The sequence below is a fragment of the Dendrobates tinctorius genome, unplaced genomic scaffold (assembly GCF_039654945.1).
Source record: "Dendrobates tinctorius isolate UK_male_01 unplaced genomic scaffold, ASM3965494v1 ptg000147l, whole genome shotgun sequence".
Taxonomy (NCBI): Eukaryota; Metazoa; Chordata; class Amphibia; order Anura; family Dendrobatidae; genus Dendrobates; species Dendrobates tinctorius.
Window position 1 is genome coordinate 13,110,010 of NW_027361814.1, and position 72,089 is coordinate 13,182,098.

Genomic DNA, 72,089 nt, shown 5'->3' on the forward strand with positions numbered 1-72,089 from the left:
GTGCTTGTGGTCAGCGGAGCAGGAGTCAGTCTGGTGGATGCTCGCTTTGTCCAGACTCATGGTCTGAGGTGTAGGACGCTAGCCCAGCCTATAAGCGTCCAGGCCATAAGCTCTGTTCCACTGAGCCAGGGGAGCGTGACTAAGGTCGTAGAGAATGTCCATCTGCGTATAGGACATCATGAAGAGTCCTTATCGTGCTACGTCTTGGAGGGAATGCCAGTACCTATTGTTTTAGGCCTACCTTGGCTGAAAAGACACAACCCGGTAATAGATTGGCGGGCGAGGGAAGTGGTCAGCTGGGGGCACTCGTGTAAGGGCTGCTGCCTAGGAACTACAGTCTCTGCCGTCTCTCTTCAATGGACCCCTTCCTCTCCGGTGAGAGCAGCAAATGTGCTGCAGGAGAGTATGGGTAAGTCTCAACCCTCGCTATTGGTTAACTCTGGAAGGCGCAGACCTCGGGGTGGAAGAGGTTGGAGGGTAGTGTACCCCTTGGTGAAGTGCGGGGGTGTGAGTGTGGTGACACAGGGGGACGCCTCTGTTGTCAATCGCAGAAAGAGTTCTCCAAATGGTGACAAACGAACAAGTGGCAATAAATGTTCAGGTCCGGACCTGTGTGTGAACGAGCGTGTATGGGTGGCCACCAAAAAACATCCAGTGGAAGTGTGTTGTGGAGTGTTACCAGCTTATACCAAACATACACATACACAACTCGTTCACCAGGTCAGCGCTTCGGAGATGTGTGGTGCCTCCAGAAACGTTGCCAATACCAGCGGGCTCATTTGTCATCAACATGACATGCAAGTAGTTGCTGGGGTGAACTCTGGGTCTGGGCATCCCCGCTGTAGGTGGTTCCCTGATGGGGAGCGGTCTTGAGGGTCCAGAGGCCCCTCATTAAGGGGAGGGTACTGTCATAATCCATGCGGGATCAGGACAGATAAAAAGCACAGGTAACCTTTTTTTTTCTCTCAAGCTGTGCTTAAGTGTGGTTTTTGCCCCCGGTGACCATTTGGATTATTGCACTGTGGTGTTGTTTGTTCTAAGTTTTCCTCCGGTGGTGGTGAGCGTCATTGCACTCTTTTTCTTTAGTTAAGTGCACATGTTTATAATGCAGGTGTGATTGCTGGCTCTGCTATAAAAGAGTCACAGGTGTTGCAATCAGCATTGGTGATAGTATTCATTTCAACCATCCTTGGTGGAGGAAGGAGCTGGAGAACGTTCCTTGCAGCACTGTCTTAGCCCTGGTGTGGAAGGAGTCATAGCGGACTTCCTTGTAGCTCTGACAGAGCTTGGTGGCAGCATTTCAGGAGGAGAGCTGCATTCTGGTGGTGGACTCTGTTGCCAGGAGCAAGTGCAACAGAGTAAAGCTCAGTGTTGTTCCCCTGTTTGTGTTTTTCCTTAGTGTGTATTAGTACAGCGGTGGGGCCAGTGCCTGCGCCACCCAGTTCCCTAGCAAGGGATAGGTGTAGGGTGTGCTAGGGTGACAGGTATCCTGAGCAAATGTTAGGAGCATTAAGGACACTGACTCAGGGGAGTGCAGGAGGTCTCCACGTCCCCTTTCCCTATCGCAGAGCCCACCATTGTAACTGTTTTCCCTCCCCCTTGTCTTGTTGTTTACAGTTACCGGCCCGCGGGTCGTGTCACACAGGACTGTATCACGTGCCGCGTCTTGTTGTTTACAGTTACTGGCCTGCGGGTCGCGTCACACAGGACGGGTCCACGTGACAGTAAGGCACTGCCGCACTCGGGACCGGAGTGTGCAGCTGCATGTATTTCTATGCAGCTGAACTCTCTGCTCCGAATCGCCAGCGGCAGTGTCGGATATTGTGGCGAGAGACTTGCACGAGTTTCTCACATTGCACTCGAAAGTGTGACCCCAGCCTTAGGCTGGAGTCACACTGGCAATTTTAAAATCGGTCTGAATTTGTTCCTGCAAAGTCAGACGAGTGTAATGTAAGAGTTATGCATTTTTACTAGGCAACTTTCTCCTGAGTACACCGATACCCAATATGTGGAGGAAAACTACTGTTTTGGGCTCACAGCAGCATTTGGAAGGGAAGGAGTGCCATTTGACTGTTTGAATGCAAAATTTACTGGAATAATTAGCAGACATCATGTCGTATTTGGAGTGCCCCTGATGTGCCTAAACAGTAGAATCCCTCCACAAGTTATACCATTTTAGAAACTTGAAACCCCAGGTGCTTCACAGAAGTTTATAACATTGATGCTTGAAAATAAAAAAAATCACAATTTTCCCACAAAAATTTTTTTAGCCATAAATTTTGCATTTTCACAAGGGTAACAGGAGAAAATGGACCCCTAAACTCACGCGACCCCTAAATTTGTTGTGCAATTTCTCCTGAGTACACCGATACCCCATATGTGGTTGAAAACTACTTTTGAGGCACAGTGCAAAGCTCAGAAGGGAAGTAGCGCCATATTACAGTGCAGATTTTGCTGTACTGGTTTGAGTGTGCCATGTCACACTGGCAGAGCTCCTGAGGTGCCAGAACAGCAGAAACCCCCCCTAAAGTAACCCCATTTTATGAACTACACCTCCCAATTAATTCATCTAGGGGTACAGTGATCATATTGACACCACTGGTGGGTCACATAATTTTATACCAATGGGCAGTGAAGAAAACAATTAACTTTTTTACCACCAACATTGTGTGTTAGCCCCAAGTTTTACATTTTCATACTGGGAAATGGGTAAAAATGGCACCAGAATTTGTCCCACAATTTCTGCTTAATGTGCAAATACCCTATATATGGCTGTACAGTTCTGTTTAGCCACACGGCGAGACTCGGGAGGGACGGAGCACTGCTTGCCTCTTGGAGAACAAATTTTCCTAGAACATTTTGCAGACTCCATATACAGAGCCCCTAAGTGCTAGAAAAGCAGAATCCCCCCCAAGTGACCCCATTTTGGAAATTATACCCCTTTGGGAATTTATCTACAGGGCTAGTGATGACTTTAACTCCATGGGTGTTTTCCAGAAACAAGCAGCAGTGGATGCTACTGAGTGAAAATTACAAACTGCCATTGTAGTGACCAGTATATTGTGCCTAGCTCATACTTCTGGAGACACGCACCTGTAAATTAGGTGGTCTCTCATCACTACAGAAATGCCAAACATGTGGGCGCTAAATGTTGTTTAGGCACACTGGGGCTCACTCTGCTATTTCAAAATTAAACCATGATCTGCAAAAAAACCCATAAAAAATTAACAATATCCTTACCTCTCTGCAGTTCAGTCATGACCCATGCTGTAATCCTTCACAAGGGGTTAAATAGTTTACAATGAGGACCGGTGCTAATGCGACCAGCCTCACTGTAAACTACTTCAGAATGAATTAGTTCAGCTCTGCGCAGCCTCACTGGCTGCCCTGAGATGAACTAATTAGCGTGGGAAAGTTTCTGCATTTTTTCACACGCTCATTAGTTCACCTCAGGTCAGCCGAGGACTCCCCGCAGCTTCAGTGACGTCATCGGGAGTCCCCGGCTGACCTGAGGTGAACTGATGAGCATGGGAAAAAGTCAGAAACTTTCCCACACTAATTAGTTCATCTCCAGGCAGCCAGTGAGGCTGCGCAGAGCTGAATTAATTCATTCTGTAGTAGTTTACAGTGGGGCTGGTCACATTAGCACCGGTCCTTATTGTAAACTATTTAACCCCTTGTGAAGGATTACAGCGTGGGACATGACTGAGTGGCGGAGAGGTAAGGCTATAGTTGATTTTTTAAGTTTTTTTTGCAGATCATGGTTTAATTTTGGAATAACAGAGTAATAAAAATTTGTCAAAAACTTGGTGTGTTTATTTCATTAAAGGGAATCTGTCACCCTTTTTTTCGGCTTGCAGCTGCCGGCATAGACATCGGGGCTTATCTACAGCATTCTGTAATGCTGTAAATAAGCCTCCGATGTAACCTGAAAGATAAGTAAAACATGTTATATTATACTCACCGGGGTGGGCGGTCCGGTCCGATGCCTCCCTTCTTCATGCGATGATGTCCTCTTCTCCCGTCCTGAAATGGCTCCGGTGCAGGCGCATTGCTCTGCCCTGTTGAGGGCAGAGCGGAATTCTGCGGTGCGCAGGCGCTAGACCTCTCCAGATGCCTGCGCACTGCAGGACTCTACTCTGCCCTCAACAGGGCAGAGCAGTGCGCTTGTGCCGCAGCCATTACAGGACGGGAGAAGAGGACATCATCGCATGAAGAAGGGAGGCGTCGGACCGGACCGCAACGCCCACCAGACCGGACCGCCCACCCCGGTGAGTATAATATAACGTGTTTTTCTTCTCTTTCAGGTTACATTAGAGACTTATCTACAGCATTACAGAATGCTGTAGATAAGCCCCGATGTCTATGCCGGCAGCTGCAAGCCGAAAAAAAGGGTGACAGATTCGCTTTAAAAGACTTTTTAATTAATGTCTGTGTGTGGTTTTTAACCCTTTCATAGTCTAGGGTTAATAATGGATCGGTGTCTTATTGACACCTCTCCATTATTAATCGACTTAATGTCACCTTACAATCGAATTGTGACATTAACCCCTTTTTATTAACCCATTCGCCACCGCTACAGGGCAATGGGAATAGAGAGGATAAGTGCCGGAAAAGGCGTATCTTTTAGATGCGCCTTTTCTGGGGTGTCTGGGGGCAGATTTTTGTAGCTGGGGGGGGCAAAAAACAATGGTCCCTCTCAAGGCTTTTAAAATCTGCCCTCACTCACCTGCTTTACCTCTCTGGTTGACAAATTACCGCTGGAGCCCACGCAATTTTTGACAACTAATTAACCCCTTAAATTAACACCTACACCTCCAAAATTTTACACATAAACCCTCATCTAATTACTAGTGAAAGACATAGAAAAAAACATGAAATGAAATGGTTTACTGTATGTAAACCATATGTCATTTCATGTCGGGTTGGGGAATGATTTTACAAAAGCCGGCAATTGATTTTGCGGCTATTCTGCTATGTAAAACTATATCTAATATATAAAGCTCAAGTGTGTGTATGTACAGTTGTGGCCAAAAGTATTGACACCCCTGCAATTCTGTCAGATAATACTCATTTTCTTTCTGAAAATTATTGCAAACACAAATTCTTTGGTATTATTATCTTCATTTAATTTGTCTTAAATGAAAAAAACACAAAAGAGAATGAAGCAAAAAGCAAAACATTGATCATTTCACACAAAACTCCAAAAATGGGCCAGACAAAAGTATTGGCACCCTCAGCCTAATACTTGGTTGCACAACCTTTAGCCAAAATAACTGCGACCAACCACTTCCGGCAACCATCAATGAGTTTCTTACAATGCTCTGCTGGAATTTTAGACCATTCTTCTTTGGCAAACTGCTCCAGGTCCCCGATATTAGAAGGGTGCCTTCTTCAAACTGCCATTTTTAGATCTCTCCACAGGTGTTCTATGGGATTCAGGTCTGGACTCATTGCTGGCCACCTTAGAAGTCTCCAGTGCTTTCTCTCAAACCATTTTCTAGTGCTTTTTCAAGTGTGTTTTGGGTCATTGTCCTGCAGGAAGACCCATGACCTCTGAGGGAGACCCAGCTTTCTCACACTGGGCCCTACATTATGTTGCAAAATTTGTTGGTTGTCTTCAGACTTCATAATGCCATGCACACGGTCAAGCAGTCCAGTGCCAGAGGCAGCAAAGCAACCCCAAAACATCAGGGAACCTCCGCCATGTTTGACTGTAGGGACCGTGTTCTTTTCTTTGTATGCCTCTTTTTTCTCCTGTAAACTTTATGTTGATGCCTTTGCCCAAAAAGCTCTACTTTTGTCTCATCTGACCAAAGAACATTCTTCCAAAATGTTTTAGGCTTTTTCAGGTAAGTTTTGGCAAACTCCAGCCTGGCTTTTTTATGTCTCGGGGTAAGAAGTGGGGTCTTCCTGGGTCTCCTACCATACAGTCCCTTTTCATTCTGATGCCGACGGATAGTACGGGTTGACACTGTTGTACCATCGGACTGCAGGGCAGCTTGAACTTGTTTGGATGTTAGTCGAGGTTCTTTATAAAACATCCGCACAATCTTGCGTTGAAATCTCTTGTCAATTTTTCTTTTCCGTCCACATCTAGGGAGGTTAGCCACAGTGCCATGGGCTTTAAACTTCTTGATGACACTGCACACGGTAGACACAGGAACATTCAGGTCTTTGGAGATGGACTTGTAGCCTTGAGATTGCTCATGCTCCCTCACAATTTGGTTTCTCAAGTCCTCAGACAGTTCTTTGGTCTTCTTTCTTTTCTCCATGCTCAATGTGGTACACACAAGGACACAGGACAGAGGTTGAGTCAACTTTAATCCATGTCAACTGGCTGCAAGTGTGATTTAGTTATTGCCAACACCTGTTAGGTGCCACAGGTAAGTTACAGATGCTGTTAATTACACAAATTACAGAAGCAACACATGATTTTTCGAACAGTGCCAATACTTTTGTCCGCCCTCTTTTTTATGTTTGGTGTGGAATTGTATCCAATTTGGCTTTAGGACAATTGTTTTTGTGTTTTTTCATTTAAGACAAATTAAATGAAGATAATAATACCAAAGAATTTGTGTTTGCAATCATTTTCAGGAAGAAACTGAGTATTATCTGACAGAATTGCAGGGGTGTCAATACTTTTGGCCATGACTGTATGTATGTGTGCGTGCATGTCCGGGATTGGCTTCCGCACCGTTGCAGCTACAGCCACAAAATTTGGCACAGTTACGCGTCTGGACCCCGAGAGCGTCATAGGCTATGCTGTGAGGCAAAATTTTAACCCCGCACGTTCCAATAAAAAAAATTTTTTTTGCCCCTATCTACATAATGGGGAAAAAGTGTATGTATTTGCATCTGCACCATTGTACCTACAGCCACAAAATTTTGCACAGTCACACGTCTGGACCCTAAGAGCGTCATAGGCTATGTTGTGAGGTGAAATTTTAACCCCGCGCTTTCCAATTTACCAAACAATTTTGCTTCTATCTACATAATGGGGAAAAAGTGAAAGGAAAAGTGTTGGAGGAAAATTGACAGCTGCCAGATGTGAACAAGGGGGACTGAAAGAATGAGAGCAATGGCGCCAAAGAGTATATACCGTACAGTTGCTAAGGTGGGGCCCTGACATGGGATACTCACCACACACAGGGATATGAACACACACACAAAATGCGCCACACACTACCATGTGCTTCAACACATATACCACCCTCAGCACACATTTCACCACACATACACCAACCTCGCCACATAAAAGTCAAAACACAAAACTCGCCACGCTGTCCCAGAGCTGTTTAAAAGATGAAAAATGAGCTGTGATTGGTTGCTATCAGCAACAGTTTTCTTTGTAGACAGTTGTGGTAACTGAGGCCTATTATCCTTATCATTTCTATGGTGTTATCGTCCTTCTGTAAAGCTGGAAATAACACAATTTATTACCGTGCCAACGCAGACCACCCTCTGACACAGACTGCAGGGGGAGCCCAGTATCACACAGGGTAGGATTAGATACACGGCTCAGCAGTCAGTGTCACACAGGATAGGATTAGATACACGGCTCAGCAGTCAGTATCACACAGGATAGGATTAGACACACAGCTCAGCAGTCAGTGTCACACAGGATAGGATTAGATACACGGCTCAGCAGTCAGCATCAAACAGGAGAGGATTAGATACACAGCTCAGCAGTCAGTATCACACAGGATAGGATTAGATACACAGCTCAGCACACAGTATCACACAGAATAGTATTAGATACATGGCTCAGCAGTCAGTATCACACAGGATAGGATTAGATACATGGTTTTTATGTGCAATATAATCATTATAATTTGTTATAACTAACCACAGTTGGTTACTATGCCCGGGCAACGCTGGGCTCTTCAGCTAGTGAAATATAAATATATATATATATATATATATGTGTGTGTGTCTCTATAACATATATATATGCATTCTATGTGTCTATATCTATTCTTTTGTTTGTGTTTGAAAACCTGTCATTGGGCTCCATTATATATCCGTTTTGCAAGCCTGCGAAAAAATCTCAGCATACGGATGCCATACGGATTACATACGGATGCTTACATGGGAAAAATACATGGCCACACCCTGACAATGGATGACATACGGATCACTATTTAGGGACCATTTATGCATATTACGGCCGTACAATATGGTCCGTATTTTTATACGTTGTGTGTGACGCCGGCCTTAATGGCGAATCTTCCACCGGCGATTTAGTCTGAATCACATATTTCAGAGCTTTACACGGAAACTCTCGAGTAACCACTCAGCAAAGAGCGCAGGACAAATGGGAGCCGATCCTTACTGCTATGTTTGGTAGGCAGAATGAATAAATCAACAGCAGGTGAAGAATTGGTTTTATTTATTTTTTACGCCGTTCCTCATGCAATATAAGTGATTAGGCGACTTTATTCTTCGAGTCGGTGCGATAACAGTGATACCAAATTCATATTGGGTTTTTATGTTTGGCTGCTGTCACACACTAAAGGACGCCTTTTAATGCAAAAACTAGTTTTTGCATCGCCATATTTAGACAGCTATAATTTTTCCATATTTTTTTTGCCCACAGGATCATGATCCTGTGGGCAAAAAAATATGGAAAAATTATAGCATGTGACAGCTTCTTTTTTGCAGGACGAGTTGTCGTTTTTATTGGTATCATTCTCCGGCACATGTCATGTTTTGATCGGTTGTTTTTTCTGATTTTTGCGGTACTGTAGAATGAACAAAAACCAGCAATTCAGAAAATGTTTTTTGATTTTTTTTAATACTGTTCAGCATGTGGTAAAATTGGTAAAGCAGCTTTATTTTTTGGGTCAGTACGATTACAGAGATACCACATTTATATAAATTTTTTATGTTTTTTTACACAATAAAAACTATTTTATAGAAAAAATAATTATTTTTGCATCGCTTTGTTCTGAGATCTATAACTTTTTATTTTTCCACTGACAAAGCTTTATAGCAGCTTGTTTTTTTGTGGAACAAAATAATGTTTTCAGAGGCTGCTTTTTATTGCACTTTTTGTTGGGCAGTATTATGATAAAGGATACTTTTTTGGCTCGTTTTTTATATTTTTTTAGGGTGTTCACTTAAGGGGTTAATTAGTGGGATAGCTTTATAGGTCGGGTCATTCCGGTCGTGGTGATACCAAATATGTGTACTTTTTTGTTTATATATTTACATAAATAAATGGGTGACAGGACAATTGTGTACAAGATAATTGTGTACGGACTATTGTGTACAGACAATTGTGTACAGGCCAATTGTGTACAATGACAATTGTGTACAAGGCAATTGTGTACAAGGCGATTGCCCTGTACACAATTGTCCTTGTACACAATTGTCCTTGGACACAATTGGCCTGTACACAATTTTCTGTACACAATTGTCCGTACACAATTATCTTGTACACAATTGTCATGGAACCAAATAAATGTGTTTATTGGATTAATATTTTTTCAGTATTTTTGTGTTCTTTCTTTAGGGATTTTATTATTTTACATTTTAACACTTTTTAATAACTTTTTTTACATTGTTCCAGGATGGAACATCATCCTTACACTGACAGATCGCTGATCTGATAATCTGCAATTCTTCTGCACTGCAAAGCATCAGAACAGCGTCTAACAGGCAGGGAAGGAGGCGTCTCAGCTCCTACTTTCAGGCGCTCACAAGCCATCTTCTCCTCACAAACCTGATGGATATCGCGGCCATCTTGCCGCTAGGGGTCACCATGGAGGCACAGCACGATCGCATCAAGTTGTGCTGATGAAAGCAGAGAGGGAGCTCACTCCCTGTGCGATGCTCCCCGATGTCGCTGTCAATAGTGACAGAGGGATTAAACATACGCAATTGGTGATAGCACCAATCGTGGGTGTTGCAGCAGGGTGTCAGCTCTCACATAGAGCTGACATCTGCACCCAATTGCGGCGGCACTCAGAGTGAGCCCACGTAATAGCGGTGTGGGAGGAAAGGCCCCCGTCAAGTGTCCAGGCCGGAACCAAGGGAGCCGTCATCTAGGTTCCGGAGAAAACGATTCCCGGGGGGGACAGAGTTCGGGGACGGACCGTTGTGACAGATGGGCTGGGGGAGGGACCAGTATAAAGGGGTGGGGAATCCCCGGGATGATGAGTCAGCAGACCGGGAAAGAGGCAGCAGGAGACAGTGGGAGCGACCGAGAGCTAGAGTGACTTGCTAGTGCCAGGGAAGACGCTCACTGAGGACTCCAGAGGGACGGCGCCAAGACTATCATCCGGGACTTGCTGCCTCGCTCCAGCCCTCAGCCACTGCGGCCACAGTCCAGCCCGCGGCCGCCGCTGCCTCACCTCAGCCCACGGCTGCGGCCTATCCCTCGCCACCAGTAGCCGCCCTGCCCTCACCAGTGGCCGCAGCAAGTACAGTGCTGTCGGCCGCCACCACTGTCCTGCTCTGGACCGCGGCAGGGGCCGAGCCTCTGCTTGCCGCGGATTCCCCACCGCGGCTGTTAGCTGCGCAGGTGGCCTGCCCTTCACCACCCCACAACTTGCCCCAGACCGGGGGCTGCGACCCAACCATCCAAAGACTCCACCGGGGCCTGTTGTGCTCCCATGTCATCAGAGCACCGGAGCGCTCGAAGACTTCGTCTACACTTCAGCAACTGGGCCCAGCGACTGCTGCGCCAAAAGACCACCATCCTGGATGGAGAGGGATGTCTGGACGGCTAAGATGACAATATAATTAAGGACCCGTAGTCGGCCATACCGCGGCCCTATAGTGACCGGCTATTGCCGGACGTAGTCATGTTCTACCTCGTTTGTGATTGCTTATACAGAGCCCCTGCGAGGGCAACCCTTGTTACCCCTTTTGTTCATCAGGCCGGGAATGAGGGAAGTTACCTCTAGTCCTATAAACGTTATTATAAAAAGCACCAAACTGTCTCAAACTCAGACAGTGATGTCACAGTAAAGGGATAATAAACACAGTGATGTCACAATACAGGCATACTAAACACAGTGATGTCACAGTACAGGTATAATAAATACTGTGATGTCACAGTAAAATGATAATAAACACAGTGATGTCACAGTACAGAGAAAATAAACACAGTGATGTCACAATACAGGGATAATAAACACAATGATGTCACAGCAAAGGGATAATAAATAGAGTGATGTCACAGCATAGGGATAATAAACACAATGAGGTCACAGTACAGGAATAATAAACACAGTGATGTCACAGTACAGGTATAATAAACACTGTGATGTCACAGTACAGGGATAATACACACAGTGATGTCACAGTAAAAGGATAATAAAAACAGTGATGTCACAGTACAGAGATAATAAACACAGTGATGTCACAGTAAAGGGATAATAAATACAGTGATGTCACAGTACAGGGATAATAAACACAATTCTGTCACAGTACAGGAATAAAAAACAAAGTGATGTCACAGTACAAGTATAATAAACACTGTGATGTCACAGTACAGGGATATTACACACAGTGATGTCACAGTAAAATGATAATAAATACAGTGATGTCACAGTACAGAGATAATAAACACAGTGCTGTCACAGTAAAGGGATAATAAATAAACTGATGTCACAGTACAGGGATAATAAACACAATTATGTCACAGTAGAAGAATAATAAACACAGTGATGTCACAGTATAGGTATAATAAACAATGTGATGTCACAGTTAAAGGATAATAAACACAGTGATGTCAAAGTACAAAGATAATAAACAAAGAGATGTCACAATACAGGGATAATAAACACAGTGATGTCACAGTGAAGATATAATAAATACAGTGATGTCACATTACAGAGATAAAAAATACAAAGATGTCACAATACGGGTATAATAAACACTGTGATGTCACAGTACAGGGATTATAAACACAGTGATGTCAGAGTAAAAGGATAATAAACAGTGATGTCACAGTGCAGAGATAATAAACACAGTGATGTCACAATACATGGATAATAAACAGTGATGTCACAGTAAAGGGATAAAAAATACAGTGATGTCACATTACAGAGATAATAAAGACAGCGATGTCACAAAACAGGGATAATAAACACAGTGATGTCACAGTAAAGGGTTAATTAACAAAATGATGTCACAGTACAGGGATAACAAACACAATGATGTCACAGAACAGGGATAATAAACACAGTGATGTCATAGTAAAGGGATAATAAACACAGTGATATCACGATACAGGTATAATATACAGTTATGTCACAGTACAGGTATAATAAACACTGTGATGTCAAAATGCAGGTATAATAAACACAGTGATGTCACAGTACAGGTATAATAAACACTGTGATGTCCCAGTACAGGGATAATGCACACAGTGATGTCACAATACGGGTATAGTAAACACTGTGATGTCACAGTACAGGGATAATAAACACAATTCTGTCACAGTACAGGAATAAAAAACAAAGTGATGTCACAGTACAAGTATAATAAACACTGTGATGTCACAGTACAGGGATATTACACACAGTGATGTCACAGTAAAATGATAATAAATACAGTGATGTCACAGTACAGAGATAATAAACACAGTGCTGTCACAGTAAAGGGATAATAAATAAACTGATGTCACAGTACAGGGATAATAAACACAATTATGTCACAGTAGAAGAATAATAAACACAGTGATGTCACAGTATAGGTATAATAAACAATGTGATGTCACAGTTAAAGGATAATAAACACAGTGATGTCAAAGTACAAAGATAATAAACAAAGAGATGTCACAATACAGGGATAATAAACACAGTGATGTCACAGTGAAGATATAATAAATACAGTGATGTCACATTACAGAGATAAAAAATACAAAGATGTCACAATACGGGTATAATAAACACTGTGATGTCACAGTACAGGGATTATAAACACAGTGATGTCAGAGTAAAAGGATAATAAACAGTGATGTCACAGTGCAGAGATAATAAACACAGTGATGTCACAATACATGGATAATAAACAGTGATGTCACAGTAAAGGGATAAAAAATACAGTGATGTCACATTACAGAGATAATAAAGACAGTGATGTCACAAAACAGGGATAATAAACACAGTGATGTCACAGTAAAGGGTTAATTAACAAAATGATGTCACAGTACAGGGATAACAAACACAATGATGTCACAGAACAGGGATAATAAACACAGTGATGTCATAGTAAAGGGATAATAAACACAGTGATATCACGATACAGGTATAATATACAGTTATGTCACAGTACAGGTATAATAAACACTGTGATGTCAAAATGCAGGTATAATAAACACAGTGATGTCACAGTACAGGTATAATAAACACTGTGATGTCCCAGCACAGGGATAATGCACACAGTGATGTCACAATACGGGTATAGTAAACACTGTGATGTCACAGTACAGGGATAATACACTCAGTGATGTCACAATACAGGTATACTAAAAACAGTGATGTCACAGTACAGGTATAATAAACACTGTGATGTCACAGTACAGGGATAACACACACAGTGGTGTCACAGTACAGGGATATTAAACAAAGTGATGTCACAGTACAGGTATAATAAGCACAGTTATGTCACAGTACAGGTATAATAAACACTGTGATGTCACAGAACAGGGATAATACACACAGTGATGTCACAGTAAAAGGATTTTAAACACAGTGATGTCACAGTACAGAGATAATAAACACAGTGATGTCACAATACAGGGATAATAAACAATGATGTCACAGTAAAGGGATAATAAATACAGTGATGTCACATTACAGAGATAATAAATATAGTGATGTCACAATAAAGGGATAATAAACAGTGATGTCAAAGGAAAGGGATAATAAACACAATGATGTCACAGTACAGAGATAATAAACACCTGTAAGAACTTGTAATTTCAACATTAAAGCACTCTATGGAAGCCAAACTGTCTCTTTATATGTCCACAATTTAATCCAGAGGCTTCATTTTCTGAAAATAAACCATAAGGTGCCATGAAGATTTCCAGCAGAGAGTTCAGAACATAAAAGTTAAGATTACTTTGGTTGCAAGATGCCACTTTTTCCTAATGTATAACGATAATACTCAACATGATGTGAGTGAATGAATAATTAATTCAATGAAGTTACAGCACAGTAACTGTGTGAACATTGAAGTCACAGTAAAAGGATAATAAACAGTGATGTCACAATACAGGTATAATAAACACAGTGATGTCACAATACAGGTATAATAAACACAGAGATGTCACAGTACAGGTATAATGAACACTGTAATGTCACAGTACAGGGATAATAAATACAGTGATGTCACAATACAGATATAATAAACACAGTGATGTCACAATACAGGTATAATAAACACAGTAATGTCACAGTACAGGAATAATAAACACTGTGATGTCATAATACAGGTATAATAAACACAGTGATGTCACAATACAGGCATAGTAAACACAGTGATGTCACAATACAGGTATAATAAACACAGAGATGTCAAAGTGCAGAGATAATAAATACAGTGATGTCACAATACAGAGATAATAAACACAGTGATGTCACAGTACAGGTATAATAAACACAGTGATGTCACAGTACAGGAATAATAAACACTGTAATGCCACTGTACAGGGATAATAAACACAATGATGTCACAGTACAGGAATAATAAACACTGTAATGTCACAGAACAGGGATAATAAACACAGTGATGTCCCAATGCAGGTATAATAAACACAGTGATGTCACATTCCAGAGATAATAAATGCAGTGATGTCACAATACAGGTATAATAAACACTGTGATGTCACAGTACAGGGATAATAAACACAGTGATGTCACAATACAGAGATAATAAACACAGTGATGTCACAATACAGGCATAATAAACACAGTGATGTCACAGTACAGGAATAATAAACACTGTAATGTCACAGTACAGGGATAATAAACACAGTGATGTCACAATACAGGTATAATAACACAGTGATGTCACAGTACAGGTATAATAAACACAGTGATGTCACAATGCATGTATAATAAACACTGTAATATCACAGTACAGGGATAATAAACACAGTGATGTCACAATACAGGTATAATAAACACTGTAATGTCACAGTACAGGGATAATAAACAAAGTGATGTCAAAATACAGGTATAACAAACACAGTGATGTTACAGTACAGGTATAAAAAACACTGTGATGTCACAGTACAGGGATAATACACACAGTGATGTCACAGTACAGGGATAATAAACACAGTGACGTCACAATAAAGGGATAATAAACACAGTGATGTCACAGTACAGGTATAATAAACATAGTGATGTCACAATACAGGTATAATATACACTGTGATGTCACGGTACAGGGATAATACACACAGTGATGTCACAGGAAAAGGGTTATAAACACAGCGATGTCACAATACAGTGATAATAAGCATAGTAATGTCACAGTAAAGGGAAAATAAATGCAGTGATTTCATCTTACAGCGATAATAAACACAGTGATGTCACAATACAGGTATAATAAACACAGAGATGTCACAATACAGAGATAATAAACACAGTGATGTCACAATACAGGATAATAAACACAGTGATGTCACAGTACAGGAATAATAAACACTGTAATGCCACAATACAGGGATAATAAACACAGTGATGAGACAATACAGGTATAATAACACAGTGATGTCACAGTACAGATATAATTAATACTGTGATGTCACAATGCATGTATAATAAATACAGTGATGTTACAGCACAGGTATAATAAACACTGTGATGTCACAGTACAGGGATAATAAACACAGTGATGTCACAATACAGGGATAATAAACACAGTGATGTCAGAGTACAGGTATAATAAACAGAGTGAAGTCACAGTACAGGTATAATAAACACTGTGATGTCACAGTACAGGGATAATACAGACAGTGATGTCACAGTAAAAGGGTTATGAACACTGCGATGTCACAATACAGGGATAATAAGCACAGTGATGTCACAGTATAGGGATAATAAATGCAGTGATGTCACCTTACAGCGATAATACAGTGATGTCACAATAAAGGGATAATAAACAAAGTTATGTCGCAATGCAGGTATAATAAACACAATGATGTCACAGTAAATGTATAATAAACACAGTGATGTCACAGTACAGAGATAATAAATACTGTGATGTCACAATACAAGTATAATAAACACAGTGATGTCACAGAACATAGATAATAAATACAGTGATGTCACAATACAGAGATAATAAACACAATCATGTCACAGTACAGGGATAATAAACACAGTGATGTCATAGTAAAGAAATAACAAAGTGATGTCACCTTAAAAGGAAAATAAAGACAGTGTTTTCAGAGTAAAGGGATAACAAACACTATGATGTCATAGTAAAGGGATAATAAACACAGTGATGTCACAACACAGGTATAATAAACACAGTGATGTCACACTACAGGTATAATAAACACAGTGATGTCACAGTACAGGAATAATAAACAGTGCAATGCCACAGTACAGGGATAATAAACACAGTGATGTCACAATACAGGTATAATTAACACTGTGATGTCACAATGCAGGTATAATAAACACAGTGATGTTACAGCACAGGTATAATAAACACTGTGATGTCACAGTGCAGGGATAATACACACAGTGATGTCACAGTACAGGGATAATAAACACAGTGATGTCACAATACAGGGATAATAAACAGAGTGATGTCACAGTACAGGTAGAATAAACAGAGTGATGTCACAGTACAGGTATAAAAAACACTGTAACACTGTGATGTCACAGTACAGGGATAAAACACACAGTGATGTCACAGTTAAAGGGTTATGAACACAGAGATGTCACAATACAGGGATAATAAGCACAGTGATGTCACAGTAAAGGGATAATAAATGCAGTGATGTCACCTTACATGGATAATAAATACCGTGATGTCACAATAAAGGGATAATAAACAAAAGCTATGTCGCAATGCAGGTATAATAAACACAATGATGTCACAGTAAAGGCATAAAAAAAACAGTGATATCACAGTACAGAGATAATATATACAGTGATGTCACAATACAGGGATAATAAACAGTGATGTCACAGTAAAGGGATAATAAACACAGTGATGTCACAATACAGGCATAATAAACATAGTGATGTCACAGTACAGGTATAACAAACAATGTGATGTCACAGTACAGGGATAATACACAGAGTGATGTCACAGTACAAGGATAATACACACAGTGATGTCAGAGTAAAAGGATAATAAACACAGTGATGTCACAGTACAGAGATAATAAACACAGTGACATCACAATACATGGATAACAAACAGTGATGTCACAGTAAAGGTCTAATAAAAACAGTGATGTCACATTACAGAGATAATAAATACAGTGATGTCACAATACAAGGATAATAAACACAGTGATGTCACAGAACATAGATAATAAATACAGTGATGTCACAATACAGAGATAATAAACACAATGATGTCACAGTACAGGGATAATAAACACAGTGATGTCATATTAAAGAGATAACAAACACAGTGATGTCACCTTAAAGGGATAATAAAGACAGTGTTTTCACAGTAAAGGGATAACAAACACAATGATGTCACAGTACAGGTGTAATAAACACAGTGATGTCACAATACAGAGATGATAAACACAATGATGTCACAATACAGCCATAATAAGCACAGTGATGTCACAATAAAGGTATATTAAACACAGTGATGTCACAATACAGGTATAATAAACAGTGATGTCACAATGCAGGTATTATAAACACAGAGATGTCACAGTGCAGAGATAATAAATACAGTCATGTCACAATACAGAGATAATAAGCACAGTGATGTCACCAGACAGGTATAATAAACACAGTGATGTCACATTACAGGAATAATAAACACTGTAATGTCTCAGTACAGGGATAATAAACACAGTGATGTCACAATACAGGTATAATAAACACAGTGATGTCAAAGTACAGGGATAATACACACACAGTGATGTCACAGTACAGGGATAATAAACACAGTGATGTCACAATACATGGTATAATAATCACTGTGAGGTCACTGTAAGGTATGATAAACACAGTGATATCACAGTACAGGGATAGTACACACAGTGATGTCACAATTCAGGGATAATAAACACAATGATGACACAATACATGTATAATAAACACTGTGATGTCACAGTACAGGGATAATAAACACAGTGATGTTACAGTACAGGTATAATAAACACTGATGTCACAGTACAGGGATAATACACACAGTGATGTCACAGTACAGGGTTAATAAACACATTGATGTCACAATTCAGGTACAATAAACACAGTGATGTTACAGAACAGGTATAATAAACACAGTGATGTCACAGTACAGGAATAATAAACACAGTGATGTCACAGTACAGGGATAATAAACACATTGATGTCACAATTCAGGTACAATAAACACAGTGATGTTACAGTACAGGTATAAAAAAACACAGTGATGTCACAGTACAGGAATAATAAACACTGTAATGTCACAGTACAGGGATAATAAACACAGTGATGTCACAATACAGGTATAATATCACAGTGATGTCACAGTACAGGTATAATAAACACTGTGATGTCACAATGCAGGTATAATAAACACAGTGATGTCACAATACAGGGTTAATACACTCAGTGATATCACAGTACAGGGATAATAAACACAGTGATGTCACAATGCAGGGATAATAAACACAGTGATGTCACAGTACAGGTATAATAAACAGAGTGATGTCACAGTACAGGTATAATAAACACTGTGATGTCACAGTACAGGGATAATACACACAGTGATGTCACAGGAAAAGGGTTATAAACGGAGTGATGTCACAGTACAGAGATAATAAACACAGTGATGTCACAATACAGGGAAAATAAGCATAGTGATGTCACAGTACAGGGATAATAAGCACAGTGATGTCACAGTAAAAGGATAATAAATGCAGTGATGTCACCTTACAGTGATAATAAATACAGTGATTTCACAATACAGGTATAATAAACACAGTGATGTCACAATGCAGGGGTAATAAACACAGTGATGTCACAATACAGGTATAATAAACACAGTGATGTCACAATACAGGTATAATAAACACAGTGATGTTACAGTACAGGTATAATAAACACTGATGTCACAGTACAGGGATAATACACACAGTGATGTCACAGTACAGGGATAATAAACACATTGATATCACAATACAGGTACAATAAACACAGTGGTGTCACAGTACAGGTATAATAAACACAGTGAAGTCACAGTACAGGAATAATAAATACTGTAATGTCACAGTACAGGGATAATAAACACAGTGATGTCACAGTACAGGTATAATAAACACTGTGATGTCACAATGCAGGTATAATAAACACAGTGATGTCAAAGTACAGGGATAATACACACACAGTGATGTCACAAAACATGGTATAATAAACACTGTGAGATCACTGTAAGGTATGATAAACACAGTGACATCACAGTACAGGGATAATACACACAGTGATGTCACAATGCAGGGATAATAAACACAATGATGTCACAATACATGTATAATAAACACTGTGATGTCACAGTACAGGGATAATAAACACAGTGATGTCACAATACAGGTATAATAAACACAGTGATGTTACAGTACAGGTATAATAAACACTGATGTTACAGTACAGGGATTATAAACACATTGATGTCACAATTCAGGTACAATAAACACAGTGATGTTACAGTACAGGTATAAAAAACACAGTGATGTCACAGTACAGGGATAATAAACACAGTGATGTCACAATGCAGGGATAATAAACAGTGATGTCACAGTACAGGTACAATAAACAGAGTGATGTCACAGTACAGGTATAATAAACACTGTGATGTCACAGTACAGGGATAATACACACAGTGATGTCACAGTGAAAGGGTTATAAACGCAGTGATGTCACAGTACAGAGATAATAAACACAGTGATGTCACAATACAGGGATAATAAGCATAGTGATGTCTCAGTACAGGGATAATAAGCACAGTGATGTCACAGTAAAAGGATAATAAATGCAGTGATGTCACCTTACAGTGATAATAAATACAGTGATTTCACAATACAGGTATAATAAACACAGTGATGTCACAATGCAGGGATAATAAACACAGTGATGTCACAATACAGGTATAATAAACACAGTGATGTCACAATACAGGTATAATAAACACAGTGATGTTACAGTACAGGTATAATAAACACTGATGTCACAGTACAGGGATAATACACATAGTGATGTCACAGTACAGGGAAAATAAACACATTGATATCACAATACAGGTACAATAAACACAGTGGTGTCACAGTACAGGTATAATAAACACAGTGATGTCACAGTACAGGAATAATAAATACTGTAATGTCACAGTACAGGGATAATAAACACAGTGATGTCACAATACAGCTATAATATCACAGTGATAATCAAAAAATTTTTGGCACTCAAATCGTTGCAAAGATGAAGAATTTTTGTTTGCAGTCAAAAATATAGATGTTTCGGCTGTATCAACTAGCCTTCATCAGTAAACAAGACTGCTCCTATCTCTATAATTATCTGGACATTATATTGTATGACCAATAGTAAATTAGGTGATATTGGAGGTGATACCTTCCACCATGTAAGAACTGGTATATAAACTATTAGATCTGTGACTTTGAAAAGCTCCAAAGGTTGCAGCAACCAGAAGTTGGCATAAACATCCTATGGCTATGCCTGAAGGGAATTGTCCCAAAGGGGATTACTTGTGGGATTGTTAAATCCTGTGACTCATAGAAAACCCCAATTTCATGCTGTAAGAACAGCAGCTGGCTGTAGTTTCAAATGTCTGTTGTTGGTGGGAGGCAGCAGGACCTGTGTGAACACGGCATCCACCGCTGGTGTGGCAGGTCACCAGGTATAATAAACACTGTGATGTCACAGTACAGGGATAATACACACAGTGATGTCACAATACAGGGATAATAAACACAGTGATGTCACAATATAGAGATAATAAACACAGTGATGTCACAATAAAGGTATAATAAACACAGTGATGTCACAGTACAGGAATAATAAACACTGTAATGTCACAGTACTGGGATAATAAACACACTGATGTCACAATACAGGTATAATAAACACAGTGATGTCACAATAAAGGTATAATAAACACAGTGATGTCACAGTACAGGAATAATAAACACTGTAATGTCACAGTACTGGGATAATAAACACACTGATGTCACAATACAGGTATAATAACACAGTAATGTCACAGTACAGGTATATTAAACACTGTGATGTCATAATACAGGTATAATAAACACTGTGATGTCACAGTACAGGGATAATAAACACAGTGATGTTACAATACAGGTATAATAAACACAGTGATGTTACAGTACAGGTGTAATAAACACTGTGATGTCACAGTACAGGGATAATACACACAGTGATGTCACAGTACAGGGAAAATAAACACTGTGATGTCACAGTACAGGGATAATAAACACAGTGATGTCACAGTACAAGGATAATACACACAGTGATGTCACAGTACAGGTATAATAAACACTGTGATGTCACAGTACAGGGATAATACACACATTGATGTCACAGTAAAAGGGTTATAAACACAGCGATGTCACAATACAGGGATAATAAGCACAGTGATGTCACAGTAAAGGGATAATAAATGCAGTGATGTCACCTTACAGCGATAAAAAGTACAGTGATGTCATAATAAAGGGTTAATAAACACAGTTATGTCGCAATGCAGGTATAATAAACACAGTGATGTCACAGTACAGGGATAATCCACACAGTGATGTCACAATACAGGGATAATAAACACAGTGATGTCACAGTACAGGTATAATAAAAACTGTGATGTCACAGTACAGGGATAATAAACACAGTGATGTCACAGTACAAGGATAATACACACAGTGATGTCAGAGTAAAAGGATAATAAACATTATGATGTCACAGTACAGAGATAATAAAAATAGTGATAACACATTTCAGAGATAATAAATACAGTGATGTCACAATACAATGATAATAAACACAGTGATGTCACAGTACATAGATTAGAAATACAGTGATGTCACAATACAGAGATAATAAACACAATGATGTCACAGTACAGGGATAATAAACACCGTGATGTCATAGTAAAGAGATAATAAACACAGTGCTGTCACAATACAGGTATAATAAACACAGTGATGTCACAGTACAGGTATAATAAACACTGTGATGTCACAATGCAGGTATAGTAAACACTGTGATGTCACAGTACAGGGATAATACACACAGTGATTTCACAGTACAGGGATAATAAACACTGTGATGTCAAAGGACAGGGATATAAACACAGTGATGTCACAATACAAGGATAATACACACAGTGATGTCAGAGTAAAAGGATAATAAACACAGTGATGTCACAGTACATAGATTAGAAATACAGTGATGTCGCAATACAGAGATAATAAACACAATGATGTCACAGTACAGGGATAATAAACACCGTGATGTCATAGTAAAGAGATAACAAACACAGTGATGTTACCTTAAAGGGATAATAAAGACAGTGTTTTCACAGTAAAGGGATAACAAACACAATTATGTCATAGTAAAGGGATAATAAACACAGTGAAATCACAATACAGGTATAATAAACACAGTAATATCACAATGCAGGTATAGTAAACACTGTGATGTCACAGTACAGGGATAATACACACAGTGATGTCACAATACAGGGATAATAAACACAGTGATGTCACAGTACAGGTAGAATAAACAGAGTGATGTCACAATACAGGTATAAAAAACACTGTGATGTCACAGTACAGGGATAATACACACAGTGATGTCACAGTTAAAGGGTTATGAACACAGAGATGTCACAATACAGGGATAATAAGCACAGTGATGTCACAGTAAAGGGATAATAAATGCAGTGATGTCACCTTACAGGGATAATAAATACCGTGATGTCACAATAAAGGGATAATAAACAAAGCTATGTCGCAATGCAGGTATTATAAACACAATGATGTCACAGTAAAGGCATAATAAACACAGTGATGTCACAGTACAGAGATAATATATACAGTGATGTCACAATACAGGGATAATAAACAGTGATGTCACAGTAAAGGGATAATACACAGAGTGATGTCACATTACAGGGATAATAAACACAGTAATGTCATAGTACAGGTATAATAAAAACTGTGATGTCACAGTACAGGGATAATAAACACAGTGATGTCACAGAACAAGGATAATACACACAGTGATGTCAGAGTAAAAGGATAATAAACACAGTGATGTCACAGTACAGAGATAATAAACACAGTGACATCACAATACATGGATAACAAACAGTGTTGTCACAGTAAAGGTCTAATAAAAACAGTGATGTCACATTACAGAGATAATAAATACAGTGATGTCACAATACAGAGATAATAAACTCAATGATGTCACAGTACAGGGATAATAAACACAGTGATGTCATATTAAAGAGATAACAAACACAGTGATGTCACCTTAAAGGGATAATAAAGACAGTGTTTTCACAGTAAAGGGATAACAAACACAATGTTGTCATAGTAAAGGGATAAGAAACACAGTGATGTCAAAATACAGGTATAATAAACACTGTGATGTCACAGTACAGGTATAATAAACACAGTGATGTCACAATGCAGGTATTATAAACACAGAGATGTCACAGTGCAGAGATAATAAATACAGTCATGTCACAATACAGAGATAATAAGCACAGTGATGTCACCAGACAGGTATAATAAACACAGTGATGTCACATTACAGGAATAATAAACACTGTAATGTCTCAGTACAGGGATAATAAACACAGTGATGTCACAATACAGGTATAATAATACAGTGATGTCACAGTACAGGTATAATAAACACTGTGATGTCACAATGCAGGTATAATAAACACAGTGATGTCAAAGTACAGGGATAATACACATAGTGATATCACAGTACAGGGATAATAAACACAGTGATGTCACAATACATGGTATAATAAACACTGTGAGGTCACAGTAAGGTATGATAAACACAGTGATATCACAGTATAGGGATATTACACACAGTGATGTCACAATGCAGGGCTAATAAACACAATGATGTCACAATACAGGTATAATAAACACTGTGATGTCACAGTACAGGGATAATAAACACAGTGATGTCACAATACAGGTATAATAAACACAGTGATGTTACAGTACAGGTAGAATAAACACTGATGTCACAGTACAGGCATAATACATACAGTGATGTCACAGTACAGGGATAATAAACACATTGATGTCACAATTCAGGTACAATAAACACAGTGATGTTACAGAACAGGTATAATAAACACAGTGATGTCACAGTACAGGAATAATAAACACAGTGATGTCACAGTACAGGGATAATAAACACATTGATGTCACAATTCAGGTACAATAAACACAGTGATGTTACAGTACAGGTATAAAAAACACAGTGATGTCACAGTACAGGAATAATAAACACTGTAATGTCACAGTACAGGGATAATAAACACAGTGATGTCACAATACAGGTATAATATCACAGTGATGTCACAGTACAGGTATAATAAACACTGTGATGTCACAATGCAGGTATAAAAAACACAGTGATATCAAAGTACAGGGATAATACACAAACAGTGATGTCACAGTAAAGGGATAATAAACAGCGATGTCACAATACAGGTATAATAAACACAGTGATGTCACAGTACAGGGATAATACACTCAGTGATGTCACAGTACAGGGATAATAAACACAGTGATGTCACAATGCAGGTATAATAAACACAGTGATGTCACAATGCAGGGATAATACACACAGTGATGTCACAGTAAAAGGGTTATAAACACAGCGATGTCACAATACAGGGATAATAAGCATAGTGATGTCACAATACAGGGATAATAAGCATAGTGATGTCACAGTACAGGGATAATAAGTACAGTGATATCACAGTAAAAGGATAATAAATGCAGTGATGTCACCTTACAGCGATAATAAATACAGTGATTTCACAATACAGGAATAATAAACACAGTGATGTCACAATGCAGGGATATTAAACACAGTGATGTCACAATACAGGTATAATAAACACAGTGATGTCACAATACAGGTATAATAAACACAGTGATGTCACAATACAATGATAATAAACACAGTGATGTCACAGTACATAGATTAGAAATACAGTGATGTCGCAATACAGAGATAATAAACACAATGATGTCACAGTATAGGGATAATAAACACCATGATGTCATAGTAAAGAGATAATAAACACAGTGCTGTCACAATACAGGTATAATAAACACAGTGATGTCACAGTACAGGTATAATAAACACTGTGATGTCACAATGCAGGTATAGTAAACACTGTGATGTCACAGTACAGGGATAATACACACAGTGATTTCACAGTACAGGGATAATAAACACTGTGATGTCAAAGGACAGGGAGATAAACACAGTGATGTCACAATACAAGGATAATACACACAGTGATGTCAGAGTAAAAGGATAATAAACACAGTGATGTCACAGTACATAGATTAGAAATACAGTGATGTCGTAATACAGAGATAATAAACACAATGATGTCACAGTACAGGGATAATAAACACCGTGATGTCATAGTAAAGAGAAAACAAACACAGTGATGTCACCTTAAAGGGATAATAAAGACAGTGTTTTCACAGTAAAGGGATAACAAACACAATTATGTCATAGTAAAGGGATAATAAACACAGTGAAATCACAATACAGGTATAATAAACACAGTAATGTCACAATGCAGGTATAGTAAACACTGTGATGTCACAGTACAGGGATAATACACACAGTGATGTCACAATACAGGGATAATAAACACAGTGATGTCACAGTACAGGTAGAATAAACAGAGTGATGTCACAGTACAGGTATAAAAAACACTGTGATGTCACAGTACAGGTATAATAAACACAGTGATGTCACAGTACAGGAATAATAAATACTGTAATGTCACAGTACAGGGATAATAAACACAGTGATGTCACAATACAGCTATAATATCACAGTGATAATCAAAAAATTTTTGGCACTCAAATCGTTGCAAAGATGAAGAATTTTTGTTTGCAGTCAAAAATATAGATGTTTCGGCTGTATCAACTAGCCTTCATCAGTAAACAAGACTGCTCCTATCTCTATAATTATCTGGACATTATATTGTATGACCAATAGTAAATTAGGTGATATTGGAGGTGATACCATCCACCATGTAAGAACTGGTATATAAACTATTAGATCTGTGACTTTGAAAAGCTCCAAAGGTTGCAGCAACCAGAAGTTGGCATAAACATCCTATGGCTATGCCTGAAGGGAATTGTCCCAAAGGGGATTACTTGTGGGATTGTTAAATCCTGTGACTCATAGAAAACCCCAATTTCATGCTGTAAGAACAGCAGCTGGCTGTAGTTTCAAATGTCTGTTGTTGGTGGGAGGCAGCAGGACCTGTGTGAACACGGCATCCACCGCTGGTGTGGCAGGTCACCAGGTATAATAAACACTGTGATGTCACAGTACAGGGATAATACACACAGTGATGTCACAATACAGGGATAATAAACACAGTGATGTCACAATATAGAGATAATAAACACAGTGATGTCACAATACAGGTATAATAAACACAGTGATGTCACAGTACAGGAATAATAAACACTGTAATGTCACAGTACTGGGATAATAAACACACTGATGTCACAATACAGGTATAATAACACAGTAATGTCACAGTACAGGTATATTAAACACTGTGATGTCATAATACAGGTATAATAAACACTGTGATGTCACAGTACAGGGATAATAAACACAGTGATGTTACAATACAGGTATAATAAACACAGTGATGTTACAGTACAGGTGTAATAAACACTGTGATGTCACAGTACAGGGATAATAAACACAGTGATGTCACAGTACAAGGATAATACACACAGTGATGTCAGAGTACAGGTATAATAAACACTGTGATGTCACAGTACAGGGATAATACACACATTGATGTCACAGTAAAAGGGTTATAAACACAGCGATGTCACAATACAGGGATAATAAGCACAGTGATGTCACAGTAAAGGGATAATAAATGCAGTGATGTCACCTTACAGCGATAAAAAGTACAGTGATGTCATAATAAAGGGTTAATAAACACAGTTATGTCGCAATGCAGGTATAATAAACACAGTGATGTCACAGTACAGGGATAATCCACACAGTGATGTCACAATACAGGGATAATAAACACAGTGATGTCACAGTACAGGTATAATAAAAACTGTGATGTCACAGTACAGGGATAATAAACACAGTGATGTCACAGTACAAGGATAATACACACAGTGATGTCAGAGTAAAAGGATAATAAACATTATGATGTCACAGTACAGAGATAATAAAAATAGTGATAACACATTTCAGAGATAATAAATACAGTGATGTCACAATACAATGATAATAAACACAGTGATGTCACAGTACATAGATTAGAAATACAGTGATGTCACAATACAGAGATAACAAACACAATGATGTCACAGTACAGGGATAATAAACACCGTGATGTCATAGTAAAGAGATAATAAACACAGTGCTGTCACAATACAGGTATAATAAACACAGTGATGTCACAGTACAGGTATAATAAACACTGTGATGTCACAATGCAGGTATAGTAAACACTGTGATGTCACAGTACAGGGATAATACACACAGTGATTTCACAGTACAGGGATAATAAACACTGTGATGTCAAAGGACAGGGATATAAACACAGTGATGTCACAATACAAGGATAATACACACAGTGATGTCAGAGTAAAAGGATAATAAACACAGTGATGTCACAGTACATAGATTAGAAATACAGTGATGTCGCAATACAGAGATAATAAACACAATGATGTCACAGTACAGGGATAATAAACACCGTGATGTCATAGTAAAGAGATAACAAACACAGTGATGTCACCTTAAAGGGATAATAAAGACAGTGTTTTCACAGTAAAGGGATAACAAACACAATTATGTCATAGTAAAGGGATAATAAACACAGTGAAATCACAATACAGGTATAATAAACACAGTAATGTCACAATGCAGGTATAGTAAACACTGTGATGTCACAGTACAGGGATAATACACACAGTGATGTCACAATACAGGGATAATAAACACAGTGATGTCACAGTACAGGTAGAATAAACAGAGTGATGTCACAATACCGGTATAAAAAACACTGTGATGTCACAGTACAGGGATAATACACACAGTGATGTCACAGTTAAAGGGTTATGAACACAGAGATGTCACAATACAGGGATAATAAGCACAGTGATGTCACAGTAAAGGGATAATAAATGCAGTGATGTCACCTTACAGGGATAATAAATACCGTGATGTCACAATAAAGGGATAATAAACAAAGCTATGTCGCAATGCAGGTATAATAAACACAATGATGTCACAGTAAAGGCATAATAAACACAGTGATGTCACAGTACAGAGATAATATATACAGTGATGTCACAATACAGGGATAATAAACAGTGATGTCACAGTAAAGGGATAATACACAGAGTGATGTCACATTACAGGGATAATAAACACAGTAATGTCATAGTACAGGTATAATAAAAACTGTGATGTCACAGTACAGGGATAATAAACACAGTGATGTCACAGAACAAGGATAATACACACAGTGATGTCAGAGTAAAAGGATAATAAACACAGTGATGTCACAGTACAGAGATAATAAACACAGTGACATCACAATACATGGATAACAAACAGTGATGTCACAGTAAAGGTCTAATAAAAACAGTGATGTCACATTACAGAGATAATAAATACAGTGATGTCACAATACAGAGATAATAAACTCAATGATGTCACAGTACAGGGATAATAAACACAGTGATGTCATATTAAAGAGATAACAAACACAGTGATGTCACCTTAAAGGGATAATAAAGACAGTGTTTTCACAGTAAAGGGATAACAAACACAATGTTGTCATAGTAAAGGGATAAGAAACACAGTGATGTCAAAATACAGGTATAATAAACACTGTGATGTCACAGTACAGGTATAATAAACACAGTGATGTCACAATGCAGGTATTATAAACACAGAGATGTCACAGTGCAGAGATAATAAATACAGTCATGTCACAATACAGAGATAATAAGCACAGTGATGTCACCAGACAGGTATAATAAACACAGTGATGTCACATTACAGGAATAATAAACACTGTAATGTCTCAGTACAGGGATAATAAACACAGTGATGTCACAATACAGGTATAATAATACAGTGATGTCACAGTACAGGTATAATAAACACTGTGATGTCACAATGCAGGTATAATAAACACAGTGATGTCAAAGTACAGGGATAATACACATAGTGATATCACAGTACAGGGATAATAAACACAGTGATGTCACAATACATGGTATAATAAACACTGTGAGGTCACAGTAAGGTATGATAAACACAGTGATATCACAGTATAGGGATATTACACACAGTGATGTCACAATGCAGGGCTAATAAACACAATGATGTCACAATACAGGTATAATAAACACTGTGATGTCACAGTACAGGGATAATAAACACAGTGATGTCACAATACAGGTATAATAAACACAGTGATGTTACAGTACAGGTATAATAAACACTGATGTCACAGTACAGGCATAATACATACAGTGATGTCACAGTACAGGGATAATAAACACATTGATGTCACAATTCAGGTACAATAAACACAGTGATGTTACAGAACAGGTATAATAAACACAGTGATGTCACAGTACAGGAATAATAAACACAGTGATGTCACAGTACAGGGATAATAAACACATTGATGTCACAATTCAGGTACAATAAACACAGTGATGTTACAGTACAGGTATAAAAAACACAGTGATGTCACAGTACAGGAATAATAAACACTGTAATGTCACAGTACAGGGATAATAAACACAGTGATGTCACAATACAGGTATAATATCACAGTGATGTCACAGTAAAGGTATAATAAACACTGTGATGTCACAATGCAGGTATAAAAAACACAGTGATATCAAAGTACAGGGATAATACACAAAAAGTGATGTCACAGTAAAGGGATAATAAACAGTGATGTCACAATACAGGTATAATAAACACAGTGATGTCACAGTACAGGGATAATACACTCAGTGATGTCACAGTACAGGGATAATAAACACAGTGATGTCACAATGCAGGTATAATAAACACAGTGATGTCACAATGCAGGGATAATACACACAGTGATGTCACAGTAAAAGGGTTATAAACACAGCGATGTCACAATACAGGGATAATAAGCATAGTGATGTCACAATACAGGGATAATAAGCATAGTGATGTCACAGTACAGGGATAATAAGTACAGTGATATCACAGTAAAAGGATAATAAATGCAGTGATGTCACCTTACAGCGATAATAAATACAGTGATTTCACAATACAGGAATAATAAACACAGTGATGTCACAATGCAGGGATATTAAACACAGTGATGTCACAATACAGGTATAATAAACACAGTGATGTCACAATACAGGTATAATAAACACAGTGATGTCACAATACAGGTATAATAAACACAGTGATGTTACAGTACAGGTATAATAAACACTGATGTCATAGTATAGGGATAATACACACAGTGATGTCACAGTACAGGGATAATAAACACATTGATATCACAATACAGGTACAATAAACACAGTGATGTTACAGTACAGGTATAATAAACACAGTGATGTCACAATACAGGTACAATAAACACAGTGATGTCACAATACAGGTATAATAAACACAGTGATGTCACAATACAGGTATAATAAACACAGTGATGTTACAGTACAGGTATAATAAACACTGATGTCACAGTACAGGGATAATACACATAGTGATGTCACAGTACAGGGATAATAAACACATTGATATCACAATACAGGTACAATAAAGACAGTGGTGTCACAGTACAGGTATAATAAACACAGTGATGTCACAGTACAGGAATAATAAATACTGTAATGTCACAGTACAGGGATAATAAACACAGTGATGTCACAATACAGGTATAATATCACAGTGATAATCAAAAAATTTTTGGCACTCAAATCGTTGCAAAGATGAAGAATTTTTATTTGCAGTCACAAATATAGATGTTTCGGCTGTATCAACTAGCCTTCATCAGTAAACAAGACTGCTCCTATCTCTATAATTATCTGGACATTATATTGTATGACCAATAGGAAATTAGGTGATATTGGAGGTGATACCTTCCACCATGTAAGAACTGGTATATAAACTATTAGATCTGTGACTTTGAAAAGATCCAAAGGTTGCACCAGCCAGAAGTTGGCATAAACATCCTATGGCTATGCCTGAAGGGAATTGTCCCAAAGGGGATTACTTGTGGGATTGTTAAATCCTGTGACTCATAGAAAACCCCAATTTCAAGCTGTAAGAACAGCAGCTGGCTGTAGTTTCAAATGTCTGTTGTTGGTGGGTGGCAGCAGGACCTGTGTGAACAAGGCATCCACCGCTGGTGTGGCAGGTCACCAGGTATAATAAACACTGTGATGTCACAGTACAGGGATAATACACACAGTGATGTCACAATACAGGGATAATACACACAGTGATGTCACAATACAGGGATAATAAACACAGTGATGTCACAATATAGAGATAATAAACACAGTGATGTCATAATACAGGTATAATAAACACAGTAATGTCACAATACAGGTATAATAAACACTGTGATGTTACAGTACAGGTGTAATAAACACTGTGATGTCACAGTACAGGGATAATACACACAGAGATGTCACAGTACAGGGATAATAAACACAGTTATGTCACAATACAGGGAAAATAAACAAAGTGATGTCACAGTACAGGTATAATAAACAGAGTGATGTCACAGTACAGGTATAATAAACACTGTGATGTCACAGTACAGGGATAATACACACATTGATGTCACAGTAAAAGGGTTATAAACACAGCGATGTCACAATACAGGGATAATAAGCACAGTGATGTCACAGTAAAGGGATTATAAATGCAGTGATGTCACCTTACAGCGATAAAAAATACAGTGATGTCATAATAAAGGGTTAATAAACACAGTTATGTCGCAATGCAGGTATAATAAACACAGTGATGTCACAGTACAGGGATAATAAACACAGTGATGTCACAGTAAAGGTCTAAAAAAACAGTGATGTCACAGTACATAGATTAGAAATACAGTGATGTCGCAATACAGAGATAATAAACACAATGATGTCACAGTACAGGGATAATAAACACTGTGATGTCACAATGCAGGTATAGTAAACACTGTGATGTCACAGTACAGGGATAATAAACACTGTGATGTCAAAGGACAGGGATATAAACAGTGATGTCACAGTACAAGGATAATACACACAGTGATGTCAGAGTAAAAGGATAATAAACATTGTGATGTCAAAGTACAGAGATAATAAACACAGTGACGTCCCAATATATGGATAACAAATAGTGATGTCACAGTAAAGGTCTAATAAAAACAGTGATGTCACATTGCAGAGATAATAAATACAGTGATGTCACAATACAATGATATTAAACACAGTGATGTCACAGTACATAGATAATAAATACAATGATATCGCAATACAGAGATAATAAACACAATGATGTCACAGTACAGGGATAATAAACACCGTGATGTCATAGTAAAGAGATAACAAACACAGTGATGTCACCTTAAAGGGATAATAAAGGCAGTGTTTTCACAGTAAAGGGATAACAAACACAATTATGTCATAGTAAAGGGATAATAAACACAGTGAAATCACAATAAAGGTATAATAAACACAGTGATGTCACAATGCAGGTATAGTAAACACTGTGATGTCACAGTACAGGGATAATACACACAGTGATTTCAAAGTACAGGGATAATAAACACAGTGATGTCACAGAACAGGTATAATAAACACTGTGATGTCACAGTACAGGGATAATACACACAGTGATGTCACCATATAGGGATAATACACACAGTGATGTCACAGGAAAAGGATTATAAACACAGTGATGTCACAGTACAGAGATAATAAACACAGTGATCTCATAATACAGGGATAATAAGCACAGTGATATCACAGTAAAGGGATAATAAATACAGTGATGTCACATTACAGAGATAATAAATACAGTGATGTCACAGTAAAGGGCTAGTAAACACAGTTATGTCACAATACAGGTATAATAAACACAGTGATATCGCAGTAAAGGCATAATAAACACAGTGATGTCACAGTACAGAGATAATAAACAGTGATGTCACAGTACAGAGATAATAACCACCTGTAACAATCTGTAATTTCAACATTAAAGCACTCTATGGGAGCCAAACTGTCTCTTTATATGTCCACAATTTAATCCAGAGGCTTTATTTTCTGGAAGGGCAAAACAATAAACCATAAGGTGCCATGAAGATCTCCAGCAGTGAGCTCAGAACATAAAAAAGTTAAGATTACTTTGGTTGCTGCACACCACTTTTTCCTAATGTACAACGATAATACTCAACATGATGAAAGTGAATGAATAATTAATTCAATGAAGTTACATCACAGTAACTGTGTGAACATTGATGTCATAGTATAGGAATAATAAACAGTGATGTCACAGTACATAGATAATAAATACAGTGATGTCAAAATACATAGATAATAAACACAGTGATGTCACAATGCAGAGATAATAAACACAGTGATGTCACTGTACAGGTAAAATAAACACTGTGATGTCCCAGTACAGGGATAATACACACAGTGATGTCACAGTACATAGATAATAAATATAGTGATGTCACAATACTGAGATAATAAACACAGTGATGTCACAATGCAGAGATAATAAACACTGTGATGTCACATTACAGGGATAATAAACACAATGATGTAACAATAAAGGTATAATAAACACAGTGATGTCACAGTACAGGTATAATAAACACTGTGATGTCACAGTACAGGGATGATACACACAATGATGTCTCAGTACAGGGATAATAAACACAGTGATGTCACAATACAGGGATAATAAGCATAGTGATGTCACAGTACAGGGATAATAAGCACAGTGATGTCACAGTAAAAGGATAATAAATGCAGTGATGTCACCTTACAGCGATAATAAATACAGTGATTTCACAATACAGGTATAATAAACACAGTGATGTTACAATGCAGGGATAATAAACACAGTGATGTCACAATACAGGTATAATAAACACTGTGATGTCACAGTATAGGGATAATAAACACAGTGATGTCACAATACATGTATAATAAACACAGTGATGTTACAGTACAGGTAAAATAAACACAGTGATGTCACAGTACAGGTATAATAAACACTGTAATGTCCCAGTACAGGGATATTACACACAGTGATGTCACAGTACATAGATAATAAATACAGTGATGTCACAATACAGAGATAATAAACACAGTGATGTCACAATACTGAGATAATAAACACAGTGATGTCACAATGCAGAGATAATAATCACTGTGATGTCACTTTACAGGGATAATAAACACAATGATGTAACAATAAAGGTATAATAGACACAGTGATGTCTCAGTACAGGTATAATAAACACTGTGATGTCACAGTACAGGGAGGATACACACAGTGATGGCAGAGTAAAAGGATAATAAACATTGTGATGTCACAGTACAGAGATAATAAACACAGTGACGTCACAGTACAGGTATATTAAAACTGTGATGTCACAGTACAGGGATAATAAACACAGTGATGTCACACTACAAGGATAATACACACAGTGATGTCAGAGTAAAAGGATAATAAACATTGTGATGTCACAGTACAGAGATAATAAATACAGTGACGTCCCAATACATGGATAACAAACAGTGATGTCACAGTAAAGGTCTAATAAAAACAGTGATGTCACATTACAGAGATAATAAATACAGTGATGTCACAATACAATGATAATAAACACAGTGATGTCACAGTACATAGATAATAAATACAGTGATGTCGCAATACAGAGATAATAAACACAATGATGTCACAGTACAGGGATAATAAAACTGTGATGTCACAGTACAGGGATAATAAACACAGTGATGTCACACTACAAGGATAATACACACAGTGATGTCAGAGTAAAAGGATAACAAACATTGTGATGTCACAGTACAGAGATAATAAATACAGTGACGTCCCAATACATGGATAACAAACAGTGATGTCACAGTAAAGGTCTAATAAAAACAGTGATGTCACATTACAGAGATAATAAATACAGTGATGTCACAATACAATGATAATAAACACAGTGATGTCACAGTACATAGATAATAAATACAGTGATGTCGCAATACAGAGATAATAAACACAATGATGTCACAGTACAGGGATAATAAACACCGTGATGTCATAGTGAAGAGATAACAAACACAGTGATGTCACCTTAAAGGGATAATAAAGGCAGTGTTTTCACAGTAAAGGGATAACAAACACAATGATGTCATAGTAAAGGGATAACAAACATCGTGATGTCACAGGACATCACGATGCGGGAGAACGTCTGGATCCTGGATCGCGGCGGCGGAGGAAGATGTCGGGGCAGCGACGATGACGGTGTGAGTATGAGAAACGGAATGAGAGAAAGGAACGTATGTGGAGTGAAAGAGTGAGTGGACATGAGTGGAGGTGAAAGGTGAGAGGAGTGTGTGTTGAGGCGGTGTGGTTTGTTGAGGGTTAACATGGCAAGAGGTGTGAGGCTGTGTGCACACGCTGCGGATTTTGCTGCAGTTCCGCAGCGGTTTTGGCCGCTGCGGACCCGCAGCAGTTTTTGCTGCTGTGTACAGTACCAGTGCAGACGGTGCGGAATTTTCCGCGCGGATTATCTGCGGTTTTCAATCCGCAGAAAGAATTGACATGTCAATTCTTTCTGCGGATTCTCCTGTGGTTTGCCATCTCCTCTATTGAGGAGATGAAAAACCGCAGGGCAAAACCGCAGAGCAATCCGCAGGTAAAACCGCAGGTCTTTTGACCTGCGGTTTCACCTGCGGATTTTACAAAATCCGCGCGGATGAATCCGCACCTAATCCGCAGCGTGTGCACACAGCCTTAACGACGTCGGCGAAATCTCGCGAGATTTCACCGACGCCATCTTGCATTCGTGAAATTGCGTCATTTACCTCACACCGACTTGCTGTGCGGACGCTTGGCATTGCCTGTACCACCATAACTACTACTGCCTTGGTCCTATGCCTGTTTACTGCCGGTGTCTAATTACAGGGCCAATTTGCCTATACTGCCATAACTATTGCTACCTTGCTACTCTGCCGGTGTCTAATTACAGGGCTAATTTGCCTCTACTGCCATAACTACTGCTGCCTTGCTCCTCTGCCGGTGTCTAATTACAGGGCTAATTTGCCTCTACCGCCATAACTACTGCTGCCTTGCTCCTCTGCCGGTGTCTAATTACAGGGCTAATTTGCCTCTACCGCCATAACTACTGCTGCCTTGCTCCTCTGCCGGTGTCTAATTACAGGGCTAATTTGCCTCTACTGCCATAACTACTGCTGCCTTGCTCCTCTGCCGGTGTCTAATTACAGGGCTAATTTGCCTCTACCGCCATAACTACTGCTGCCTTGCTCCTCTGCAGGTGTCTAATTACAGGGCCAATTTGCCTATACCACCATAACTACTGCTGCATTGCTCCTCTGCCGGTGTCTAATTACAGGGCTAATTTGCCTATACCGCCATAACTACTGCTGCCTTGCTCCTCTGCCGGTGTCTAATTACAGGGCTAATTTGCCTATACCGCCATAACTACTGCTGCCTTGCTCCTCTGCCGGTGTCTAATTACAGGGCCAATTTGCCTATACCGCCATAACTACTGCTGCATTGCTCCTCTGCCGGTGTCTAATTACAGGGCCAATTTGCCTATACCGCCATAACTACTGCTGCCTTGCTCCTCTGCCGGTGTCTAATTACAGGATCAATTTGCCTCTACCGCCATAACTACTGCTGCATTGCTCCTCTGCTGGTGTCTAATTACAGGGCCAATTTGCCAATACCGCCATAACTACTGCTGCCTTGCTCCTCTGCTGGTGTCTAATTACAGGATCAATTTGCCTCTACCGCCATAACTACTGCTGCCTTGCTCCTCTGCCGGTGTCTAATTACAGGATCAATTTGCCTCTACCGCCATAACTACTGCTGCATTGCTCCTCTGCTGGTGTCTAATTACAGGGCCAATTTGCCTATACCGTCATAACTACTGCTGCCTTGCTCCTCTGCCGGTGTCTAATTACAGGGCCAATTTGCCTCTACCGCCATAAGTACTGCTGCCTTGCTCCTCTGACTGTTCACTGCCTGTGTCTAATTACAGGGCCAATTTGCCTCTACCGCCATAACTACTGCTGCCTTGCTCCTCTGCCGGTGTCTAATCACAGGGCCAATTTGCCTCTACCGCCATAACTACTGCTGCCTTGCTCCTCTGCCGGTGTCTAACTACAGGGCCAATTTGCCACTACCACTTCATAACTACTGCTGGGCAATTACAGGGTCAATTAGTATCTGTTTACTCTACAATACTCCAGGACGCCTTCTTCACTGCCAGATAACTGCCAAATAGACTCCTTTACCTGTGCCAACATGAGTCATAACAAAAAGTTGCCAATGCCAGTGAAAGGAAAGCAGCTTTAGCACTACGACAAAAACAACGCCGTGCTAATGAGACTCCTGAGGAAAAACACCATCGCCTTGAGAAGATTAAGGCTTATAAACGCCGTCGCCTCACACACGAATCCCCTAACTCTAAATCCATAAGATTGGCTGAAGAAGCCTCTGCACGCCGTCACCGCCGACAACAGACGGCCTCTTCCTCATCATTATTATTAGACTCACAACAGGATGCTTCCACATCAGCATGTGGAACAATTTACTGCTACACTTCATCCCATATGCCGTTCACTGACATAACTAATCAGCAATCTGTTTCTGCCCTATCAATACCACCATTCAATACCGATGCACAGTATGCCAATGCCAGTGAAAGGAAAGCAGCTTTAGCACTACGACAAAAACAACGCCGTGCTAATGAGACTCCTGAGGAAAAACAGCATCGACTTGACAAGATTAAGGCTTATAAACGCCGTCGTCTCACACACGAATCCCCTAACTCTAAATCTATTACATTGGCTGAAGAAGCCTCTACACGCCATCACCGCCAACAACAGACGGCTTCTTCCTCATCATCTATAATAATAAATGCCCTAAGCAGCTTCCGGTTGTAACAACTTCCGTCCAGTTGTAACCGGTGACGTCACCACACACATGCACATGTTAACCCTCAACACACCACACCGCCTCAACACACACTCCTCTCACCTTTCACCTCCACTCACGTCCACTCACTCTTTCACTCCACATACGTTCCTTTCTCTCACTCCGTTTCTCATACTCACACCGTCATCGTCGCTGCCCCGACATCTTCCTCCGCCGCCGCGATCCTGGATCCAGACGTTCTCCAGGCCGCCGACATGTTCTTGCGGCGACGCCATCTTGGATTTCGTGAAATCCCGCGAGATTCAAGATGGCGTCGCCGCAAGAACATGTCGCTGGCGTGGACGACTCGGGATCCAAAAAGATGGCGTCGGCGAAATCTCGCGAGATTACGCCGACGCCATTTTGAATCCCGATGTCGTCCACGCCGGCGACATGTTCTTGCGGCGACACCATTTTGGATCGGCGAAATCCCGCGATAGTCAAGATGGCGTCGCCGCAAGAACATGTCGCCGGCGAGGACGACGTCGGGATCCAAAATGGCGTCGGCGAAAACTCGCGAGATTTCGCCGACGCCATTTTGGATCCCGACGTCGTCCACGCCGGCGACATGTTCTTCCGGCGACGCTATCTTGACTATCGCGGGATTTCACGATACTCAAGATGGCGTCTCCGCAAGAACATGTCGCCGGCGTGGACAACGTCTGGATCCAGGATGGCGCCGGCGGAAGAAGATGTCGGGGATCGTGGAGCAGCGGCGATGACGGCGTGAGTATGAGAGACGGAGTGAGAGAAGGGGGTCGTATGTGTAGTGAAAGAGTGAGTGGAGATGGTGAAAGGTGAGAGGAGTGTGTGTTGAGGAGTGTGTGTGTTGAGGGTTAACATGGCAAGAGGTGTGATGCTATCGCATCGTCCCGATGCGATAGCATCGGGCCATAATCTAGTAGATAATAAATACAGTGATGTCACAATACTGAGATAATAAACACAGTGATGTCATAATGCAGAGATAATAAACACTGTGATGTCACATTACAGGGATAATAAACACAATGATGTAACAATAAAGGTATAATAAATACAGTGATGTCACAGTACAGGTATAAGAAACACTGTGATGTCACAGTACAGGGATAATACACAAAGTGATGTCACAGTAAAAGGATTATAAACACAGTGATGTCACAGTACAGGTATAATAAACACTGTGATGTCACAATGCAGCTATAATAAACACAGTGATGTCACAGTACAGGTAAAATAAACACTGTGATGTCCCAGTACAGGGATAATACACACAGTGATGTCACAGTACATAGATAATAAATATAGTGATGTCACAATTCAGAGATAATAAACACAGTGATGTCACAATACTGAGATAATAAACACAGTGATGTCACAATGCAGAGATAATAAACACTGTGATGTCACATTACAGGGATAATAAACACAATGATGTAACAATAAAGGTATAATAAACACAGTGATGTCACAATACAGGTATAATAAACACTGTGATGTCACAGTACAGGGATAGTACAAAAAGTGATGTCACAGTAAAAGGATTATAAACACAGTGATGTCACAGTACAGGTATAATAAACACTGTGATGTCACAATGCAGCTACTGTATAATTAACACAGTGATGTCACAGTACAGGTAAAATAACCATTGTGATGTCCCAGTAGAGGGATAATACAAACAGTGATGTCACAGTACAGGGATAATAAAAACAGTGATGTCACAATACGGGCATAATAACTACTGATATCACATTACAGGGATAATAAACACAGTGATGTCACAATACAGGTATACTAAAAACAGTGATGTCACAGAAAAGGTATAATAAACACTGTGATGGCACAGTACAGGGATAATACACACAGTGGTGTCACAGTACAGGGATAATAAACACAGTGATGTCACAATGCAGATATAATAAACACAGTGATGTCACAGTACAGGGATATTACACACAGTGATGTCACAGTACAGGTATAATAAACACTGTAATGTCCCAGTACAGGGATATTACACACAGTGATGTCACAGTACATAGATAATAAATACAGTGATGTCACAATACACAGATAATAAACACAGTGATGTCACAATACTGAGATAATAAACACAGTGATGTCACAATGCAGAGATAATAATCACTGTGATGTCACTTTACAGGGATAATAAACACAATGATGTAACAATAAAGGTATAATAAACACAGTGATGTCTCAGTACAGGTATAATAAACACTGTGATGTCACAGTACAGGGAGGATACACACAGTGATGTCTCAGTACAGGGATAATAAACACAGTGATGTCTCAATACAGGTATAATAAACACAGTGATGTCACAATACAGGTATAAGAAACACTGTCATGTCACAGTACAGGGATAATACACAAAGTGATGTCACAGTAAAAGGATTATAAACACAGTGATGTCACAGTACAGGTATAATAAACACTGTGATGTCACAATGCAGCTATAATAAACACAGTGATGTCACAGTACAGGTAAAATAAACACTGTGATGTCCCAGTACAGGGATAATACAAACAGTGATGTCACAGTACAGGGATCATAAACACAGGGATGTCACAATACAGGCATAATAAATTCTATTGTCACAGTACAGGGATAATAAACACAGTGACGTCACAATACAGGTATGCTAAAAACAGTAATGTCACAGTAAAGGTATAATAAACTCTGTGATGTCACAGTATAGGGATAATACACACAGTGGTGTCACAGTACAGGGATAATAAACACAGTGGTGTCATAGTACAGGTGTATTAAACACAGTGATGTCACAGTACAGATATAATAAACACTGTGATGTCACAGAACAGGGATAATACAGTGATGTCACAGTAATAGGATTATAAACACAGTGATGTCACAGTACAGAGATAATAAACACAATGATGTCACAATACAGGGATAATAAACACAATGATGGCACAGTAAAGGGATAGTAAAAACAGTGATGTCACAATAAAGGGATAATAAACACAGTGATGTCACAATAAAGGGGTACAGAGATAATATACACCTGTAAGAACCTGTAATTTCAACATTAAAGCACTCTATGGAAGCCAAACTGTCTCTTTATATGTCTACAATTTAATCCAGAGGCTTTATTTTCTGGAAGTGCAAAACAATAAACCATAAGGTGCCATGAAGATCTCCAGCAGTGAGCTCAGAACATAAAAAAGTTAAGATTACTTTGGTTGCTGCACGCCACTTTTTCCTAATGTATAACGATAATACTCAACATGATGTGAGTGAATGAATAATTAATTCAATGAAGTAACAGCACAGTAACTGTGTGAACATTGAAGTCACAGTAAAAGGATAATAAACACAGTGATGTCACAATACAGGTATAATAAACACTGTAATGTCACAGTACAGGGATAATAAATACAGTGATGTCACAATACAGAGATAATAAACACAGTGATGTCACAATACAGGTATAATAAACACAGTGATGTCACAATACAGAGATAATAAACACAGTGATGTCACAATACAGGTATAATAAACACAGTGATGTCACAATGCAGGCATAATAAACACAGTGATGTCTCAATACAGGTATAATAAACACAGAGATGTCACAATACAGGTATAATACACACAGTGATGTCACAGTACAGGGATAATAAACACAGTGATGTCACAATACAGGTATAACAACACAGTGATGTCATAGTACAGGTATAATAAACACTGTGATGTCACAATGCAGGTAAAATAAACACAGTGATATCAAAGTACAGGGATAATGCACAGTGATGTCACAGTACAGGGATAATAAACACAGAGATGTCACAATACAGGTATAATGAACACAGTGATGTCACAGTACAGGTATAATAAACACAGTGATGTCACAATGCAGGGATAATAAACAGAGTGATGTCACAATACAGGTATAATAAACACTGTGATGTCACAGTACAAGGATAATAAACACAGTGATGTCACAATACAGGTATAATGAACACAGTGATGTCACAGTACAGGTATAATAAACACAGTGATGTCACAATGAAGGGATAATAAACAGAGTGATGTCACAGTACAGGTATAATAAACACTGTGATGTCATAGTACAGGGATAATACACACAGTGATTTCACAATAAAAGGGTTATAAACACAGTGATGTCACAATATAGGGATAATAAGCACAGTGATGTCACAGTAAAGGGATAATAATTGCAGTGATGTCACCTGACAGCGATAATAAATACAGTGATGTCACAATAGAGGGATAAAAAACACAGTGATGTCACAGTAAAGGTATAATGCACACAGTGATGTCACAGTACAGAGATAATAAATACAGTGATGCCACAATACAGGCATAATAAACATAGTGATGTCACAGTACAGGTATAATAAACACTGTAATGTTACAGTACAGGGATAATACACACAGTGATGTCACAGTACAGGGATAATAAATACAGTGATGTCACAATACAGAGATAATAAACACAGTGATGTCACAATACAGAGATAATAAACACAGTGATGTCACAATACAGGCATAATAAACACAGTGATGTCTCAATACAGGTATAATAAACACAGAGATGTCACAATACAGGTATAATACACACAGTGATGTCACAGTACAGGAATAGTAAACACTGTAATGTCACAGTACAGTGATAATAAACACAGTGATGTCACAATACAGGTATAACAACACAGTGATGTCTTAGTACAGGTATAATAAACACTGTGATGTTACAATGCAGGTAAAATAAACACAGTGATATCAAAGTACAGGGAAAATGCACACAGTGATGTCACAGTACAGGGATAATAAACACAGTGATGTCACAATACAGGTATAATAAACACTGTGATGTCACAGTACAAGGATAATAAACACAGTGATGTCACAATACAGGTATAATAAACACAGTGATGTCACAGTACAGGTATAATAAACACTGTGATGTCACAATGCAGCTATAATAAACACAGTGATGTCACAGTACAGGTAAAATAAACACTGTGATGTCCCAGTACAGGGATAATACAAACAGTGATGTCACAGTACAGGGATCATAAACACAGGGATGTCACAACACAGGCATAATAAATTCTATTGTCACAGTACAGGGATAATAAACACAGTGACGTCACAATACAGGTATGCTAAAAACAGTAATTTCACATTAAAGGTATAATAAACTCTGTGATGTCACAGTATAGGGATAATACACACAGTGGTGTCACAGTACAGGGATAATAAACACAGTGGTGTCATAGTACAGGTGTATTAAACACAGTGATGTCACAGTACAGATATAATAAACACTGTGATGTCACAGAACAGGGATAATACAGTGATGTCACAGTAAAAGGATTATAAACACAGTGATGTCACAGTACAGAGATAATAAACACAGTGATGTCACAATACAGGGATAATAAACACAATGATGGCACAGTAAAGGGATAGTAAAAACAGTGATGTCACAATAAAGGGATAATAAACACAGTGATGTCACAATAAAGGGGTACAGAGATAATATACACCTGTAAGAACCTGTAATTTCAACATTAAAGCACTCTATGGAAGCCAAACTGTCTCTTTATATGTCCACAATTTAATCCAGAGGCTTTATTTTCTGGAAGTGCAAAACAATAAACCATAAGGTGCCATGAAGATCTCCAGCAGTGAGCTCAGAACATAAAAAAGTTAAGATTACTTTGGTTGCTGCACGCCACTTTTTCCTAATGTATAACGATAATACTCAACATGATGTGAGTGAATGAATAATTAATTCAATGAAGTAACAGCACAGTAACTGTGTGAACATTGAAGTCACAGTAAAAGGATAATAAACACAGTGATGTCACAATACAGGTATAATAAACACTGTAATGTCACAGTACAGGGATAATAAATACAGTGATGTCACAATACAGAGATAATAAACACAGTGATGTCATAATACAGGTATAATAAACACAGTGATGTCACAATACAGAGATAATAAACACAGTGATGTCACAATACAGGTATAATAAACACAGTGATGTCACAATGCAGGCATAATAAACACAGTGATGTCTCAATACAGGTATAATAAACACAGAGATGTCACAATACAGGTATAATACACACAGTGATGTCACAGTACAGGGATAATAAACACAGTGATGTCACAATACAGGTATAACAACACAGTGATGTCATAGTACAGGTATAATAAACACTGTGATGTCACAATGCAGGTAAAATAAACACAGTGATATCAAAGTACAGGGATAATGCACAGTGATGTCACAGTACAGGGATAATAAACACAGAGATGTCACAATACAGGTATAATGAACACAGTGATGTCACAGTACAGGTATAATAAACACAGTGATGTCACAATGCAGGGATAATAAACAGAGTGATGTCACAATACAGGTATAATAAACACTGTGATGTCACAGTACAAGGATAATAAACACAGTGATGTCACAATACAGGTATAATGAACACAGTGATGTCACAGTACAGGTATAATAAACACAGTGATGTCACAATGCAGGGATAATAAACAGAGTGATGTCACAGTACAGGTATAATAAACACTGTGATGTCACAGTACAGGGATAATACACACAGTGATTTCACAATAAAAGGGTTATAAACACAGTGATGTCACAATATAGGGATAATAAGCACAGTGATGTCACAGTAAAGGGATAATAATTGCAGTGATGTCACCTGACAGCGATAATAAATACAGTGATGTCACAATAAAGGGATAAAAAACACAGTGATGTCACAGTAAAGGTATAATGCACACAGTGATGTCACAGTACAGAGATAATAAATACAGTGATGCCACAATACAGGCATAATAAACATAGTGATGTCACAGTACAGGTATAATAAACACTGTAATGTTACAGTACAGGGATAATACACACAGTGATGTCACAGTACAGGGATAATAAATACAGTGATGTCACAATACAGAGATAATAAACACAGTGATGTCACAATACAGAGATAATAAACACAGTGATGTCACAATACAGGCATAATAAACACAGTGATGTCTCAATACAGGTATAATAAACACAGAGATGTCACAATACAGGTATAATACACACAGTGATGTCACAGTACAGGAATAGTAAACACTGTAATGTCACAGTACAGTGATAATAAACACAGTGATGTCACAATACAGGTATAACAACACAGTGATGTCTTAGTACAGGTATAATAAACACTGTGATGTTACAATGCAGGTAAAATAAACACAGTGATATCAAAGTACAGGGAAAATGCACACAGTGATGTCACAGTACAGGGATAATAAACACAGTGATGTCACAATACAGGTATAATAAACACTGTGATGTCACAGTACAAGGATAATAAACACAGTGATGTCACAATACAGGTATAATAAACACAGTGATGTCACAGTACAGGTATAATAAACACTGTGATGTCCCAGTACAGGGATAATACAAACAGTGATGTCAAAGTACAGGGATCATAAACACAGGGATGTCACAATACAGGCATAATAAATTCTATTGTCACAGTACAGGGATAATAAACACAGTGACGTCACAATACAGGTATGCTAAAAACAGGAATGTCACAGTAAAGGTATAATAAACTCTGTGATGTCACAGTATAGGGATAATACACACAGTGGTGTCACAGTACAGGGATAATAAACACAGTGGTGTCATAGTACAGGTGTATTAAACACAGTGATGTCACAGTACAGATATAATAAACACTGTGATGTCACAGAACAGGGATAATACAGTGATGTCACAGTAAAAGGATTATAAACACAGTGATGTCACAGTACAGAGATAATAAACACAGTGATGTCACAATACAAAGATAATAAACACAATGATGGCACAGTAAAGGGATAGTAAAAACAGTGATGTCACAATAAAGGGATAATAAACACAGTGATGTCACAATAAAGGGGTACAGAGATAATATACACCTGTAAGAACCTGTAATTTCAACATTAAAGCACTCTATGGAAGCCAAACTGTCTCTTTATATGTCCACAATTTAATCCAGAGGCTTTATTTTCTGGAAGTGCAAAACAATAAACCATAAGGTGCCATGAAGATCTCCAGCAGTGAGCTCAGAACATAAAAAAGTTAAGATTACTTTGGTTGCTGCACGCCACTTTTTCCTAATGTATAACGATAATACTCAACATGATGTGAGTGAATTAATAATTAATTCAATGAAGTAACAGCACAGTAACTGTGTGAACATTGAAGTCACAGTAAAAGGATAATAAACACAGTGATGTCACAATACAGGTATAATAAACACTGTAATGTCACAGTACAGGGATAATAAATACAGTGATGTCACAATACAGAGATAATAAACACAGTGATGTCACAATACAGGTATAATAAACACAGTGATGTCACAATACAGAGATAATAAACACAGTGATGTCACAATACAGGTATAATAAACACAGTGATGTCACAATGCAGGCATAATAAACACAGTGATGTCTCAATACAGGTATAATAAACACAGAGATGTCACAATACAGGTATAATACACACAGTGATGTCACAGTACAGGGATAATAAACACAGTGATGTCACAATACAGGTATAACAAAGTGATGTCATAGTACAGGTATAATAAACACTGTGATGTCACAATGCAGGTAAAATAAACACAGTGATATCAAAGTACAGGGATAATGCACAGTGATGTCACAGTACAGGGATAATAAACACAGAGATGTCACAATACAGGTATAATGAACACAGTGATGTCACAGTACAGGTATAATAAACACAGTGATGTCACAATGCAGGGATAATAAACAGAGTGATGTCACAATACAGGTATAATAAACACTGTGATGTCACAGTACAAGGATAATAAACACAGTGATGTCACAATACAGGTATAATGAACACAGTGATGTCACAGTACAGGTATAATAAACACAGTGATGTCACAATGCAGGGATAATAAACAGAGTGATGTCACAGTACAGGTATAATAAACACTGTGATGTCACAGTACAGGGATAATACACACAGTGATTTCACAATAAAAGGGTTATAAACACAGTGATGTCACAATATAGGGATAATAAGCACAGTGATGTCACAGTAAAGGGATAATAATTGCAGTGATGTCACCTGACAGCGATAATAAATACAGTGATGTCACAATAAAGGGATAAAAAACACAGTGATGTCACAGTAAAGGTATAATGCACACAGTGATGTCACAGTACAGAGTTAATAAATACAGTGATGCCACAATACAGGCATAATAAACATAGTGATGTCACAGTACAGGTATAATAAACACTGTAATGTTACAGTACAGGGATAATACACACAGTGATGTCACAGTACAGGGATAATAAATACAGTGATGTCACAATACAGAGATAATAAACACAGTGATGTCACAATACAGAGATAATAAACACAGTGATGTCACAATACAGGCATAATAAACACAGTGATGTCTCAATACAGGTATAATAAACACAGAGATGTCACAATACAGGTATAATACACACAGTGATGTCACAGTACAGGAATAGTAAACACTATAATGTCACAGTACAGTGATAATAAATACAGTGATGTCACAATACAGGTATAACAACACAGTGATGTCTTAGTACAGGTATAATAAACACTGTGATGTTACAATGCAGATAAAATAAACACAGTGATATCAAACTACAGGGAAAATGCACACAGTGATGTCACAATACAGGGATAATAAACACAGTGATGTCACAATACAGGTATAATAAACACTGTGATGTCACAGTACAAGGATAATAAACACAGTGATGTCACAATACAGGTATAATAAACACAGTGATGTCACAGTACAGGGATAAAACACTCAGTGATGTCACAGTACAGGTATAATAAACACAGTGATGTCACAATGCAGGGATAATAAACACAGTGATGTCACAGTACAGGTATAATAAACACTGTGATGTCACAGTACAGGGATAATACACACAGTGATTTTACAGTAAAAGGGTTATAAACACAGTGATGTCACAATACAGGGATAATAAGCACAGTGATGTCACTGTAAAGGGATAATAAATGCAGTGATGTCACCTGACAGCGATAATAAATACAGTGATGTCACAATAAAGGGATAATAAACACAGTGATGTCACAGTAAAGGTATAATACACACAGTGATGTCACAGTACAGAGATAATAAATACAGTGATGTCACAATACAGGGATAATAAACAGTGATGTCACAGTAAAGGGATAATAAACACAGTGATGTCACAATACAGGTATAATAAACACAGTGATGTCACAGTACAGGTATAACAAACACTGTGATGTCACAGTACAGGGATAATACACACAGTGAGGTCACAGTACAGGGATAATACACACAGTGATGTCACAATACAGGGATAATAAACACAGTGATGTCACAGTACAGGTATAATAAAAACTGTGATGTAACAGTACAGGGATAATAAACACAGTGATGTCACAGTACAGGTATAATAAAAACTGTGATGTCACAGTACAGGGATAATAAACACAGTGATGTCACAGTACACACAGTACAAGGATAATACACACAGTGATATCAGAGTAAAAGGATAATAAACACAGTGATGTCACAGCACAGAGATAGTAAACACAGTGACGTCACAATACTGTACATGGATAACAAACAGTGATGTCACAGTAAAGGTATTATAAACACAGAGATGTCACATGCAGAGATAATAAATACAGTGATGTCACAATATAGAGATAATAATCACAGTGATGTCACAATACAGGTATAATAAACACAGTGATGTCACAGTACAGGAATAATAAACACTGTAATGTCACAGTATAGGGATAATAATCACAGTGATGTCACAATACAAGTATAATAATACACTGTTGTCACAGTACAGGCATAATAAACACTGTGATGCCACAATGCAGGTATAAAAAACACAGTGATGTCAAAGTACAGGGATAATACACACAGTGATATCACAATACAGGGATAATAAACACAGAGATGTCACAGTACAGGTATAATAAAAACTGTGATGTCACAGTACAGGGATAATAAACAGTGATGTCACAATACAAGGATAATACACACAGTGATATCAGAGTAAAAGGATAATAAACACAGTGATGTCACAGCACAGAGATAATAAACACAGTGACGTCACAATACTGTACATGGATAACAAACAGTGATGTCACAGTAAAGGTATTATAAACACAGAGATGTCACATGCAGAGATAATAAATACAGTGATGTCACAATATTGAGATAATAATCACAGTGATGTCACAATACAGGTATAATAAACACAGTGATGTCACAGTACAGGAATAATAAATACTGTAATGTCACAGTATAGGGATAATAATCACAGTGATGTCACAATACAAGTATAATAATACACTGATGTCACAGTACAGGTATAATAAACACTGTGATGCCACAATGCAGGTATAATAAACACAGTGATGTCAAAGTACAGGGATAATACACATAGTGATATCACAGTACAGGGATAATAAACACAGTGTTGTCACAATACATGGTATAATAAACACTGTGATGTCACATTACAGGTATGATAAACACAGTGATGTCACAGTACAGGGATAATACACACAGTGATGTCACAGTACAGGGATAATAAACACAGTGATGTTACAGTACAGGTATAATAAACAGTGATGTCACAGTACAGGAATAATAAACACTGTAATGTCACAGTAGAGGGATAATAAACACAGTGATGTCACAATACAGGTAAAATAACACAGTGATGTCACAGTACAGGTATAATAAACACTGTGATGTCACAATGCAGGTATAATAAACACAGTGATATCAAAGTACAGGGATAATACACACAGTGATGTCACAGTACAGGGATAATAAACACAGTGATGTCACAATGCAGGGATAATAAACATAGGGATGTCACAGTACAGGTATAATAAACAGAGTGATTTCACAGTACAGGTATAATAAACACTGTGATGTCACAGTACAGGGATAATACACATAGTGATGTCACAGTGAAAGGGTTATAAACACAGTGATTTCACAATACAGGGATAATAAGCACAGTGATGTCACAGTAAAGGGATAATAAATGCAGTGATGTCACCTTACAGCGATAATAAATACAGTGATGTCACAATACAGGTATAATAAACACAGTTATGTCACAATACAGGTATAATAAACACAGTGATGTCACAGTACAGGTTGTTATGAGCTCATTTTCTCCTTCACCTTTGATGTCCGACGAACTCCCTCTGCTAGTGAAATTGATTTGGATGGGAAAAACCTGTCATCTGAACAGGTGGAGTGTGATTGGACATCCGGAATCTCTGAGTGGATATAAAGCCACCGACGCCCTGCTGGGTTGCTGGTGATCCTCTCTGCTCTGAGCTCTGGCCTCCAGTTTAGTCCTGTCTATTAAAGCTAAGTTTTTGCTCTGCTATTGTTCCATGAGATTTTGTCTGTTTACTTAGTGTTTGTGTTCAGCCAGCCCTGGTTGGGACTGGCTGAACTCCATTTTTGTCTCTGATCAGTTAATCTCTTTGCTCTGTTTTCAGAATATACCTAAGTGCTGATATAGTGATTTTGAAGTCTAGTGACTTCAGAGCCTTTTCTATCAGACGTGTTGGACATTATTTTTGGCAGGGTTTTTGCGTGATTGCAGACAGTTGCTTTTCTTTCCTGTCCTATCTAGTTACTGAGGGCCTCATCGTTTGCTCAGCCTGTCTTTCTGTCTGTGTTTGTGTTTTCATCTGTTTTCATCGTCAATACATGTTGGGGGCTGTCTATTGCTTTGGGTTCTGTTCTGTGGCAGTTTAGATTTCCCCTTTCTTTCTTTAGGTTTATTTAGCTCTCCGGCTGTGAACGAGGTGTCTAGGACCACCGTAGGAACAACCCATGGCTACTGTTAGTTGTTGTGAATAGGATCAGGGGTCTGCAATCCGCTAGCTACCAACCTCTCCGTTTTTCTGGACTTAGCTTGTATTTTTTTTTTTCCTCCTCCGGTGACTCATTCATAACAGAATCACCAGCCATACCGCAGATTCTAGGGTACTCAATAGCAGGAAAGAATTGTAAAAAAAAAAAAAGTGTCAGAATTTTTATTTTTATGTATATTTTTTACTCTTTTTCTCTGGGGCCGTAGGAGGAATTTTCTTAATGGAGATTAAGCAATTGTCTGATCATGTGGAGCAGCTGGCTGCTGAAGTGCTGGGAATTTCCGCCTATCTTGCTCATTCACATGCTGCTGAACCAAAGATTCCTACTCCTGATGTGTTTTTTGGGGATCGGTCTAAATTTTTGAATTTTAAGAATAATTGTAAATTATTTCTTGCCTTGAAGCCTAACTCACCGCGCAGCAGGTTAAAATTGTCATCTCTTTGCTGCGCGGCGATCCCCAGGATTGGGCGTTTTCTTTGACAAATGATGATCCTATTCTAACTAATGTGGACGCATTTTTTCAAGCCTTGGGGTTGCTGTATGATGAACCTAATGCTATTGATCAAGCTGAGAAAGCCCTGTTGGCATTGAGCCAGGGTCAGGATTCTGCAGAGTTATACTGTCAAAAATTCTGAAAGTGGGCGGTCCTTACTACCTGGAATGATGGTGCCTTGGCAGCTCTCTTTCGGAAGGGTTTGTCAGAAACCGTAAAAGATACTATGGTGGGATTTCCTGTTCCCTCTGGTCTTGATGATTCTGTCATTAGCCATTCAGGTTGATCGGCATTTATGTGAACGTAAAAGTACGCGAGAACTGTTGCCACCTGTTGAACAAATGTCTGAACCTATGCAATGTGATAGAGTTTTGTCTAGGCCGCAACGTCAGGAGTTCAGAAGGCATAATAAGTTGTGTTTTTTCTGTGGAGATGCCTCTCATATGATTTCTGTCTGCCCTAAACGAGAGAAACATTTTGCACACACATTTGCTGTGGGTGGGGTTCAACCTAAGTTTCTTCTCTGGCAATTACTCTGATCTGCTCCCTGTCCACATTTTCCGCTAAGGCTTTTGTGGATTCGGAGCGGCTCTGAACCTGATGGACTTGGATTTTGCTAAACGTTGTGGGTTTCCTATGACACCTCTGCGGACGCCTATCCCTTTGAGGGGTATTGATGCTACTCCTTTGGTGAAGAATAAACCTAAGTTTTGGACCCAGGTGGTAATGCTGGTCGCCCCAGACCATCAAGAAAATTGCAGATTTTTGGTGTTGCATAATTTGCATGATACCATTGTTCTGGGATTTCCCTGTTTGCAAATCCATAATCCAGTTTTGGATTGGAAATCTGTGTCTGTGGTGAGTTGGGGTTGTCGGTGTGCTCTTGGTGATTCTCCTGTTTTCTCCACCTCTCCCCAGTCGCATGATGTTCCTGACTATTTGGCTGATTTTCATGATGTATTTAGTGAGAATAAGGCTACTTTCACACTTGCTTTTTTTTGCAGCGCGTTTTTCCCGCAAAAAAACGCATGGAAAAAGCGCATACAAACGCATACAAGTGCTACGTTTTTTTCAAGCATTTTTATGAGCATGCATTAAAAAAACGCATTTATATGCGTTTTTAGTGCGTTTTTACCGCGTTTGCGTTTTTTTCCAACATTAGTTGGCCCCTCACACTAACCCAAACCATGACTTTACTAACCCTAACCCTAACCCTAACACTGACCCTAACCCTTACCCTAACCCTTAACCAAACCATACCCTAACCCTAACCCTGACCCTGACCCTAACCCTAACCCTAACCCTGACCCTAACCCTAACCCTTAACCAAACCATACCCTAACCCTAAGCCTAACCCTAACCCTGACCCTAACCCTAACCCTAACCCTGATCCTAACCCTAACCCTTAACCAAACCATACTAACCCTAACCTTAACCCTAACCCTTAACCAAACCCTACCCAAACCCTAACCCTAACCCTAAACCCTAACTAACTCTAAACCCTAACCCTTAACCAAACCATACTAACCCTAACCCAAACCCTAACCCTAACCCTAACCCTAAACCCCCTTAACTAACCCTAACTATAACCCAAACCCCTAAATTCCATTGTCTAACTAATGGTCAACAAAAAAACGCATGAGCAAAAAAACGCATACATGAGCTTGGCAATGTGCACATATGCGCACCCATAGACTTATAATGGGTGTCCAGCGCAAAAAAACGCAAGTGTGAAACCAGCCTAAGTCTGCGTCTTTGCCTCCTCATAGGAGTTATGACTGTGCAATTGAGTTGAGCCCTGGGTGTAAATTTCCCAAGGGTCGACTTTTCAATTTATCTGTACCCGAGCACGAGGCTATGCGATCTTATATTAAGGAGTCATTGGAGAAGGGCCATATTAGACCATCCTCTTCACCCTTGGGTGCTGGTTTTTTTTTCGTGGCCAAGAAAGATGGTTCATTAAGGCCTTACATTGACTATCGTTCCCTCAACAAAATTACTGTTAAATATCAGTATCCGTTACCCCTGATTTCTGATCTATTCTCCAGAGTTAAAGGTGCTTGCTGGTTTACCAAGCTTGACCTCAGGGGGGCATATAATCTTATTCGCATTAAGCATGGGGATGAATGGAAGATGGCATTTAATACTCCGGAGGGATATTTTGAGTACCTGGTGATGCCTTTAGGGCTCACTAATGCCCCTTCTGTTGTGAGCTCATCTGTTAATTCATCTTTTGTGTCCGAGGATCTCCCTCTTCTGGTGAAGGAAGGTAGTGAGGCTGATTACCAAACACCTGATCAGGTGGATGGTGACTGGGTAACGGGAACTTCTGACTGGATATAAGGCAGCCGACGCCCTTCTGAGTCACTGGTGATTTCTCTGCTGGATTCTTGGAGACCAGTCTGATTCCTGCTTCCCAAAGATAAGTTTTTGCTCTGCTATTGAACTTATTAGTTTTGGTTTTGTTTAACTTGTTTTTTGGAGTTCAGCCATCCCCGGCCGGTGGTGTGCTGGATTCTTTTTCCTTGATCAGTGTTCTCTTTTGCTCTGCTTCCAGAATATTCTGAGTGCTGATATAGGGTTTGAAGTCTAGTGACTTCAGGGTCCTTTTTGCTTATCAGTTGTGTTGGTAATATTTTTAGCAGGGTTTTCTCGGATTGCAGACAGCAGCTTTTCTATCCTGTCCTTTTTAGTTAGCTTGGGCCCCATCGTTTGCTCAACCTATCTTTCTATCTGTGTTAGTGTTTTCATTTTGCTTCACCGTCATTATATGTTGGGGGCTGCCTATTGCTTTGGGGTCTGCTCTAGGGCAGTCAGTTTTTCCTTTTTCTCTCTTTAGGCTTATGTAGATCTCCGGCTGTGACGAGGTGTCTAGGATCACCGTAGGAACACTCCACGGCTACTGCTAGTTGTGTGATAGGATTAGGGGTCCGCAATCCGCTAGTTTCCAACCTCTCTGATTTTCTGGGCTGAGCTTGTGTTTTGTTTTTTCCTCCTCGGTGACTCAATCATAACACCCTTCTGTCTTCCAGTGCTTCATGAATGATATTTTCCAGGACTTTGTGGATACATTTTTGATCATCTATCTGGATGATATTTTGATCTTCACCAGGGATTGGGACTCTCATGTGGAACATGTTCGGACTGTGTTCCGGATTTTGAGGGAGAATTCCCTGTATGTTAAGGGATCGAAATGCCTTTTTGGTGTACAGAGTATTTCATTTTTGACATTTATTTTGTCTCTGTCAACTATTGAAATGGAGCCGGCCAAGGTACAGGCCATTTATGATTGGGTTCAGCCCACTTCTTTGAAGGCCCTCTGTAATGGGGTCTTCCAAGCTGGGGTACCTCTTTCAGTACCACCCCGGAGTCTGAATGAATGACGCTGGCTGGAATTCCTCTGAGTGCATGGGCGCGCATAAAAGATCACTGCTTCTCCATGTATTTCCAGTCTGACAACACTTTACTCACAGGACACAGAATATATCACACAGATACAGAGGGCCGGCCAATAGACAAGCATCAGGCCAGACATGCATTACAAAAGCCGCAGGTGGCCGGAGCCTGCTGAGGTTTACTGTGGGAATTACAAAGGTGGAGGGAGGGCGGACACTGCTGATTAAGCCAGACTAGAGGATTATGGTCCGTTAGGAGGAAAAACTGTCGTCCATACAAATATGGTTGCAACTTCTTGAGTGCCCATACTACCGCCAGGCACTCCTTCTCAATGGCCGCATTGCTTACTTCACGGGGCAGTAATTTCCGACTCAGGTAAGCTACCGGGTGTTCTTGGCCGTCCGGCCTGACTTGGCTCAGTACTGCCCCCAATCCAAACATAGAAGCGTCTGTATGAACAAGGAAATGTGTAGTTGGATCGGGTGCGGCCAATACAGAGGTATTGGTGAGGGTGTCCTTTAGTTGGCGGAAGGCTTCCTCCCACAGTGATTTCACAAGCCATAGGTAACAAACACAGTGATGTCACAATATTGAGATAATAAACACAGTGATGTCACAATGCAGAGATAATAAACACTGTGATGTCACATTACAGGGATAATAAACACAATGATGTAACAATAAAGGTATAATAAACACAGCGAGGCCACAGGACAGGGATAATAAACACAGTGATGTCACAATACTGGTATATTCAATCATGTGATGTCACAGTACAAGGATATTAAACACAGTGATGTCACAAAACAGGTATAATAAACACAGTGATGTCACAGCACAGGGATAATACACACAGTGATGTCACAGTACAGGGATAATAAACACAGTGATGTCACAATGCAGGGATAATAAACACAGTGATGTCACAGTACAGGTATAATACACAGAGTGATGTCATAGTACAGGTATAATAAACATTGGGATGTCACAGTACAGGGATAATATACACAGTGATGTCACAGTAAAAGTGTTATAAACACAGTGATGTCACAATACAGGGATAATAAGCACAGTGATGTCACAGTAAAGGGATAAAAAGTGCAGTGATGTCATCTTACAGCAATAATAAATACAGTGATGTCGCAATAAGGGGATAATAAACACAGTTATGTCGCAATGCAGGTATAATAAACACAGTGATGTCACAGTAAAGGCATAATAAACACAGTGATGTCACAGTACAGAGATAATAAACAGTGATGTCACAGTAAAGGGATAATAAACACAGTGATGTCACAATACAGGTATAATAATCACAGTGATGTCACAGTACAGGTATAACAAACAATGTGATGTCACAGTACAGGGATAATATACACACTGATGTCACAATACAGGGATAATAAACACAGTGATGTCACTGTACAAGGATAATACACACAGTGATGTCAGAGTAAAAGGATAATAAACATAGTGAAGTCACAGTACACAGATAATAAACACAGTGACGTCAAAATACATGGATAAAATACAGTGATGCCACAGTATAGGTAACATAAAAACAGTGATGTCACATTACAGAGATAATAAATACAGTGATGTCACAATACAGGGATATTAAACAGATTGATGTCACAATACAGAGATAATAAACACAATGATGTCACAAAACAGCCATAATAAACACAGTGATGTCACAATACAGGTATAATAAGCACAGTGATGTCACAATACAGGTATAATAAACACAGTGATGTCACAGTACAGGTATAATAAACAGTGTAATGTCACAATACAGGGATAATAAATACAGTGATGTCACAATACAGAGATAGTAAACACTGTGATGTCACAATACAGGTATTATTAACACAGTGATGTCACAATACAGGCATAGTAAACACAGTGATGTCACAATACAGGTACAATAAACACAGAGATGTCACAGTGCAGTGATAATAAATACTGTTATGGCACAATACAGAGATAATAAACACAGTGATGTCACAATACACGTATAATAAACACAGTGATGTCACAGTAGAGGAATAATAAACACTGGAATGTTACAGTACAGGGATATTAAACACAGTGATGACACAATACAGGGATAATAAACACAGTGATGTCACAATACCTGGTATATTAAACACTGTGATGTCACAGTACAGGTATAATAAACACAGTGACGTCACTGTACTGGAATAATAAACACGGTAATGTCACAGTACAGGGATAATAAACACAGTGATGTCACAATACAGGTATAATAACACAGTGATGTCACAGTACAGGTATAATAAACACTGTGATGTCACAATACAGGTATAATAAACACAGTGATATCAAAGTACAGGGATAATACACAGTGATGTCACAGTATAGGGATAATAAACACAGTGATGTCAAAATAAAGGTATAATAAACACAGTGATATCACAGTACAGGGATAATACACACAGTGATGTCACAGTACAGGGATAATAAACACAGTGATGTCACAATGCAGGGAAAATAAACACAGTGATGTCACAGTACAGGTATAATAAACAGAGTGATGTCACAGTACAGGTATAATAAACACTGTGATGCCACAGTACAGGGATAATACACACAGTGCTGTCACAGTAAAGGGATAATAAATGCAGTGATTTCACCTTACAGCGATAATAAATACAGTGATGTCACAATAAAGGGATAATAAACACAGTTATGTCGCAATGCAGGTATAATACACACAGTGATGTCACAGTAAAAGGGTTATAAACATAGTGATGTCACAATACAGGGATAATAAGCACAGTGATGTCACAGTACAGGTATAATAAACAGTGTAATGTCACAATACAGGGATAATAAATACAGTGATGTCACAATACAGAGATAATAAACACTGTGATGTCACAATAAAGGGATAATAAACACAGTTATGTCACAATGCAGGTATAATAAACACAGTGATATCACAGTAAAGGCATGATAAACACAGTGATGTCACAGTACAGAGATAATAAATACAGTGATGTCACAATACAGGGATAATAAACAGTGATGTCACAGTAAAGGGATAATAAACACAGTGATGGCACAATACAGGTATAGTAATCACAGTTATCTCACAGTACCGGTAGAACAAACACTGTGATGTCATAGTACAGGGATAATACACACAGTGATGTCACAATACAGGGATAATAAACACAGTGATGTCACAGTACAGGTATAATAAAATCTGTGATGTCACAGTACAGTGATAATAAACACAGTGATGTCATAGTACAAGGATAATACACACAATGATGTCAGAGTAAAAGGATAATAAACACAGTGATGTCACAGTACAGATATAATAAACACAGTAACGTCACAATACATGGATATCAAACAGTTATGTCACAGTAAAGGTATAATAAAAACAGTGATGTCATATTATAGAGATAATAAATACAGTGATGTCACAATACAGGGATAATAAACACATTGAGGTCACAATACAGAGATAATAAACATAATGATGTCACAATACAGCTATAATAAACCCAGTGATGTCACAATACAGGTATAATAAACACAGTGATGTCACAATACAGAGATAATAAACACTGTGATGTCACAATACAGGTATAATAAACACAGTGATATCACAATACAGGCATAATAAACACAGTGATGTCACAATACAGGTACAATAAACAAAGAGATGTCACAGTGCAGAGATAATAAATACAGTGATGTCACAATACAGAGATAATAAACACAGTGATGTCACAATACAGGTATAAAAAACACAGTGATGTCACAGTACAGGAATAATAAACACTGGAATGTCGCAGTACAGGGATAATAAACACAGTGATGTCACACTACAGGTATAATAACCCAGTGATGTCACAGTACAGGTATAATAAACACTGTAATGTCACAATGCAGGTATAATAAACACAGTGATGTCAAAGTACAGGGATAATAAACACAGTGATGTCACAATACATGGATAACAAACAATGATGTCACAGTAAATGTATAATAAAAACAGTGATGTCACATTACAGAGGTAATAAATACAGTGATGTCACAATACAGGGATAATAAACACAGTAATGTCACAATACAGAGATAATAAATACAATGATGTCACAATACAGCCATAATAAACAAAGTGATGACAAAAAAAAAAGGTATAATAAACACAGTGATGTCACAATACAGTTATTATAAAAACAGTGATGTCACAGTACAGGGATAATACACACAGTAATGTCACAGTACAGGGATAACAAACACAGTGATGTCACAATACAGGTATAATAACACAGTGATGTCACAGTATAGATATAATAAACACTGTGATGTCACAATGCAGGTGTAATAAACACAGTGATATCAACGTACAGGTATAATACACACAGTGATGTCACAGTACAGGGATAATAAACACAGTGATGTCACAATACAGGTATAATAAACATTGTGATGTCACACTACAAGGATAATAAGCACAGTGATGTCACAATACAGGTATAATAAACACAGTGATGTCACATTACAGAGATAATAAATACAGTGATGTGACAATACAGGGATAATAAACACAGTGATGTCACAATACAGAGATAATAAACACAATGATGTCACAATACAGCCATAATAAACACAGTGATGTCAAAATACAGGTATAATAAACACAGTGATGTCACAATACAGGTATAATAGACACAGTGATGTCACAGTACAGGTATAATAAACACTGTAATGTCACAGTACAGGGATAATAAATACAGTGATGTCGCAATACAGAGATAATAAACACTGTGATCTCAAAATACCGGTATAATAAACACAGCGATGTCACAATACAGGTATAATAAACACAGAGATGTCACAGTACAGAGATTATAAATACAGTGATGTCACAATACAGAGATAATAAACACAGTGATGTCACAATACAGGTATAATAAACACAGTGATGTCACAGTACAGGAATAATAAACACAGTGATGTCACAATACAGGTATAATAACACAGTGATGTCAAAGTACAGGGATAATACAAACAGAGATGTCACAGTACAGGGAAAAATAAACACAGTGATGTCACAATACATGGTATAATAAACACTGTGATGTCACAGTACAGGTATACTAAACACAGTGATGTCACACTACAGGGATAATACACACAGTGATGTCACAGTACAGGGATAATAAACACAATAATGTCACAATACAGGTATAAAAAACACAGTGATGTTACAGTACAGGTATAATAAACACAGTGATGTCACAGTACAGGAATAATAAACACTGTAATGTCACAATGCAGGTGTAATAAACACAGTGATATCAACGTACAGGGATAATACACACAGTGATGTCACAGTACAGGGATAATAAACACAGTGATGTCACAATACAGGTATAATAAACATTGTGATGTCACACTACAAGGATAATAAACACAGTGATGTCACAATACAGGTATAATAAACACAGTGATGTCACATTACAGAGATAATAAATACAGTGATGTGACAATACAGGGATAATAAACACAGTGATGTCACAATACAGAGATAATAAATACAATGATGTCACAATACAGCCATAATAAACACAGTGATGTCAAAATACAGGTATAATAAACACAGTGATGTCACAATACAGGTATAATAAACACAGTGATGTCACAGTACAGGTATAATAAACACTGTAATATCACAGTACAGGGATAATAAATACAGTGATGTTGCAATACAGAGATAATAAACATTGTGATCTCACAATGCAGGTATAATAAACACAGCGATGTAACAATACAGGTATAATAAACACAGAGTTGTCACAGTTCAGAGATTATAAATACAGTGATGTCACAATACAGAGATAATAAACACAGTGATGTCACAATACAGGTATAATAAACACAGTGATGTCACAGTACAGGAATAATAAACACAGTGATGTCACAATACAGGTATAATAACACAGTGATGTCAAAGTACATGGATAATACAAACAGAGATGTCACAGTACAGGGAAAATAAACACAGTGATGTCACAATACATGGTATAATAAACACTGTGATGTCACAATACAGGTATACTAAACACAGTGATGTCACAGTACAGGGATAATACACGCAGTGATGTCACAGTACAGGGATAATAAACACAATGATGTCACAATACAGGTATAATAAACACAGTGATGTTACAGTACAGGGATAATATACAAAGTGATGTCACAGTACAGGGAAATTAAACAGTGATGTCAGAATACATGGTATAATAAAGACTGTTATGTCTCAGTACAGGGATAATAAACACAGTGATGACACAATACAGGTATAATAACACAGTAATGTCACAGTACAGGTATAATAAACACTGTGATGTCACAATGCAGGTGTAATAAACACAGTGATATCAACGTACAGGGATAATACACACAGTGATGTCACAGTACTGGGATAATAAACACAGTGATGTCACAATACAGGTATAATAAATATTGTGATGTCAGAGTACAAGGATAATAAACACTGTGATGTCACAATACAGGTATAATAAACACAGTGATGTCACAGTACAGAGATAATACACACAGTGATGTCACAGTACAGGGATAATAAACACTGTGATGTCACAATGCAGGGATAATAAACACAGTGATGTCACAGTACAGGTACAATAAACAGAGTGATGTCACAGAACAGGTATAATAAACACTGTGATGTCACAGTACAGGGATAAAACACAGTGATGTCACAGTAAAAGGGTTATAAACACAGTGATGTCACAATATAGGGATAATAAGCACAGTGATGTCACAGTAATGGGATAATGAACGCAGTGATGTCACAATACAGCGATAATAAATACAGTGATGTCACAACAAAGGGATAATAAATACAGTTATGTCGCAATGCAGGTATAATAAACACAGTGATGTCACAGTAAAGGCATAATAAACACAGTGATGTCACAGTACAGAGATAATAAATACAGTGATGCCACAATACAGGGATAATAAACAGTGATGTCACAGTAAAGGGATAATAAACACAGTGATGTCACAATACAGGTATAATAAACATTGTGATGTCACTGTGCAAGGATAATAAACACAGTGATGTCACAATACAGGTATAAAAAACACAGTGATGTCACAGTACAGAGATAATACACACAGTGATGTCACAGTACAGGGATAATAAACACAGTGATGTCACACTGCAGGGATAATAAACACAGTGATGTCACAGTACAGGTATAATAAACAGAGTGATGTCACAATACAGGTATAATTAACACTGTGATGTCAAAGTACAGGGATAAAACACAGTGATGTCACAGTAAAAGGGTTATAAACACAGTGATGTCACAATATAGGGATAATAAGCACAGTGATGTCACAGTAAAGGGATAAAAAAGACAGTTATGTCGCAATGCAGGTATAATAAACACAGTGATGTCACAGTAAAGGCATAATAAACACAGTGATGTCACAGTACAGAGACAATAAATAGAGTGATGCCACAATACAGGGATAATAAACAGTGATGTCACAGTAAAGGGATAATAAACACAGTGATGTCACAATACAGGTACAATAAACACAGTGATGTCGCAGTACAGGTATAATAAAAACTGTGATGTCACAGTACAGGGAAAATAAACACAGTGATGTCACAGTACAAGGATAGTACACACAGTGATGTCAGATTAAAAGGATAATAAACACAGTGATGTCACAGTACATTGATAATAAACACAGTGATGTCACAATACATGGACAACAAACAGTGATGTCACAGTAAATGTATAACAAAAACAGTGATGTCACATTACAGAGATAATAAATACAGTGATGTCACAATACAGAGATAATAAATACAATGATGTCACAATACAGCCATAATAAACAAAGTGATGTCAAAATACAGGTATAATAAACACAGTGATGTCACAATACAGGTATAATAAACATTGTGATGTCACAGTACAAGGATAATAAACACTGTGATGTCACAATACAGGTATAATAAACACAGTGATGTCACAGTACAGAGATAATACACACAGTGATGTCACAGTACAGGGATAATGAACACAGTGATGTCACAATGCAGGGATAATAAACACAGTGATGTCACAGTACAGTTATAATAAACAGAGTGACGTCACAGTACAGGTATAAGAAACACTGTGATGTCACAGTACAGGGATGAAACACAGTGATGTCACAGTAAAAGGGTTATAAACACAGTGATGTCACAATATAGGGATAATAACCACAGTGATGTCACAGTAAAGGGATAACCAATGTAGTAATGTCACCTTACAGTGATAATAAATACAGTGATGTCACAATAAAGGGATAATAAATACAGTTATGTCGCAATGCAGGTATAATAAACACAGTGATGTCACAGTAAAGGCATAATAAACACAGTGATGTCACAGTACAGAGATAATAAATACAGTGATGCCACTATACAGGGATAATAAACAGTGATGTCACAGTAAAGGGATAATAAACACAGTGATGTCACAATACAGGTATAATAAACATTGTGATGTCACTGTGCAAGGATAATAAACACAGTGATGTCACAATACAGGTATAATAAACACAGTGATGTCACAGTACAGAGATAATACACACAGTGATGTCACAGTACAGGGATAATAAACACAGTGATGTCACACTGCAGGGATAATAAACACAGTGATGTCACAATACAGGTATAATAAACAGAGTGATGTCACAATACAGGTATAATAAACACTGTGATGTCAAAGTACAGGGATAAAACACAGTGATGTCACAGTTAAACGGTTATAAACACAGTGATGTCACAATATAGGGATAATAAGCACAGTGATGTCACAGTAAAGGGATAAAAAAGACAGTTATGTCGCAATGCAGGTATAATAAACACAGTGATGTCACAGTAAAGGCATAATAAACACAGTGATGTCACAGTACAGAGACAATAAATACAGTGATGCCACAATACAGGGATAATAATCGGTGATGTCACAGTAAAGGGATAATAAACACAGTGATGTCACAATACAGGTACAATAAACATAGTGATGTCGCAGTACAGGTATAATAAAAACTGTGATGTCACAGTACAGGGAAAATAAACACAGTGATGTCACAGTACATGGATAGTACACACAGTGATGTCAGATTAAAAGGATAATAAACACTGTGATGTCACAGTACATTGATAATAAACACAGTGATGTCACAATACATGGACAACAAACAGTGATGTCACAGTAAATGTATAACAAAAACAGTGATGTCACATTACAGAGATAATAAATACAGTGATGTCACAATACAGAGATAACAAATACAATGATGTCACAATACAGCCATAATAAACAAAGTGATGTCAAAATACAGGTATAATAAACACAGTGATGTCACAATACAGGTATAATAAACATTGTGATGTCACAGTACAAGGATAATAAACACTGTGATGTCACAATACAGGTATAATAAACACAGTGATGTCACAGTACAGAGATAATACACACAGTGATGTCACAGTACAGGGATAATGAACACAGTGATGTCACAATGCAGGGTTAATAAACACAGTGATGTCACAGTACAGGTAAAATAAACAGAGTGACGTCACAGTACAGGTATAAGAAACACTGTGATGTCACAGTACAGGGATAAAACACAGTGATGTCACAGTAAAAGGGTTATAAACACAGTGATGTCACAATATAGGGATAATAAGCACAGTGATGTCACAGTAAAGGATAACCAATGCAGTAATGTCACCTTACAGCGATAATAAATACAGTGATGTCACAATAAAGGGATAATAAATACAGTTATGTCGCAATGCAGGTATAATAAACACAGTGATGTCACAGTAAAGGCATAATAAACACAGTGAAGTCACAGTACAGAGATAATAAATACAGTGATGCCACTATACAGGGATAATAAACAGTGATGTCACAGTAAAGGGATAATAAACACAGTGATGTCACAATACAGGTATAATAAACATTGTGATGTCACTGTGCAAGGATAATAAACACAGTGATGTCACAATACAGGTATAATAAACACAGTGATGTCACAGTACAGAGATAATACACACAGTGATGTCACAGTACAGGGATAATAAACACAGTGATGTCACACTGCAGGGATAATAAACACAGTGATGTCAAAATACAGGTATAATAAACAGAGTGATGTCACAATACAGGTATAATAAACACTGTGATGTCAAAGTACAGGGATAAAACACAGTGATGTCACAGTAAGGCTGGTTTCACATTCGCGTTAAAACAACGCTGCGCCCTGCGTCGTTAAGCCCCGCCCCGATCCGGCTCCCTGCCCGCCCCATCCAGGATCACCACCTACTTTCGCATTTGCACGCATGCGATCGGCGCACCCTATCTTTAGCATAGGGTGCGCAGATCATGCGCTGCCAGTGTGAAAGTAGCGTGCTGCACACTTTTGACGGTGCGCCGTGCACGCCGAAATGCAGCATGTTGTATTTCGGCACGCAATGCGCACCGTCAAAAGTGCGCAGCACGCTACTTTCACACTGGCAGCGCATGATCTGCGCACCCTATGCTAAATATAGGGTGCGCCGATCGCATGCGTGCAAATGCGAAAGTAGGCTGTGATACTGGATGGGGCGGGCAGGGAGCCGGATCAGGGCGGGGCTTAACGACGCAGGGCGCAGCGTTGTTTTAACGCGAGTGTGAAACCAGCCTAAAAGGGTTATAAACACAGTGATGTCACAATATAGGGATAATAAGCACAGTGATGTCACAGTAAAGGGATAATAAAGACAGTTATGTCGCAATGCAGGTATAATAAACACAGTGATGTCACAGTAAAGGCATAATAAACACAGTGATGTCACAGTACAGAGACAATAAATACAGTGATGCCACAATACAGGGATAATAAACAGTGATGTCGCAGTACAGGTATAATAAAAACTGTGATGTCACAGTACAGGGAAAATAAACACAGTGATGTCACAGTACAAGGATAGTACACAGAGTGATGTCACAGTAAAGGCATAATAAACACAGTGATGTCACAGTACAGAGACAATAAATACAGTGATGCCACAATACAGGGATAATAAACAGTGATGTCGCAGTAAAGGGATAATAAACACAGTGATGTCACAATACAGGTACAATAAACACAGTGATGTCGCAGTACAGGTATAACAAAAACAGTGATGTCACATTACAGAGATAATAAATACAGTGATGTCACAATACAGAGATAATAAATACAACGATGTCACAATACAGCCATAATAAACAAAGTGATGTCAAAATACAGGTATAATAAACAAAGTGATTTCACAATACAGGTATAATAAACACAGTGAGTCGCAGTACAGGTATAATAAACACAGTGATGTCACAGTACAGGGATAATACACACAGTAATGTCACAGTACAGGGATAATAAACACAGTGATGTTACAATACAGGTATAGTAACACAGTGATGTCACAGTACAGGTATAATAAACACTGTGATGTCACAATGTAGGTGTAATAAACACAGTGATATGAACGTACAGGGATAATACACACAGTGATGTCACAGTACAGGGATAATAAACACAGTGATGTCACAATACAGGTATAATAAACATTGTGATGTCACTGTACAAGGATAATAAACACAGTGATTTCACAATACAGGTATAATAAACACAGTGATGTCACAGTACAGAGATAATACACACAGTGATGTCACAGTACAGGGATAATAAATACAGTGATGTCACACTGCAGTGATAATAAACACAGTGATGTCACAGTACAGGTATAATAAACAGAGTGATGTCACAATACAGGTATAATAAACACTGTGATGTCAAAGTACAGGGATAAAACACAGTGATGTCACAGTAAAAGGGTTATAAACACAGTGATGTCACAATACAGGGATAATAAGCACAGTGATGTCACAGTAAAGGGATAATAAAGACAGTTATGTCGCAATGCAGGTATATTAAACACAGTGATGTCACAGTAAAGGCATAATAAACACAGTGATGTCACAGTATAGAGATAATAAATACAGTGATGTCACAATACAGGGATAATAAACAGTGATGTCACAGTAAAGGGATAATAAACACAGTGATGTCACAATACAGGTATAATAGTCACAGTGATGTCGCAGTACAGGTATAACAAACACTGTGATGTCACAGTACAGGGATAATACACTCAGTGATGTCACAGTACAGGGATTATAAATAGTGATGTCACAGTACAGGTATAATAAAAATTGTGGTGTCACAGCACAGGGATAATAAAAACAGTGATATTGCAGTACAAGGATAATACACACAGTGATGTCAGATTAAAAGGATAATAAACACAGTGATGTCACAGTACAGAGATAATAAACAGAGTGACATCACAATACATGGATAACAAACAGTGATGTCACAGTAAAGGTATAATAAAAACAGTGATGTCACATTACAGAGATAATAAATACAGTGATGTCACAATACAGGGTTAATAAACACAGTGATGTCACAATACAGAGATAATAAATACAATGATGTCACAATACAGCTATAATAAACACAGTGATGTGAAAATACAGGTATAATAAACACAGTGATGTCACAATACAGGTATAATAAACAGTGATGTCACAGTACAGGTATAATAAACACTGCAATGTCACAGTACAGGGATAATAAATACAGTGATGTCGCAAAACAGAGATAATAAACACTGTGATGTCACAATACAGGTATAATAAACACAGCAATGTCACAATACAGGTATAATAAACACAGAGATGTCACAGTGCAGAGATTATAAATACAGTGATGTCACAATACAGAGATAATAAACACAGTGTTGTCACAATACAGGTATAATAAACACAGTGATGTCACAGTACAGGTATAATAAGCACTGTGATGTCACAATGCAGGTATAATAAACACAGTGATGTCAAAGTACAGGGATAATACACACAGTGATGTCACAGTACAGGGATAATAAACACAGTGATATCACAATACATGGTATAATAAACACTGTGATGTCACAGTACAGGTATAATAAACACAGTGATGTCACAGTACAGGGATAATACACACAGTGATGTCACAGTACAGGAATAATAAACACAGTGATGTCACAATAGAGGTATAATAACAGAGTGATGTCACATTACAGGTATAAAAAACACTGTGATGTCACAATGCAGGTATAATAAACAGTGATATCAAAGTACAGGGATAATACACACAGTGATGTCACAGTACAGGGATAATAAACACAGTGATGTTACAATACAGGTATAGTAACACAGTGATGTCACAGTACAGGTATAATAAACACTGTGATGTCACAATGTAGGTGTAATAAACACAGTGATATGAACGTACAGGGATAATACACACAGTGATGTCACAGTAAAGGGATAATAAACACAGTCATGTCACAATACAGGTATAATAAACATTGTGATGTCACTGTGCAAGGATAATAAACACAGTGATGTCACAATACAGGTATAATAAACACAGTGATGTCACAGTACAGAGATAATACACACAGTGATGTCACAGTACAGGGATAATAAACACAGTGATGTCACACTGCAGGGATAATAAACACAGTGATGTCAAAATACAGGTATAATAAACAGAGTGATGTCACAATACAGGTATAATAAACACTGTGATGTCAAAGTACAGGGATAAAACACAGTGATGTCACAGTAAGGCTGGTTTCACATTCGCGTTAAAACAACGCTGCGCCCTGCGTCGTTAAGCCCCGCCCCGATCCGGCTCCCTGCCCGCCCCATCCAGGATCACCACCTACTTTCGCATTTGCACGCATGCGATCGGCGCACCCTATCTTTAGCATAGGGTGCGCAGATCATGCGCTGCCAGTGTGAAAGTAGCGTGCTGCACACTTTTGACGGTGCGCCGTGCACGCCGAAATGCAGCATGTTGTATTTCGGCACGCAATGCGCACCGTCAAAAGTGCGCAGCACGCTACTTTCACACTGGCAGCGCATGATCTGCGCACCCTATGCTAAAGATAGGGTGCGCCGATCGCATGCGTGCAAATGCGAAAGTAGGCTGTGATACTGGATGGGGCGGGAAGGGAGCCGGATCGGGGCGGGGCTTAACGACGCAGGGCGCAGCGTTGTTTTAACGCGAGTGTGAAACCAGCCTAAAAGGGTTATAAACACAGTGATGTCACAATATAGGGATAATAAGCACAGTGATGTCACAGTAAAGGGATAATAAAGACAGTTATGTCGCAATGCAGGTATAATAAACACAGTGATGTCACAGTAAAGGCATAATAAACACAGTGATGTCACAGTACAGAGACAATAAATACAGTGATGCCACAATACAGGGATAATAAACAGTGATGTCGCAGTACAGGTATAATAAAAACTGTGATGTCACAGTACAGGGAAAATAAACACAGTGATGTCACAGTACAAGGATAGTACACAGAGTGATGTCACAGTAAAGGCATAATAAACACAGTGATGTCACAGTACAGAGACAATAAATACAGTGATGCCACAATACAGGGATAATAAACAGTGATGTCGCAGTAAAGGGATAATAAACACAGTGATGTCACAATACAGGTACAATAAACACAGTGATGTCGCAGTACAGGTATAACAAAAACAGTGATGTCACATTACAGAGATAATAAATACAGTGATGTCACAATACAGAGATAATAAATACAACGATGTCACAATACAGCCATAATAAACAAAGTGATGTCAAAATACAGGTATAATAAACAAAGTGATTTCACAATACAGGTATAATAAACACAGTGAGTCGCAGTACAGGTATAATAAACACAGTGATGTCACAGTACAGGGATAATACACACAGTAATGTCACAGTACAGGGATAATAAACACAGTGATGTTACAATACAGGTATAGTAACACAGTGATGTCACAGTACAGGTATAATAAACACTGTGATGTCACAATGTAGGTGTAATAAACACAGTGATATGAACGTACAGGGATAATACACACAGTGATGTCACAGTACAGGGATAATAAACACAGTGATGTCACAATACAGGTATAATAAACATTGTGATGTCACTGTACAAGGATAATAAACACAGTGATTTCACAATACAGGTATAATAAACACAGTGATGTCACAGTACAGAGATAATACACACAGTGATGTCACAGTACAGGGATAATAAATACAGTGATGTCACACTGCAGTGATAATAAACACAGTGATGTCACAGTACAGGTATAATAAACAGAGTGATGTCACAATACAGGTATAATAAACACTGTGATGTCAAAGTACAGGGATAAAACACAGTGATGTCACAGTAAAAGGGTTATAAACACAGTGATGTCACAATACAGGGATAATAAGCACAGTGATGTCACAGTAAAGGGATAATAAAGACAGTTATGTCGCAATGCAGGTATATTAAACACAGTGATGTCACAGTAAAGGCATAATAAACACAGTGATGTCACAGTATAGAGATAATAAATACAGTGATGTCACAATACAGGGATAATAAACAGTGATGTCACAGTAAAGGGATAATAAACACAGTGATGTCACAATACAGGTATAATAGTCACAGTGATGTCGCAGTACAGGTATAACAAACACTGTGATGTCACAGTACAGGGATAATACACTCAGTGATGTCACAGTACAGGGATTATAAATAGTGATGTCACAGTACAGGTATAATAAAAATTGTGGTGTCACAGCACAGGGATAATAAAAACAGTGATATTGCAGTACAAGGATAATACACACAGTGATGTCAGATTAAAAGGATAATAAACACAGTGATGTCACAGTACAGAGATAATAAACAGAGTGACATCACAATACATGGATAACAAACAGTGATGTCACAGTAAAGGTATAATAAAAACAGTGATGTCACATTACAGAGATAATAAATACAGTGATGTCACAATACAGGGTTAATAAACACAGTGATGTCACAATACAGAGATAATAAATACAATGATGTCACAATACAGCTATAATAAACACAGTGATGTGAAAATACAGGTATAATAAACACAGTGATGTCACAATACAGGTATAATAAACAGTGATGTCACAGTACAGGTATAATAAACACTGCAATGTCACAGTACAGGGATAATAAATACAGTGATGTCGCAAAACAGAGATAATAAACACTGTGATGTCACAATACAGGTATAATAAACACAGCGATGTCACAATACAGGTATAATAAACACAGAGATGTCACAGTGCAGAGATTATAAATACAGTGATGTCACAATACAGAGATAATAAACACAGTGTTGTCACAATACAGGTATAATAAACACAGTGATGTCACAGTACAGGT